The sequence below is a fragment of the Anthonomus grandis genome, chromosome 3, assembly GCF_022605725.1.
Source record: "Anthonomus grandis grandis chromosome 3, icAntGran1.3, whole genome shotgun sequence".
Classification (NCBI taxonomy): Eukaryota; Metazoa; Arthropoda; class Insecta; order Coleoptera; family Curculionidae; genus Anthonomus; species Anthonomus grandis.
Genome location: NC_065548.1, coordinates 31,531,941 through 31,586,819, shown reverse-complemented (window position 1 = coordinate 31,586,819; position 54,879 = coordinate 31,531,941). Strand labels below are relative to the sequence as shown.

Genomic DNA, 54,879 nt, shown 5'->3' with positions numbered 1-54,879 from the left:
CTTTTTTTGTTTCCATTAGTGTATAAAACATTATAAGAAATATGTAACAAACATACCTAAATAAAAAACTATATATTTTTAAATATTATATATATTTAAACATATATATTTTTTAACCATCTATACAATTGTAGCAAAATAATATATATCCACATATTATGGAAAACATTATAAAACTCTTATAAAGACAGAAACTGAACTCTTCAAATCTCTTGAAATAAATCTGGCTTCTCATTGTAAATAAGTTAATTATAATGACTAGATATAACACAAATACATAATATGCATGTTTTTTCCATTTTTGTTTTTTTAGTATAAGCAAATAAAAACAAAATATGACTTTTGATTTTTGGTTAGTCACAATCGGGTAAAGATGTCACAAGTCAGTGGGGTTGTTTCCAGTAAGTATGGAACATGAAACATAAGAAAACAGATTAAGACAGTGTATTGTGTATACAATATTCTTCTAAAATAAAATACATAAGTTTTTATTATTAGTAACTATTGATTATCACATTTAGTTATTATTACAATTAAGGTTCTAAATAATACTTTATGTTTTACCTATCTATTATTGATTAATAATACCTTAGAAACGGAATATGTTATGGTAGCAATAATACCTGCTATCACACCTAGGGCATTATAAGCGGGCATTATGATAATGCCCGGAAATTTTATTGCTTATCCAATTTTATTTCTCTCATAATAAAAAATAAACATACATTTTAAACAAAAAATAATGTTTCTTTAAATACTAAAAATTAAACTTTATTTCCAAAATAAAAATTACAATTTTGAAATGTCTAGGAAAATGTAGCTGATCCCACTATAGAATGGTCGGTGTTTTTTGTGATGGTAGAGGTGGCAGCACTAACGCTATTTTGTATAGTTTGTAAATTGTCCATTAAAGAATTTTCAATAGTCGAACCTCGGAATTAATTGAATTGGCAATCATTTTGGCTACTTTATTTTTGGATGAAATACTTTCTTCTATATATCCTTCAGCTACTGAAGAGCTTTTCCGTTTCCCATGTTGTTTTAGCATTTCAAACGAAGCACCTGCCTCAATAAGTAAAGTTGACGATGTGCGACGCAAACAGTGGCCGGTATAAGCTTCTGCATTATCCAGTTTTAAAAATTTTGCGATCAATGTTGGGACGCTTCCTATGGTATTTTTTCCAACAGGTTGTACTGTACAGCGACTCTTTCTATAGGTAAGAAAGAATCTTCGCTCCTTTATTCCAGCTGGTCTTAATGCTGCGTACTTTTTTATTAAATTTAAAGCGCCTAAATCTTCTTCAATGATAGTTAAACTTTTTGAAGTTGAAGTTTTAGTTTATGGTACCTTTATAACCAAGACCGTTCCTCTATCTTCAATATCATCAATGGTCATTTTGACCAACTCATCTCGTCTTAAACCTCCAAAAACACCCATTACTAATATGACTTTGTGTACCAAGTAGATATCATCAGGAGCCTTCTTAATAAATTTTATTATTTGTTCTCCTTCCAAAACTTTAGACTTCTTCAGGATATATCCTTTCGACTTAACTTTTAAAAAAGATATGAGACGATGGTATTGCAAGATGTCTATATTTTTATAGACCATTAACGTAGACCTTAGGGTAGAATACTTGGTCTGAGTATTAAATGACGATATTCAAGATTTTTGCTTTTTTGAAAACATTTTACATTGTCGAAACTTTTTCTGTTTTCTAGAATGACCAACACTTAAAGATTGTTGTTGTAGTTTTGAAGTTCACTTTTGATTTTATCCTTTAAATATTTATAAGCCAACCAAAATCTTTTCTCTAAATTGACTAAATGACCATGGTTATCCATAAATGTATATAACTTAAGGTGGATTAAGTCGATTAGACAAACCAGTTTTTGAGAAGGATATGTCAATCTGGATGTGTTATCATTTTCTTTAAATTGAACAAATAGGGGTTATGTTTCTACTCCATGTGAATATCATTTTTACTCAAGAACTAAAAAAGTGTTTGGAGCAAACTCAATAATTGGTGACATTTTAGGCGGACTTACATGACAGACAAGATTTTTGTAAGGATGGATTTAATGGAAATTAAAAAAATCTATGATTTCTGTGACTGTCTGGGCAATTCCTAAAATGCAAACTAGTGAATAAAGGATATTTGCATGAATATCTTAATCTAGATGAAGACAAGGAAAAGGAAATTCTTGATATTTTTCCAGTGAAGGCTCAAGAATTAAAACTTAATTTAAAAAAAAAGTGAAATTGAGAACAGTGACATAGATATGTCCAAAATTGTATTAAATCTACAATTATATCCTGGAAAATGATAATACAACAAGATACACCTAAACATTATTAGAAAACACTTAGGTATGTCATAATTGAAATTTACCTGTCTCCTGCTCTATGTAGTTGCACGATGATTCGATGTTGGCATGTTTGTAAAATAATTTATCAACCCAGGACTCAAAAAAACTACAAAAAGCTATAAATTTACTTAAAAACTTTAAATTGGGAGATAATCATGAGGCTTGGCTTGTTTTCCACCCAAAGAAAACTTAAGCCATATTTTAGCGAGTAAGCGGCTATAAGCGTCTTTAAGACATCTCATTCGAGCGATCAGCACCCCCTAAATGAAAACTAATCACAGCTGACGCACAAAACTCTGAACTAAACAACTGGAAATAATTTGTGCAAAATATGAGAATAGATCAATTTTGTTAATATTTTTCGGAAAGTTTGATTAATGAAAGTTAGTTTGTCGGCAGAAGTAAAAAGAAAGCCGATGTAGGCTGAGGAACTATAAAGAATGCCCGCATATATGACATTATTTAACGCTTGACAGCTTATGCGCCTTTGGTAAAAGCGGTAGTTTAAGTGGTTTTGCATTCTTAGCGCCATCTAAATTTCGAGGAGTAGAAGCTTTTTCGTGTTCCATAAATCGCCTAAGCTTTCAAGGTCCTGTTCAAGATATTTGTGAGATTAAGGGACAAGCGGTAATTTTTTACAAACATGATTGACATATTTTGGGTTCATTTACACATAAGCGTAGTTACAAAATAGCGAATTCCATAAAAACTTTATGGGTATTTTACATACGCTCTTGACGGCGACGCAACCAATTACTTGATTGTTAGCTATAATTTTATTGAACGAGCAAGGTACGCGTAATAATGTACAGGTCTTTAAAATGTCGGTCTTTAGCGCTTGCTATTGCATTGAACTTAGAATTTATTTTTTTCTTAAACTGGGGTTTCTTGGGTAACACTTGAAAAATGTGTTGTAATCCAAATCACCTTTAAAAGATGTTCTAGAAATGAACTATAAGTCCGAGTATTCAACTCTCTTTAAGAACCACGTACGTCCTCTAATGTTAGGATTTTAAGAGTTTTAAAGTCAGGGGTACTGTTGTTTTGAGGTTTTTTGCCGGGTTATAGTATGCCTTTGTAAACAGTTTTCTCTTATTCACTAAGATATTTAAATTTTGTTCGATTTTCTCATGCATCAAGCGAAACAACGTTAAACGGGGTCGAGATAGCAAAATCAACAAAGCTGTGCCGTACGTAGCGCGTGCAATATTTTTTGTCTGCGTGGTATATAATGGGATTACTTGTCATGAATTGCTCAAGCTCCAGCCGCCACAACCGGGAGTAAACAACCAGTAGCAAAAGAATATCTGACAAAGCACGTAAGATTTTACCTTTATAATTAAACTTGAACCCATTGAAACTCAAAGTTTTGGTTATAAGTTAATGTAACGGTTATTTGTATCATGCAGTAGTTTAAGAACTTTAAAATTTTTTGTAGTTCTAACATTCTTTTAAACTTTAATTTCACATTTTAAATTTGTTTTAATAAAATGCCATTGTTTCCTCAAAGTCCCTTTTATTGATGACCCTACTTGACCCACCACTAATGAAGATGGAACCACTTACACCTTGCTCCGAGTTTCATGCAGCAGCTTAGAACCCAATCTTATTTTTGAGCTGGCTTAATACCATTTCTACGTCATGTTGCAATATATAAAGGTTAATGGTGTAACTCTAGAAAAAAGAAGAATTTACCAGTAGTTGTAATCTGACAGGCAATCACGCTTTATGATTCATACAGCACAAGACTTATGTACAATTTTCTTTAGTTATTTTATATTTGTCGGCTTCTCTTAGTATAAAGGAAAATTAAGAAAGATATGGAAAGTTAAACAAACATATGGACTAGAGACATCTCAATCAATGCTATCAACACCTGAAATTTTTCTATAATAAAACTTTATCGTTTTTGACTTTCATAAACCCAACCTTTGTTCATACAGTTGTTAATCTAGAAGTTTTATATAGGTAAATGAAAACGATACAACATGGATACATTTACAAAACTCGATAGAAAAAATTAAAAACTCAAAGTTAAACTCCCAATAAAAGTTTAGTATAACTTTTAGGTAGCTATAGCTGGAAGTCATTAAAGAATACTTAAACATCAACAATTATCTCGATTTTTTAATGAATGATTCGCAGTTGCTACTTGTTTCTACCAAAAGATAAATATTTCTATAAAAATTCCTTGTTATTAGTAATTAATTCCTTGGAACCCTGTTAGGAAGCTCCATTAGGTTGACAGAATCTTTTGTACTCATTCAAGATCTCCAAACCTGCTCTCGCTTGACTTTTGCCGCGGGGGCAGGCTAAAAAACTTGTTTAAAAATATTTTATATATATTTAATGAATATAAATTTTCTATTCTCTTTCCACTTGTTACTTCAGTTCTTTTACCCCAACTTAAATATATATTTAAATAGCTTAGAAATATCAACTTATTGTAGCAACCTTAATTTACTTCAAAAAGTTAAACGTTGAAGCTTATATCAAAGACCATAAACATATATTTTCAGTGCAAACTTATTTATTTAGCAGCCCTAATATTATGCTAAACAATTCGGTGTTCTTAGCACCCTCAATGAAAAAATGTTCAACCCAGAACCTCCTGAAATACTATGCATAATCCAGACATCAACCGGGTCAAATGTTTGGCCAAAAATGTACCGATGGCATCCGACTCTCAAGCGATCCGCGTAACGTAACCTGCAAAATCCACACGGATTCCAAAATAACTTCCAAGTAGGTGTGAATGTGCAGCGCGCGCATTAAGAACTTTTCTTAAGACTTTTTGGAAAAGTTCTGGGCAGTCACTGCGGGCTCCCCGAGTTAAGTGGTGCTCCTGGATACGCCACTCTTTTACACCCTAGTTCTTTGTAAGTTGACTTTTTGTGTATAATATATAGTGTCCCCGTCTCAAGGTGTGATACCCTTTTGTGTATATAGTAAAACAAGTGGTTAACCTGGTAATTTTTAGATGAAGGTTTTATTGCGAGATCTAAAATAAAAATTTAGTTCATTTCATGATATCATATATAAGTGTCTTATTAGGCTCCGAATTCTATAAGGATTTTTAGAGTGTTAATAATTCTTTTATACCTTTTCGATAATCTTGTTCCAAATATGAATAATATGTGGAGCATGCTATTTAAATTTTAAATTTAAAATTTGTATAAAGATTGATGAAAATCAATTGCTTGATTTGGTTTTAATGTAAGCGTTGTTTAAGAATATATTTTTAGCATTCTAACACATACAACAAATAGAAAAAAGTGCACAAGCTATTTAAAAATTAAAAGTAGTTTGGAGAGCTCTCGTACAAAGCCTTATTTATTCTAAATTTGTTTCTAAAAGGTCTTTTTACTAAATTAAATCAAAGAAACAATAGTCACCGATAAAGCACATACATATATATCAAGAATCAAATAAGTCGTTAAGTTGAATTCTGAATTGCTTTACACAAATCATTATATCTATTTATAAATATGTAGACCGACATTTTTGTACAAAGAGCAGTTCGAATAAACAGAGCTATTTTTCTTTAAAATAGTGCTAAATATGACATCATACTATATAGTCTCTTACTAATCGAGGTCACTAATATTAACAGCGCAGGCTTACTCATAAAAATAGTTTACATAATTCTAAATTTAAATTTCGAAAAAAAAAAATTTTCTTAGCTGGCTTATCTTTCTAGTTTATCGGAAGGGTATGGCTGGGACGTTCAAATTTATGAATTTGTCAATTTGATGTAAGTTCTTATATTTCCACTTTTGTAATAAATATATATGAAGAGAGATATTACTTTAAATTGACTTTTCTTATCAAATTTGTACATGTTTTAAACTATACCATAAAATTCATTGTTTTATTTATAGAATGTAATTAGAGAAAATATATAATAGGACGAAATAATTATAAGTTTGAGGCATTCTAAAAATATTTAAAAAAATAGTTGAATCTTGAAACTATCTGATTTATTTGTTTTAACGATTTACTTTGATTAAAGTAAAATCTTAAAATTATTTTTTTTTTATTCAATAAAATAAATTCTTATTAATTACTTATTAATATATTAATAAGGCTAGTTCTAATAAATGATGTAACTGATTTTTTTTCAAAATTCAGTTTTTTGCGTAAATATAGAAGATTTTGTATTTGTGTCCCACATACAAAACGATACCGAGCTACATAACGATAACAGCTAATTTCCTCACCCGAAATTATTAATGTGAATATTAATTAATAATTAAAATATTGTGATGTACTCAAAATTGTACCTTATTCCGAAGTTGATTATAGTCATACGGGGCTCAAAATGTAATATTTATTTACAAAACTAAAAATATGGTGGCTGGTTTAGGAAAGATATTCAATTTTTTTCATAGCTTTTCTATTACTTAAAGAGGGTTTTGGTAAGGGAAAGTACAAGCCTGGTTATTTCTTAAAAACGCTTATCTACACAGAAAAAAATATATTTAATATTTAATGTTATATACATTGTTATTAGATATTTTTTACAATACCTGATTATTATTATTTATAGGCTTTTTGGGTTTTAATTTGGTATTATATATATTTTTTTAACAACATGATTTTTTTACATTTTATTTGCATATACTTGTATATATTTATTCTTGAAGTTTTATTTGAGTAGCCTGGAGAGATAGTCTAGAAGCTTAGATAAAAATTTTCGGATTTAATAAAAGTTTCTGTTTTTTAGCGAATATTGTATATTACCTGGATATTTATAATCAATTTTATGAGATATATTTTTTTGGTAATCAAGGTCTTTTATTTTACTTAAATATATTATAAATTATTTGATAATAAAATACGGATTTGTTTTAAAATTAAAAATTAAAAAAAATATTTTTTGGATCCAAAAAAACACGCATGGGGCGCAAGTTTCTAAAACATATTTTTAGCCTTTGTCAGCATCTCAGATGAGTTTCGAAATTTGTCACTTTACTACTGCATATAACGGCAAAAAATAACCAAATAAAATGAAATATTCTAAAACTTTCAAAGAATACTGGGAAACATTGACATACAGATAAGTGCATCAAGTTTCATCAAATACGGATTTGTTTTAAAATTAAAAATTAAAAAAAATATTTTTTGGATCCAAAAAAACACGCATGGGGCGCAAGTTTCTAAAACATATTTTTAGCCTTTGTCAGCATCTCAGATGAGTTTCGAAATTTGTCACTTTACTACTGCATATAACGGCAAAAAATAACCAAATAAAATGAAATATTCTAAAACTTTCAAAGAATACTGCGAAACATTGACATACAGATAAGTGCATCAAGTTTCAATATTTGTATAATATGTTTTAGATCTTAAATATCTGATCAAATTGAATGTTCTATCAAGCAGTATGAGTATTTACATGGTAAATAATTTGGTACTTTTGTACATTATATGCAGAATATTTTGAATAAATGAACTTAAAAAAAAATGTTTTAAAATTGCCATGTTTCTTAACAAACCTGAAACATATGAGAATTACCTCCTGAGGTTCAAAATCGACTACTTCAGTATACCTTAATTTTTATTAACTCAAATTAAGAGATGCGCAAGTGGTAAATTCATACTCAGTTGAATATAAATCAGCTGGTTGGTTTAAGCTATTTTAATTTTGTTAGAAGAAAATGGACCATTTTTATTAACGTTTATATACTAAGACCCCTTAGACGATTCCGATTTTCCATGCACTTGGTATGAAAAATATCATATATAATTCATGTTGATAGGTGTGACCGGTGTTTTGTATCATTTCCTAGAAAACTTTACACTTTAAATACTTAAAACTTATATTAAAAACTAATTTATTGAATAATCTTAAAAAAAGATTGAAATATTTAATTAGCGAAAACGCTTAATAACATAATTACAAAAGGTTTATTAATTTTTATTAATGCCTATTTATGTCATTTAACCAAATTTAATTATAATTTATTCAAAGCCATTTTTCGCAAATAATGAATACATCATTTTACTTTCCAAAAGCACTCTAGTGCCCCAGTCAAAACAACTTACTCTCAAAGAGTTAGTGACCTATTTAATTTTTAAAAACTATGAAGTAAAAGCAAAGACAAATTAGTTTTTTGCCAATTGACTGAGTTGAAAACTATGCCCTTTGAAATATCTATTGAATTGTCATAGCCTGTTAGGCATTAATACTTTTTTTCTGAGATGAAGACATCCATTAAAATATCTTCAAATTTCTACTTTATGTGGTACTCTGCCACTCCTTATAGAGATTATTGATTATAATTTATATAACATTTATAAATACAAAGTTATTAAACACATCATTTTTATTTAAATTTATAATCATTAGAGACAAAAGAGGCAGAATGTTTAACATGCGATTTTTACGGGTTTAAATATAACGTTAGGAAGCTCTTTCCCTCAGCTCGCTTTTAAAATCTCTTTCTATCTGTTTCTAATCTTATATATATTCCTACATATAAACATCTATATCTCTATTACCTAACGTATATATCTGGTACACTAACTAACATGAAATTCTTGCATTTTATATTGAGAAACATTTTGTAAACAACCCATTAAGGTTTTCTAAAATTCGTTATTGCTTAATTTACTGTACTGACTGACCTATAATATTTAATAGAGTAATAGCATAATTCAGTCATTTGTATAAAACTTTACTAATATATCAAATTTAGTAGCTTCTAATAGATGAAAATTTTATAATTGTATAAGGAGTTAGCTTTAACTTTACCAACATAACTTTACTTTTAAATAGCAATTTCAAGAACAATAATTAATCTTTACTTGTTTAAACCTATCATTTACTTCATCTTAGTAGAAGCTGGTTATTATGTATTAAAACGTAATATATAAATCTTCATAAAAGAAGTTCTATTTATAAAAATAATATATGATTACTATTGAATTTGTACTAAAAAAGGGTAAGATTTCAACATTAATGTGATTAAAAAGAACCTAACTAAATACACATAACATAATCAAAAATAACATTGTACTAAATAGTTCCTGTATGGCCTTTTTAATGATAAGAAAACAAATTTTAATATACGCTGCAGAGCCTTCTATACATAAGAAAACTACCCTCAAGACATCCCTAAAATTCTGCTTCCCTGATGGCCAATGTTTTCGTAAATTTTCCGCAAAGCGATAACCCAGAATGTTCCGGTTTATATGGTCCTTCTCTTTTTCACCCTATCGACATTACAAGTTCGCCCCTCTTTTTAAATGTTATGTCCTCCTGCTAAACTAGACATACTTTTCTTTGGGGGCCATATTTCAGGAATCGATAATTTTTAGCCATTTTTATTTTAGTTTTATTTTCAGATTTCTGCAATCCTGATCAGAGAGAAAGGTTTTGTTTGTAAAAAATTTTATTTTTTGTTTTTATTTCATTATTTTTTTGGATTTGCAATAATAAAAACTAACATAAAATTGAAAAATAAAGTTTTAAATGTATATATTGACTTAATAAAATAGTATATATGAATCTACATTTACTATTAAATTACCAAATTTCGAACTTAAAGAATTAGTAATACTCGAAGAACACAAAATAAAGTTCCTTCATTATTTCTTAGAATAGAAAAAAAATACGTTATGTTGTGTAATATTTTATACAATTTTATAAGCATTGTGAATTTTTCCCTATTTTATATTGATTTTAATAGCTATAGCTAACAAGCCATTCATCCCTGCTGCATTCCTGTTATATAAGGCTGCCTTTCAGCTACCTAGGAGGGCGTATGTAGCTGACCTAAAGGACAAATTGCTACAGTGAGTTAGACTTAACTATATGTTGGTGTCAGCTATCTCCAGTTTTTTTTGCAGCAATATCCTGCATTTAAATTTCTAAGAAATTCCAAAATATTTCTTTCGGTGTCAGGCGATGATAAGAGTAAAGGGATTTGGCTTCCTTATTCCTTCCGTGTCTGTGCAATAACTAATTCCAGAATAGAAGCTATCCTGAAAACAAAAAGACCTAATTCTTATCAGGATAACATAGAAATAATATAATACACTGCTTCCGCTTTTTACGTTTTCTTATGTAGAATTTGCTAAAGAATATTTTAACATTTAAAATACTGAAGTTAGTTTCTTTGGACAAAAATATTTCAAAAAGTAAAAGCCTTCCCACCATTCGAAATTTCCAAAATTAATATTTTGTTGCTTCACGTTTCTTTCACGTGTAAAGTATTCTATCTAAATCCTTCCTAATACTTTGATGCTGCCCTACAAACATTGAAATAGATAAGGAAACATAAAACATTAGGGACTTTTTAAAGCACTACTATAACCTCCAGGAATGCTTGTGAAGATTCCAAGCCCCTCTTGAAAAATATTTGTCACCAGGACAGCAGAATGATTTTGGGATGATAGAAAAAATTAAGCTTCGCTCTATATTGCTTTAATCCCCTCAAACATAAAGATTTTTCTCTATATAGTTAGATCCACGAGAGCAGAAAACTAAACCTCAAGTATACGTCTAGAAATTCCAGACAGCTCTCTAAAAATATTGCCTAACAGGCTAGCAGAAATAGGATGGCTGGGAAATTTAGTTGCCTCTATTTTGCTCTAAAATAAACTCTTTTCCTCCAAAGACTTTGAGGCTGCCCTGAAAAAATATACATTGACAAGAAATCAGAAAGCTATACAGGTTTACTACTGCGCTCTTCACTACTCGCAATATCCAGAAATCCCTCTGGAAATGTCCAGGCTGCTCCTAAAAAATATTAACCATTGGGAGAGCAAAAGTTAAAGGAGGAGGTTGCTCTTATATTTCCAGGTATTTCATGTGTCATCTCATTTAATTATATCATGCATTATGAGCGAGTAAGGCTAATATTTTTTTGAATTTTTATTGAAGGGAATAGCTTTGGCTAAAGGTAAAACCAGGTAGGGCAAAATCTCGAAAACAGGAGTGGCAGGCTAGCAGAAATATAAGGGAAGATTTTCCTTAACAGTCTCTAAAATAATGCTGTAAAATGTACCCTATGTTAAGGTTTTTCCTTATTAGAATGACCTAAGTTCAGCTATGAGCTGAACCTGATGTTGTACCTATATTGCTAAGTTAAAGCGTTCTATGCTAAGAGCTGACTTCTAGCTACACTGGCTAGGAATGCAGAAATAATGAAAGGTTCTCCTCCCAATACTTTAGAGCTGAATTTTCCTTTATTATCTGTTCGGCACCCCAAATATGGAGGAACTCAGAGGAAATGGAACAGGACAATATAAAAAGTTGAATATAGAGGTGTATTTAGCGCCCTTAGGATGTCCTTTAAGGGCAAATAAGGGTAGTTGAGGGGTCCTAGAGGAGTAGGGTGACAGAAAGCTTTAATGGTAGATGCAATTTTTAAGGGGTGGTAATCGGGTGGAAATGGACGAAATGGATTTAACATGGATAAAACGGTTTACTAACATTTTGGATATTTTAATAGAAATTCAATAAAAGTTACATAAAAGAGAGTTTTTTTGTATTAGGATATAATAATGAGTGGATCTCCAATTAATATAACAATATAAAAAATACTATAGAAATAACAAATATTAAAATCTTTTATGTAACCTCTAGCAGGTAGATAAAAAATAATTGTATTGGTAAAATATATATTATCTTAAATTTTTGAAGAATTTCAGATACATTTATTTTCCTATAAATGTGATCATAATTTAACTTTTTATAATATTAATCCATTTTTAATTTTACCATAAAAATTATTTAAAAATTTCCCAAAGTATAATATGTTATGTGCAAGTTATGTGTAAATGCCAGAAAAATTAATAATAGTTTATCAAAGCGCGTTCCGTTTATAGCTATTATCACTTCAAAGTGGAAGTAAATCTTACAAGAATTTCAAATACAGGAATTTCTTATTAAGATTTTTTATTTAATTTTTTAAAATAAATAAAAAGTACCTGACATCACAATCATAAAAGAGCTATAATATTAGAAAAAAATTAAGAATATCCCTGTTTTTTGTTTTCCAACTTGTATAGTAAAGATGAAAAACTGAAAGCGCCCTGGTATACTATTAATTGTTTCCTCTACATATATTTGGTTTGATTTATGTTGCTTATAAAAATAGTAAGGCATTGACTTTATCACGATACCTATATAAACTGATAAAAATTTTATTTTTAAGACAAAAGGGTAGGAATTCATATTCATAACCAAACCGAATAACCCTTCGTTTTAAATTCATTATTTACAAAAGCCTAACCTCGTATTATTCCTGATTTCCTGCTATAGGGTTAAGTGATAATTCTGCCCCTCTATAACAAGGGTTGAAAACTTCAGGAAAACCGATCTGTAAAGCAATTTTTATTTGCATAATTTAATAACGCAAGAGGCACATCTCAAAACATTTACATCCTTGACATGTTTACATGGAAATAATAACTCACTCACTTCCCAACAATAGGAAGCGCTACTTTATAAATCAAAAAGTTTAAATTGATTTCATTTCTAAGGTCTCCTGGATATAATTTATTTTATCGACTACACGGAATACGGAGGTAAAATTCAAAAAGATTTGTTATTGCGATAAATTACAATACGCTCTATAAAATCGAATAGGGTTGCGCGATAGGAAAGTTCACCCTCGCTGGCTCCTATTATCCTGATACATTTTTAACCCTTTGGGAATTCCCTTTGGACCTTAAGGCCATAGCAGAGCCTTAAGGAACTTGGGGTATGATATTGATACATTAGATATTAGTTATTCAGGTAATAAGTATAAGTATTAACTGAGGAGTTTTCGAAATACTTTTTGAAATAATATGTCAGGGATCTATTATTAAACTTGCATTGTTCTGCATATCACATTGCATATAGGTTGGTATATAATGTCAAAGCCTACATAAGAAATGCAAAAGAGAAAGTATCTTTTATATAGATGGTTTTTATAAGTTTTACGAATTCAAATAATTAACTTTAAACTTCTAGTCCCTACGATTGTGCATTTTAGTGGAAGGAAATACAGTTATTAAGGTCTTTCAAAGCCTTTAATAATCACTATTTGTATATATATTAATCTTATACTTGTAAGAAACTATCTGAAACCTGAACTACAAGTCTAGAGAGATAAGCTGGTTACGCATATAGCAGCTGCAATAGTTGGATAAATTAAGTAGTTGAAAATATATTTTATTAATTACTTGGAAGGAATAAAATAACTTTTAGCAATTTATAATATTTAGCAAATAAGTCAAATATACATTTTCCTAGATTTTTTTTTGGTGCAGTGCTATTCTTAATTGACAAAAAATCTTTACCCGTCCAAAAATCAAATATTAACAATACCAAATAAATCAACTCTCAATTTTATTATTAATAAAAATATGGCAAAACAATATATTTGACAAACTATAAGTGAAACAAAAATATTATCCTAAAAACCAAGACACATCTTTTTAACTAGCATAAATTTGAACTATTATAAAATATTTTTCTTAAATGCGATTTTCGTAATGTCAATATTTTGGGTGACGTATCTCAAAAATTATTTCATTTAAATCACGTTCAGAGCTCCTATAATTTACTTTGTCAGGTTATTTTTAGCGAACACAACAGCACGTAGGTATAAGCCGTCCCAAAATCTAAAAATACAACCTGAAAGTTGATGCTGCTGCCAAATACAGTCCGGCTTAGATTTCAGCTTTTCGAATTAATTCTCGTTTACCGAAAATATGCTTTAGCTAAAACCATTTTACTTCATTTCGATTTAAACTACAAAATTAAATAGAATTATCTTATTTTGTATTAATTTTATTTGAACTTTGCTCTGAAAGTGTTTTCTTAAATCTAGATTACCTTGGTGTAACTTGTTGTAACTCAACCCTTGGTGTAACCCAATCCAACCCAACCCCTACTATATTCTGATATATAGGGAAATAAATAATACGATTCTTTGGATCTAGTTTTTTTTTAATTTTAGTAATTTTATGTTTGTAATAAGTAAATTTAATATTTATTTTGATAAATTTTTAATCTTTTCAGTATTTTAAGCCCTTGTAATCATGTCCGACGAAGAAGAAGTCTACTCGTAAGTAGTGTTAAATTAAAAGAAAATAAAAGTAAAGAAATAAATAACTTTCTTATTACAGTGAAGAAGAGGAGGAAGAGGAAGTCGTCGAGACGTAAGTTACAATCAAATTTATATTTCTTAGTATATTTATTATAATATACAATAATAATTTAATTGGAAAACCAATTGGCAATAAAAACCTTACAGGTGACTTAGAAGGTAATATAATTAATTACCTTCTCCAAATTCTCCAAAAAGTTGTTAAGAAGAATTAATATTTCATTAGCTGACAGTTAAATATTTTATTTGCAGAAAAACGTAAGTTTCCTTGTACAGAGCGTAAATCCGCACCACCCTGTATAAATTGCCGTAAACAAACCGTATGTGTATCAAGTCTTGTGTTTTACATGCCTCCCCACTATGATTTCTCCCATACACATTTGTTTTGTGGTAACAATATTATATTAGTTATATACAGGGCGCTCTATAAATCTATTTATGACGTCTTGTATATTTTTCACTGTGTTTGATTTGTCTCACCTATACAGGGTGTATTTTTTGCTAGTATCTTGCTAGTAAATTATAACGATTTAATTATTAACTTGGTTTTTTAGTCACAAAAACAAAATAATCCAGTATTTTTTAACAATATATTACATGGATTATAATTAATCTTAAATTAAAAGTCAATAATAGTTAATTTTAAAATTGTATATAAGTATTTTTCTTACTTATTTTTAATGTTGACTATATCTAACCTGGTTACACAATAGCATAAAGTTTCACCCTGTATATCTATTTATATAGTTTAAATAATTTTTTGAGTGTTTTTATGATCTAATATTTTTCTATGTTTAGTATCATACACATTCCTGTACAAAATTATCATTTTTTATAGAATGTTTTACAGGCCATTCCGTATAAAATGATAAAAATAATCCCGAATCATAAACACTTATCCTGTATCTGTTTCACGCCCATTTTTGTACATAAAACCATGTTTTTCATTTTGATTTCTCCTTTTTTTCGCGAACCCCCTTGGCCCCACCCCTTGTGACGTGTTGTTACCCGTAGGACCACCACTACTACCACCAAAGTCGAGTAAGTTCCAATTTTTTTTCGAAAGAAAAAGATTTGAATTTTTGAGAAGATTTTTTTAGTTTGGATCTACTATTTGGTCGTGTTTTACGCTTGTACAAAAATGCTTTGAATTTCTTAATTTTTTTAATGCTTTTTTTCTGAATTAAAAGAAATGGGTTTTGATAAGACGACAACCCATTAATAATAAAGCTTTTGTATAAATAATTAAGGACATTTTTGGGTGACCGTGTTGCTTTTAATTAAAAAGAAATTTCAAGTGATGCAATCTTTATTCCATTAACGAATTTCGGCATTTTACCCAAAAATGTTGGTATTAAGTTTACCCTGCGCAGATTTTTTTCTGTATACCCCTCAGTAAAAATAGCTTAAGCTACCTTTGATCCAATTATAAACAAAAAACGAACTACAAGTTTCGCACCTAACATTACATTGCTCTAGGCTATTTAAAAGCTCAATCCTACGACCTTCTGTCAACTACATATTATTTTTAGTCATCAGCCAAAATACGCATTGAGCTCTTTTGGCACTGAATCGATAATCTGCATTGTTTTATTTAAACGCTAGACAACAGATTTTTTTGGCTTCCTAAATGTTTTTGGCTTTTTTTTAACGAATCTGGCATAGCTTTGAAATGAAATAATTGAGTTATTTTGTTTAATTTAAATAGAGAACAATCGGGCGATCCAGAATTCATCAAAAAACAAGACCAAAAGAGGTCGGATCTGGATGAGCAGCTTCGCGAGTACATCGCAGAATGGCGCAAACAACGTGCCAAGGAAGAAGATGAACTCAAAAGGTAATAATATAAGTATTCTTACTTAACACATGTATCAAATGTGGACAGACAGAGTGAATTTTTTTAATAATATTTAAGTTTGTTAAAATATATGTCGTAAAATATAAATAAGTGGTACTACCACCAAGTGAACTAAAATATTAGATATTTACAATAATAAAAAAAGCATTTTTTTCTTTTGAAAGATCCAAAGAAAGTTTTAAAAAGTTATAATACAGGAATGTATCCTTTTGTATTAGATACCAACTTTAAGAGGAATTTAAAAAGAAGACACCTTAGGAAAATATTGACCTACAAAAATACCATAACCAAGTAAAAAAAACTATCTATACAACATACAAGAAGGGCTAGGCATCTTATTTAGGGTCGGTCGCTTGGAACTTGCTACTGTTACTTTTTAGACTTAAATATCTCGAGATATTAATTGCTTTTTCCAATTTAACAACCGTTTTTTCAAACAAAAAGAAGGTCTAGCAATGGGCTCTTGTTTATCGCCATTTCTTAGTGAAATATTTCTTAGCAACTTAGAAACAAAAATAATGAGCAGTAATTTTAAAAATAACATCATCTTTTATAAACGGTATGGAAGTGAGGTAGAGCTTACAAATTTCTATAATTATGTCAACTCTCTTCACTCTAAAATTGAGTTCACAATCGAACGGGAACAGAACAACACCTTACCATTCTTAGATTTATTACTTAAGAGGGAAAGAAATAAGATATCCTTTGAAATATTTCGTAAACAAGCAACAACAGATAATATTATACAATATAATTCAACATCACCGTCCTCACATAAATTTGCTGCTTTCCATTCTTTATTTTACAGACTTTTTAACATCCCACTTTCTCGTAAAGCTTTTAAAAAAGAATTCCTTACCATTAAACAACTAGCAGTCAGTAACTTTTTCCCTCTTAAACCTATATATAAAATGTATTTTCAGTATGTGAATAAGTATAAATTATCATTTAATTTTATCAGACAACAAACAAACAATATCAAAACTTTTAGGTCGTTTACTTATTTTGGACCAATTTCGTCACAATTATCCCGCTTTTTTTCTCCTTTTGGCATAACTCCAGCTTTTAAAACCAATAATACCTTAAATAGACATCTAATTAAAACTAAAGATAAACTACCCCCGCTATCTTCTCCAGGAGTTTATGAGATTAGGTGTAAAGAGTACCCTGCAGTGTACGTCGGCCAGTCTGGTAGGAAAATTTCTACTAGGATTAGTGAACACAAGGCCCAATACAATAAATTTAAAAATACCGAAATCACAGTGACCAGATCAGCTTTTGCTAATCACCTTCTCGACTCCAAACATGATTTTCCTGACAGCCAAAATATAAAAATACTGCATCAATGCAACAAAAGTAAAAAACTAGACTTGTTGGAGACAATGGAGATTAGTAAAGCTTTTAAAAGCCCAGATCTGTCCTGTGTTAATGAAAGGTTTGATTTTGATGGCCACCTAGTTTTTAATAACCTCAAGTAGTTCTAGACTCTTAAATGATGGTTAGATTTCTGAAATGTATAAGGGATTTGATTGTTTAGTTGAGTTCTTTGTACATAGATAGTGCCACTTTATTGTAATATTTGTTTACTTAAATATTAGGTGCTTTGTGTATGTTATGGTAAGTTTTTGTTGAATTCTCCTTTTTTCGGGTTACATAATTTTAATTATTGTTTAGGTCTGATGATGCTCTAGTCGAGCGAAACATGTAACCTTCGTTATTTTATTAAATGTATTTGTGATGCTGTTGATTTCGTGTTTTTTACCTTTTATCAGTGGCGGCTCGTGCTTTACAAATCTGGGGGTTGCAACTGTAGGGGGCCGTCGGTGATCGCGAATGAAAGACTAAAAAGATTATCGCTAGCGCTTTGGCGGAGGCGAAAACATTTTTCGGTGTCATACCCACTTTTAAACGGCCAAAATAAGCAAAAAAACACAAACTTTTGATATAATGCAATAATTAAATTAAAAAAAAACACAAACGAAAGAAAAAAAAACTTTAATGACATAATACCCTAAAAATAGATAAAAAGCGTATGTCGTAAGTATAAATTATTTAAAAAGAAAATCCATCCGACGTTCTTTAGACTCGGCAAATTTATTAATTACTCTTTGATTGAAATCAGGAATGCTTTCGATAAAATCCCTTTCTTTGGAAAGCATTACCAAAGCAGAAGGCTTTCTTGGCTCATGATGTTTCGTAGAAACAGAACTTTTAGTTCTGTTCGGAGCTTTTGTTCTATAAAAAATGGGTAACACTTTATTGTTTCTTTAAATTTTATTTCAGGAAAATTAATACTATATTGGTTATACTGCTCCGAAAAAAAAAGACTAGCGGCGACTAAGTGTCCGGAAAAACTGAATCGATCCTTTCCTTGACAAATAATAACGTCACATACTTCTTTTGCTTCTCGACAAAGTTCTGTAGAGTCATCCAGCCTACGTCGTTTAGACGTGCATGGCTCCAATGGAGATGGCTCAATAGCGTCCGTGATATTATTTCTAATTTCCATTAATTTATTTTCAAAAGATAATATGTAGGTATTTGCAAGAGCAGCATCAATTTGCCTCGATTGAAATTTACTAAATAAAATATCCACATGAGGCATTATCTTATAAAATAGATTGAGCCAAAAAACAAAATTTCTACTTTGAAGAATTTTCACATACAATTTGTTTTTTACAATTTGGTCCAGTACTAACGATCTCTGAGGACTATTGGAAAGAAATGAACAAATTCCTTGTAAATTGGCAAAGAAAATTCGAACATTTTTGTTTGCAGAAGCAGCATTTAACATTAAATTAAGTTGATGTGCATAGCAATGCACGTACGCAGCATGTTCATGATATTTTTTAATTATTGCTTGCACCCCGTTAGACGACCCGCTCATAACTGATGCACTAACGTATGTTTGTGCAATGAGTTTGGTTTTGTTATCTTTAACATGTTTGTCAAGATCTGCCAGAATAATCGAAGATAAAGTTTTGGCGTCATGATCACAAGGCACCAAAAAATCCCAAAAACGTTCAACTGGCTTACCGTTTACGATGTACCGAAAGACAATTGCCATTTGAAATATATTTGATACGTCACTAGTTTCATCGGCTATTATGGACAAAAAATCTGCTTGTTTTATTTCCTTACAAATTTCTTCTTGACATACATTAAACATTGTTTGCAAAATCTCATTTTGGATTTGGATTGTCTTCGATGTACCTTTAAATACTGATGCTTTTTATAAATGTTGTTTTAGAGCACTGTCTAATTCAGCACTAAAATCAATCAAGCCTCGGAAAACCCCAGGATTAGAAGATGACATAGACTCATCATGTCCTCTTAACGCGAGTGTAGTCGATGTCCTCAATATGTTTAAATTATATCGATTTTGTTTTACCTGTTCGTTATGCAGGTCAATATTTCGACGATATGCACCTCTTAATTGGGCCGCTACATTGACACCAAAAAGTGAATATTGTTTCGAAATTCTTCATATGTGTTGCCGATGATGAATGTTTTTTAATGCGATCTCCTGAGTGATTAAGATCAGTAAAACCTACTTTTGTCCAAAAAACTTCGCCTCCAAACAATAAACAAGGAAAACAAAACAAAGCATTTTTTATTGGACACCCACAAAGCCACGTATGTTTATTGTACAAGTCAGGATTAGAAATTCCAGTTTTTGGGATCGGGATCCCGTTTTGAAATCCCAGGATAAAAATCCAAATCCCGGGACTGATCCTAATTAAATTTTAAATAAAATATTTAACAGTAATAACAGTATCCCGAGCAAATAAAAATGCAGTTAACTGAAAACAAATTATTTAAAAATTCAGAACTAAAAACATTTTCAGTACATTTGTACATTACGTATTACATATTACATACCTAGGTACCTACTACCTAACTAAAAAGTCTAAAAACAAACTTGAGACAGAAACACATCCTTCAAAAAAAAAAATACAAAATAACTTTGAAATTAAACAGTTAGTTTTGTCTATAAAAAATAAAATATGCTCTTAAAAACACTAAGATATCTAAAGATAAATCACTTAAACGAGATCTAAGTTTAGTCGCAAATGTGACCGCCGAAGAAAAGGCTCTTTCAGCTTCGACACTTGTTGGCGGTACTGTCAGTAAATATTCATAACTATATGTTACAAAAAATCGGGATTTTCGGGACATACAGCAATCCCGGAATTTTCGGGATTAATTTTCGGAATTAAAATGTCCCGGGATTTCGGGACCCCGGGATCCCGGTCTGGAAACCCTAGTCAGGGTTAAACGTTCTCATAAAAGTCCTTTTTTTGCTAGACACAGATTGTTCTATTTTTAAAGGCGGAATAGGCCTGCCAAGTCTTTTTATCTCAGCCTTATCATTTAATGATCGGCTACAGAACGGCTCTGCAATTAAACTTTGCACCGAATTCATTTTTACCACTCAAGCTTTAAATTAAAATTTATTTATATAAATTATGTTTACAAAACAGTAAATTAATTCAACATATAAAAACACAACAACGTACCGCACCATAAACTGAATCAATGATCGGATTTTATTAAATTTGTTGGTAAAATAAACAAGGTTTGCACTATTCTTGCAACCACACGCACCTTATGAGAAACAATATAGCCGCCTCCTCCGACGTAGGCAACTTTACAATACGCCGTAATATAATCAAGTGGTTTGCAGTTTGTGTGCACACCGACGACCGTCCGTTAGCGATCTCGATGCGACGCAATGTAGTATAGAAAATGATTGTTTTTTTAAGGGTGTTTTGGTAAAGTTTTAAATTAATACTTGATTGCAATTTACAAAAGATGCTATAATATAAATAAAAATATGTTTTGTTTTTTTAAGTCTTTTTTTTTGGGGGTTGCGCAAACCTGCAAACCTAATGAGCAGCCGCCACTGCCTTTTATAAAAGTTAATTGAGTTAGTTTATTTTATATTAAGTATATATTGTTGATTTTCCTTATTAAATTCTTAATAAATTAATTTTTCTGTAACGTTCATCACGATAAAACTGAGTTAGTTTTAATATTCGGTCTCACCGATAGGGTTGCATGGGCTTATTAATTTTTATTTTATTTTAAAGGCTAAAAGAAAAGCAAGCAAAGAGGAAAGTCACTCGTGCTGAAGAAGAGAAGAAAATGGCCGAGCGTAAGAAGCAAGAAGAAGAGCGCCGCATTCGTGAAATTGAGGAAAAGAAACAGAAAGGTACGTATAGTTAAGTAAAATGGAATAAATTAAGCTAAATTGTATTTATTTTTTAAGACATTGAAGAAAAAAGGTTGCGCTTGGAAGAAGCAGAAAAGAAACGCCAAGCTATGTTGCAGGCAATGAACGCTGCCAACAAGAAGGGACCCAACTTTACTGTTACCAAGAGAGACCCCAACGTAAGTTTATTAATTTTTTTTGGGTAATTCTTTAGTCCATCCATAAAAAACATAAACGCTTATATATAGTTCATTGAGAACAACCTAAACAAACAAAAACATAATTTATTTTTAAGGATTACATATTTTTTAATTTTTAACTATATATTTATAACTATATATATTTTGAACTATATATAAGCGTTTAATAATATTTTTTAAACGCTTATATATAGTTCATTGAGAACAACCTAAACAAACAAAAACATAATTTATTTTTAAGGATTACATATTTTTTAAATCATTGTAAATAAAAAAATTTTCTTATATTAAATGGAAGAAAGATAAGACTTTCAAATTTAATACGAAAGCTTATCATATAGTAGTAGTACATTTCATTTTACTAGTTGATTTGATAAATGAATTTAACTGCTACTTAATTTTTTGTTTGTGTTTTACGAAAATATACACACGATAAAGATCTTTAGCAAAAGCTATATACATATATCAGAAATGATTTATTTTAAAGAAACAAAAAAATAACATGTTAGACGTTAATGCGTTTACTTCCTTTACTTCCTATTAAAGTAGTATCATTTGTTATACAAATAAGACTGTTTTTCCTGTTTATTTTTATGACCATTTATCAAAAATAATAATGGAGCGAGTTGCTCGTCATTGCCTTTGTTTCTGGAAAAACTTAAGAAAGGCGGCATGCATTAAATATCGATAAAAAATCGACATAAAAAGTGCTTGGGCGCGTTTTTAAATTCAGCAGAATTTTTTTATGGATTCCATTAAATGGTTGACAAATTGAGAGCGGCTTGACTGATGACGTAAAACAGCTGATTTTTGATGGAACATCAACCGATGAAAAAAGAAACGCTTATTTGTATTGTTGTGTTTTGTTTTCCTGTTTTGATTTGACTTTTCAGTTGATTTCCAAATTTATTATTTCTCCTTAGATTTCCTCTTTATTGCTATGTTTTAATAGGACTTTACGTAATGTGCCCGGGTGCAAAAAAATATTACACCTATGCCCTTGCAGTTTGCACTTTTTAAAAAAAATCTTAAATCGAATGAATGCAGTTAAAAGTTAATTATCTTGTTTGTTTTGGTCAAATAAAAAATTATTAAAGAATAATTATAAAATGTCAACGTCAACATTTCCATCACACCATTCCACCAAAACGAAAATACCACGGACCAGTGATTGCCATCAGCCAATCATTGATGGACCCATCATGAAATAAAGAAACGTGATGTGATGGAAAGCAGATAATTTAGAAACGCAAATAGCAAATTTTGCTTAGTGCTAGGTGGATCGACTACTGAACTTTAAAACGCGCCATTTTAAACGGTCTTAATACTTTTTTTTATAAAACAATAGTTAACATAATATATTAACTGATAAAATTAACGTGCCCGACACCTAGTTGTAGTCACTAATGAAGTTATTTAAAATAACTGAGATTCAGGAGTAAAGGCAAATAATGAGTGAATTTGAATTTTTCGTTGTGATATTGGATCGTTTATATTCGATGGATTTACAATGCATGATTATATACCATAACTATTTCAAGATATTATTAAAATTATTGGTTAACTTATATCGAAATAAACATTAAACATAATTTAATTTCATAATAAAAAGGCGGTATTTTTCTACAAATCTCTATAATGCCCTTCCAGGGTTTCATAACATAGTATAAGTTACCTATTTGAAAATAGTTAATAGTTTCTATTACGGAGCTAACAAATCTATCTCGTTTTTTATGTTCGAATCTGGTGCTATGAATGACTTATGAATTTATGCCGCGTCAAGAATCTTTTGATCTTAATTAACACAAAATATATATCACCAGATTTCTGTTAAGCTTTTCTACTTAAAAATCAGGCATGCATAAAAATTCTTTAATTATTGTTATTGGTCCAAAATTTTCTCATCTGACATCTAATTGCAATATTGAGGCGTTAAGCCTATTACTAAAAATCTTGGACTTGTCGTAGTTTGCGACCTTAATATATTGAATAGTAAAGTACAACAATAAATAATAATTCAATTTCTATTTTTATATAGGTTCTATGGGAAAAGTAGGTATCATTCGATTCAATACATAATTGATGATTTAATTGGTTAGGACCGAGAGAAAAATGGCTACTTTTATTTTTTGCACAAATACTTCACTGATATATTAAATAAAGTACTATAATTAAATAAAGAAATTGAACCATAGAATTGATACAGTTGCTGACTGTGCAGTCCTTCAGACTAACGTAAGTTAGTAAATAATATATATTAAATAGATTAAACTTAAACTTATCAAAACCAATCAAATACCCACTATTATCTTGAATAGCTTTTTAAGTATAAAAGACTTAACAAAAGAATACTATTTGATCATAAATATTTTTTATATTCCACATATCGATCAAATGATTTGTAGTAATCTAGATCATTGGTATTCGTAGTAACAAACTGTGTCCACATTTTTAGCAGCCTTTCATATTTAAACTTTTGTATTACTCATATGTAACATCAAAATTAAACTATGTCTGTTTATATTTGTCATAGACAATAGATCGAACCTGTTCAAGAAATATTTTTAAAATATCTGTTATTTAGGATGGCATTTATCCTAAGCGTAATATTGTTCATAATATATATGGTTCAGATTTAATGAAGTTCTTTTAAAGATTCACCGGACAGTCAGTTGGTTGTGGCTAGATTTTAAATATCATACCACTTTCGTTCTCGTGCTAGATCAAATGTATTATTGCCAAGTCCCATTCTAAATGTGTGTCATAATTTTAAGAAATTTTTTTATTCCTCATTTTGCAACAGTTATTTTAATAGTCTTTCAAAAATCTTAAGACATCTATTTAAAGGTCCTGATCATTGTACACATTATTGTATTTGTTAATTTGAATTTCGTATAATTAAGCAATTACTTGTTTGAAATAAATAGCTAAATAAATAATTAAAACTCTAACATTTCTTTCAGGATGCCAACCTTAGCCCAGCTCAGGTAGAAAGGAACAAGACCAAAGAACAATTGGAAGAAGAAAAGAAAATCTCCCTTTCAATTCGTATCAAACCTTTGAACATCGATGGTTTAGGTGTGGACAAGCTCAGAGAAAAAGCCACCGAACTGTGGGAGTGTATCGTCAAGTTGGAAACTGAAAAGTATGACTTGGAAGAGAGGCAGAAACGTCAAGATTATGATGTACGTTTATGAAAACTATAAAAACTTTGAAAGTATTAAATTATTTTATTGCAGCTTAAAGAACTTAAAGAAAGACAAAAGCAACAGCTTAGACACAAGGCCTTGAAGAAGGGCTTGGACCCTGAAGCCCTCACCGGTAAATACCCCGTAAGTATTTTATTTTATTTTATTACGTAATTTAAAAAATATATATATTTTTAGCCTAAAATCCAAGTAGCCTCAAAATACGAGAGGCGTGTAGATACAAGGTCGTATGGTGATAAGAAGAAATTGTTTGAAGGTGTAAGTATTTAGTCATTACATATAATTTTCCAAAATTAAAACATCTTAAATTAGGGCATGGTGAGCCATAAATTAGAACAACTTAACGAACATTGGTTAAAACGCGAAAAAAGGTTTTGTAAAAAATGTGAGGAGAATAAAATAAATTGTTTTTAAATTGTGTCGTCTGTTATGTCTATAGTTTTTTGCAAGAGGGACTGTCTAATGTGGTTTTTTTCGTTTTGTTTTTAAGGGTTATGAAGAAATTGTGAAAGACATGAACGAAAAGACCTGGAAAGAAAAGTTTGGACAGTTCGATTCCAGACAAAAAAGTAAGTCTAGCAATTTTGCAATTTCTTTTGTGCATGATAAATTTGTTTTTGGTTGGCTACCAAACCAAACTGGGCTTACCTTAACTATGTCATCTTAGAATTTTAAAGCTTTTATTTTTATTCTTATGACACCTTAATGAATTGTAAAGGCAAGAAAAACTGGTAAAAGTAGTAGTAGTAAGTAAAATACAGCGTTCAATTCTCATTATCTGTAATAAAAATGTGCCGATGTAATTGTAAAAGTTCGCTATCTAATAAATATTTTTTATACTTTTGCACATCAGTCTAAATTTTAGTTGTAAGTGTCGGTTTAATCATTTGTTAATGTGAGATATTTATTCTACTAGTAAACTGCTTTTGGGTTTTTTTTTTCTGTAGCAGGAATCCATTTGAAGGAATCTAAATGATTTTTCAAATTCCAATTCTAGGCAAACATAAAGAGTTTAGTTTCTTTGCCAAACAACATAAGAATTTTAAACTTTAAACCCGAAATTTAAAAAATCTTAACTTAAAGAAATTCTTGGGATAATTTATTCCAGAAAATTTATGATTTTGCCTTATGAAATGTTCTTTATACTTTCGCTTATTTCCTTTTGATGCTCCTTTTTTTTTAGTTTAAAAAAACTTTCTCCTGTGTGACTTTTTCAGCTAAGTGACCTAGTTACTCTGTATGTTAATTAGTATGTTTTCTTGCATGATTGTCAACATGTGAATGCTTTTATATTTTGGGAAAATTATTCCAAAAGGTTAAGTTTTTTTTACGTAATATGGTACGTGATCTATTGGTAGGTGATTTGTTTATCTGGTGCTCTGTATTTAAAAATGTTTCGTATATATTTATTACAGAGCTATGAATGCTCTAAATAACAAAAATGACAATTTGCTGTTTCTCGACAAAGGTCAGATTAATTTAGTACAGTAATATTTAGTAAAAACAATTTTCATAAATGTTTATAAGCACCTCAAATCACCTCCCGTTTTAGCTCTAAACTTACGAATACTACATTACGCATTGTCTTGTACTCCCACAGCGAGGCTCCCCAAATGGTTCGGAGAGCGCCCTGGTAAGAAGGCCGGCGACCCCGAAACCCCCGATGGTGAAGAGGAAAAACAGGCCGTTGAAGATGATGAAGACCTGAAAGAACCCACTTTCGAACCTGAGCCAGAGGAGGAGGAAGAAGAGGAAGAAGTCGAGGAGGAAGAAGAAGAAGAGGACGAAGAAGAGGAAGAAGAAGAAGAAGAATAGAGAAGGGTTATTATTTGTAAGCAATGGCGTTAACTGTACTTTGAGGGACATAACTAATTATTATTTTTTAAGATACACAAAATCGTCCACAGATCAGACCTATTCTTACTATCTACGATATTATTTAATTTTAGGTTATGTACTATAATTATTATGTTTCCATTCAATTATTTATTATTTAACTCTGTTAAAAATAAAATAAAGTTATATTTGTAAATGTGTCTTAATATTAATAGTTTTATTTTATCCTTATATGCTATCTCTGGCAAAACTCAATGATTTAAGAGTAACTTAATTATTATGTATTAACAGGTATTTGTGAGCATTATCATTAGAATAGATACTAAAATCTTATTAAGTGAAGTAACCCTACCATCTTATTCTAATTAAAAAGGCTAAGTATTATTTACATGTCATAGGAGCTCTATTCGGTTTCTTCTGTGCCCTTGAGTCTTCAAGGAAAAAGCTGCCTTAAGTCTTTGGTCCAAAAAACAAATCTACAGAATATAACGTTGGGTATAGTCTATTTAAAATATGTAGAGTGTAATAAAACCTTATTGTATGCAAAAGGGGTACAGGGTTGCGAAAGTAATTCTTTTTACGGCAAACAGGTAGGTAGTAAAATCCGGATTTTTCTGGTTTTGAGACGGCTTATGAGCTTTTTCTATTATGATCCATCCGATAAACGTTATAAATGGTACGAAAGAGGCGTGCAGGCAAGGTTCTATAATATAAATTAAACCAAGTATTATAACTTTGAACTAATTATTGAATATTTTCAAAATAAATAGTAAATTTAAGTAATACATAATTAAATCATAAAAAAACAATAATCTTCGTCATCTGATGAAGAGCTGACATCACCCCCTAGTAACTCTTTTTTTATCATATTAGGTCCATTCTCAAAATTCTTATCAGTTAGCCAATCCATAATTTCATCTTTTTTTCAGGATGTAATGGAGGTCTTCTTTGTGCAATGGTAGCTAGCGTTGTCCAAGACCACTGCCGAGTCAGCTGGAATAAATTTTATTGTTTCTGCAAAATAATCCTCGTAAACATCTGCATTTATGTCCTCCTTATAATCTCTTATCCGGCATGACTCAAAGCTTAGCAAACCCTCTTTTACGAAACCTTCTTTACTTCCAGTATATGTACCTATGAGTACTTGCGGACTTGCGCTATCTTTTTATTTTGTCATGTTTTTTAAACAATATTTCTTTCGCTAAGCTAGGTTTTATCGAGATAAAAGAATTTCTTTTGCTCCCTGCGATACTGCTTAATGGTTCTTAGAAATTTTCTTTTTTAGCAAACAATTTCATCGCTTTGCAATAGAACTAACTTGCGTTTATGCTTTTCTCATGCAAAATCCATATCTTTTAAAGTGATTCATAAGAGTTTTTTCTTACCAAACCAATACTATAGAGTCTGCCAAGCTCCATTAAAATCTTGTCTAATGTTGGTATTTTTTTTAAATAAAAAGAATGAACTTTTCTTATAACTGCACGTCTAGTGCCTTCTTTAAGAAGTCTAGTCTTTCTGTACTATGCTTTGGAGGTTCTACTTGTCCTGCCATTCTTTCCCGTAATAGTCTATAAATGGTAGATAGAACTACAACAAGACTAGGCTGGTCGTTTTTTAAACAATCATCTTTATAAATCACATTTACAACAATAACTTTTCCATTAACTAACAATGCAGGAGCAGGAGTAGATCTATTAATAGAACTTCTTTTTGTTTTTTCTTGTAGTAAATTTTTTTAATACTATATTTTTAGACACTATATATATGTATATGTGAAAAATGTGGAAAATTTCTCGGATTCCATAAAAAATTCAAAAAAAAATTATATGGAACTTTTGAACTTTTCTATAAAAAAAAGTTCCTATAGGCCCTCCCTACGAGAATACGGCCCCTTAAACACGCCACTGGAAATCGGTTTTTCTTGAATAACTTGAAGTACTTCGTATAATTTAATAAAAATTGTACGTGATCGACAATACTAAGGACCTCTTAAAACGGAGTCCATACATTTACCTTATTTTACCAGGTGCAGACTAGGTAGTACATTATAATGCTTAAATTTTTAGCACCCTGTATGATAAAGACTCTGAAATAATAAATATGGAAAGCGTGAACCTTAAACTAAAGAAAAGACACTCTTGTTCATTATCGATAAAATGAACAGTTTTGGAGAAAAAAAAATATATTAGGAATTTGAATAATTTTGTAATTAAGGTTTTATTTTAATTAAAAAGAACCATGATATATTTTTTTAGCGATGCGAAAGTTATTCAAACAACAGGGAAGTTCCATTTTAAGTTGTTTAATCTGACAAAGTACATGTTTTTAAAAATGCAGTGTCGTGCTTGGAAAGCTGCCTTAACGAAATTGTTTAAAAAAATGTAAACCTATGTTTTTCTTGAAACGAAAAAACAAGCTGTAAAAGCAATGTAATAAATAAGGAAATAAAAATTCGAAACAAATAATTAAAAACTTTATATATATATACATTATATATATACATTTATACATATACTTATTATTACATATACTTATTATTACATATACTTATTATATGTATATATATACTTATTATATATATACATTTTTTTTAAATGGAATGCTATATTTTTTATTGCATTTATGAAATATAAAATCTGATATCTTCTTTGCAAAACTAGAAAGATTGTTAGCAACATTGTTTCGATTATCCACGAATGTCATCAAAACAGGCGATTTTAATATTGATTTAATGCAGGATAGTAAGCCCAAGCAGAACCTGATGTGTTTTCCTCATACAAAGTTTACTGCAACACTACGGCAACTGTGATTGATAACTTTTTTTATAAACTTTGATTTAGATTTAAGTACCAACATTTACAATGGTAGATTATCATATCAAGAATGTATTGAATTGACCCTTTTTGTTATTAAGAATTGTGTGAATGGCGATAGAAAGGCGAGGATATTCACATCTTTTTCACCAGAAAATGCGAAATGTTTCTCCTCCTTACTAACTAAAGAATACTGGAATGACATTCTTCGCCATACCAGCTTTTCCAAAAAATTTTTAAAAAATTAAAAAAAAAATACCAAAAAAATGGATTGATGAGAAGATATTGCGGCTTTCTAAGCAAATAAAAGATCTTTATTGGTAAAAAAATCCAAATAATGCTAAAATAAACAAAAAATATATTGAAAAAAGAAGGGAATATAAGGCACAAATCCTAAATAATCAGATATTTTTTTTGACTCTCAAATCAAAAATTCAACAGAATAAAAGCAAATGTGTATGGAATATTTTAAAAAAATAAAGTGGCAAAGCTAATAAATCATCCTCCTTGGAAATAAACATAAGTGCCCAATAAATCATTGACGCTAATGAGCTATGTAAGTTGTTTAATGGGCACTTTAAGGATTTTCCTACACCATAAAAATTCAAAACCCTGTACAAACCCCTTTCACTAAAAACAAACAAAATTTTGTCATTTTCTAAACAAAAGGAGACTTTGAAAATAATTAATAATGATATGCCCATAATCATCGATAGAATTATTGTATATGAAACGGAGGAAACTAAATTTTTGGGTCTAACAAAAATTTAGATTGGTAAAGCCATGTTAATGAAATATGTAAAAATATAACGTCGGCAAACTTCGTTATTTAAAACTTAAAAAACATTGTCAGTGGGGAATCAATGATTCAGTTTTATTATGCATATTGTACATTCACGTATAACCTATAATATAATGTTTTGGGGTTTTCATGCAGAGTCAATAAAAAGAACATTTGTTATTCCAAAAAGAATTGTACTCGAACAATGTGTGAATCCGCGACTCTATAATAGTTTAAATAAAAGACTATTATTCAGGACAATATTTTTATTACAGCGAGGAAATTTAAAAATAAATTGAGGGGAAGGGCGACGATTCTGAAAAATGTCAAAAAATCTGATTTATTAATCAATTATTGAATAAAATAAGGTCTAATATTCTATTGTTGCAATTAGTGATCAATATTAGGAGTAAGAGTAGCAATAATGAGAATGTGCCCTACATCGTTATGGATTCAAAGGAAGAGTAATTGTTTGAAGATGTTTGCTACATTGTAAAACTTTTAAAGTCTACCATTAAGAAAAGTAAGCAATGTGAAACACAAGTTAGAAGGACACTGAATAAGTTCCAAAATACTTAATAGAAACTAACGTGTTTCATAGTTTCATACTGCTTTTTCAAATATATATTTTTCTAATTATTTTAGAATTCAAAAAGTCTTATGAAGATAGATGACGATTACGATGCAGATATTATACAAGATTGTTTGCAGCAAACAGAAAAATTGTCTAACTGCTAACCAGTATCAAGCTATGTATTAATAATAACCAGAAAACGAGAAAATTGGAGGAACCTCCATAAATATATTATAGCTGATTAGTCATTGGGATCTAACTTGAAAATATCCTCGAAAGAAACCTAATAGTATTTTAATATAACTTAAGTTTTCAATACTACAGTGAAGCCTAGAACATTCTTTAAAAGTCGTGAAACGTATTACAAACCTACCATTATTAAATCCAGTTCATAAGAGCAGCTCCATAAAAAATAATGTTTACATATTAATTTATTTATTTAACAATAATTAACTCATTTATTGAAAAATATATTATAACTAGACGATGATAATTTCTTCTTTATTACTGGATTTATCGAAAAAGCCATAGTTTTACTAAAATAGTTGAGAACAGTTAAGACTCTTAGAAGTAGTTTTAATTCAAAAATCTTACTTACCCAATTAATTTTCGAGTACATTTGTAAGACAGTTACACTAAGTCAGTTAGTTCACTTAATTAAAACAATCTACTCTTATATTACAATGATGCCAATTTGATATTTACTACAATTGAAATGTGGGTCGTGCAATTCTAAAATTAGCCAAACATTCTTTTCCTGCCTGAATTTCTTTGCAGTTAAGTAATGAGGGTTTAATTAAAATTATACCAATTGGCATTTGTTCAGTTTGAATCAATCCATTGTCAGTTCAACATCGTATTAATTAACCAGCTTATAGGAGGCCATAATGGAAGAAGAAGAGCAGTAAGTAGAAATAATTGAATATTTAGTTTATTAACGGATGTAATAGCAATTGTGCATTTTAATTCCTTAGAGGTGACTCTGGAGATCCAGAATTCATTAAAAGACAAGAACAAAAACGTTCTGAGCTAGACGAACAGCTTCGAGAATACATTGCAGAATGGAGACTCATCAGAGTAAAAGAACATTTGGAACTCAAAAAGTAGGCTTATATATCCACATAAAGATTCGCGAATCCTAATAAATTCTTTATAGGTTAAAAGAGAAACAAGCGAAACGTAAAGTTGCTCGAGCAGATGAAGAGAAAGCTGCTGCCGAACGGAAAAAGCAAGAAGAAGAACGCAGAGTCAAGGAAATTGAAGAAAAAAAAATCCGAGAAGCGGAACAGAAGAAACAGAGGCTTATCGATGCGGAGAAAAAGCGGCAGGCCATGATGGCCGCTCTAAAAGAGCAGCACAAAAACAAAACTATGAATTTTGTTGTTAGGAAGAAGGCTTTAGCTGTAAGTACCCATAATTAATCCTTTTAAAAAGATAAAAATAACATTAAGTTTATAGGCTAGTTTAACCGATGCAGAACTAGAAAGAACTAAAACGAAGGAGCAACTCGAAGAAGAAAAGAAAATTGCACTATCAATCAGAATCAAACCCTTAGTCCTTGATGGTCTGTCCATGGACCAACTAAAAGAAAAAGCAACTGAATTATGGGATGCTATTGTAAAATTGGAAACAGAAAAGTATGATCTGGAAGAACGGATGAAACGGCAGGAATATGATGTAATATAAAAGTGTGTACAATTTTTTTAAATTACAAAACTTGGTTTTTAGTTAAAAGAACTAAAAGAAAGACAACGTCAACAGCTAAGACATAGGGCCTTAAAGAAAGGGCTGGATCCTGAAGCATTAACTGGTCCCCACCCTGTAAGTCTAATCGGACAAAATAATAAATTTGTTTTAAGTATATATTTTTTAATTTATTTAAGCCAAAAATCCAATTAGCTTCCAAATATGAGCGCAGGGTTGACATAAGATCCTTTGATGAAAGACAAAAGCTTTTCCAAGGGGTAAAATCCTAATTTTTTATTTATATGATTTAATATGAGATGTTTTTAGGGATTTGACTCATTATATCTTGAACAAATGGAAAAAGGGTGGAATGATAAAATGCACGAATTCATGGAAAGACCTAGAAGTAATGTAATTAATTTTTTAAACTAAATTCCCAATTAAGTGATTTTTTGTAGAGAGGTTGCCAAGGTGGTTTGGAGAAAGACCAGGAAAGAAACCAGGTGATCCTGATACTCCTGAAGGTAGATATAAGTATATTTTTATTCTTATTATTCTAATACAAATAAAATTATCTATTTACAGGTGAGGAAGAATTGGCTAAAGCAGATGACATAGAAGTAGAGGACACTATTATTCCTGAGAAACCTAAGGAGGAAATTGAGGAGGAGGACTTAGAAGAAGAAGAAGTAGAAGTTGATGAAGAGGAGGAGGATGATGATGACGAAGAAGATGAAGAATGATCAATATAACGTTGTACATTTTTATTAAGTGGGCAAAAAGAAATTTTTTGTAAATATGTAAAATTTTATTGGCTATTTTGTTTTGATGTTGAAATTATAGAGTAATGGACTGTTTGAGACTTAAATAACATTTTATTCTCCTATTACATAGATCCGAACTAGAATTCTGTTATGTATTTCTGACTATATTTCTTCCAAAAAATCTCTTCATTCAATTTTGCTTTAATCTATAAAGTTTTACTTAGCAAGTAGTTTTAAGCAGTTTAAAAAGGTAAAGCTAATTATAGAGTTTCCTTCCGCTGTGCCAAGAAAAGGGAAAAACTTTTTTTTCTTAAGAATATTATTATTAATTAGTAAGTTAAATGAGAATAGCCATCTTTTACATTTCACACTCTTTCTCTATATATTTGATCCTTCTCTAAATATTGTTCTTTCCAAGAAGTTTTCAAGGTTTCATTCCCCTGTTACTAGATTTTTTTACTGTAGCTTTAAAAAAATTATCTTTTATTAAAAATCTTTGTCTAGTTCCACTTTATAACATTCGTAGAAAGTGACATCGTTTCCATTTGATTCTTGGAGTATCAATATTAATGTCATATAATTTTTTTTTGCTTCCTATGGATTATTGATATTTACTAATTGCCAATAAAAAATGTTATTAATAACCTATGGTTAAGAATATCAATTTTGATTATTTTTACTCCTATTCTTTTAAATAGGGCCATGTGCATCTGCTTCACATTTTACTGTTGGGCTATTTATTTCTTAACTTTCTCGAGCTGTAAGTAGCTTTGCGCTATTTTGCTGCTATTGTTTTAGCCGTTCAACAGCGGTTTAGTTGCCAGAAACAATAATACCTAGACAAACCGAGTTGGAGATGATCATATTTTTTCTTGGTCATATTGGTATTTCTTGTTCATTGGGAAATGAAAGTTTTCAGAATTATTTTGTCGAATATGCAACCTCCACTTGTAAAGAGTCAGCATATGAGAAAAATTATGTAAAATGTAAAAGTTTTCACAAAAATGCAGGTAGTATAAAATTAAAATCTGTAACAGCTCCTAAACTAGAAAAAGCTCTACTTGGTGCAATTAAAAAAGATCCGTTGAATAGTACCAAAAAGATTATTTTGTCGCCTAAAGTCTTCACTTACTTACTATTCTAATTACTTCAAGCTTCAACACCTGTCTGTGCCTTGGCAGAGGCAACAATTTGTTTCCATTTGTCTGGTCTTCCTTACGCTTTAGACCATTCCCGATGCCCATAATTCGGAGGTCCGATGTTATATTATCAATCCACCTTAATCTCTGTTTTAGCGGAGGAAGAAGAATACTTACTTGCACCTTCCTTCTAGTGCTCTGTCCCACATTAAGCAAACCATTCTATCATCTGGCTGTCTTCGTATATATCCTGCTTATCTCAATCTTTATGTGCCTTTATAAAGTTAATCATTGGCTGATGGTATAATTGTTTTAATTCAGTAGCTCAGCGTATCCTGGTTTTTGGTGGGTCCGAAAATGTTCCTTAACACTTTTCTCTCGAATCTTTGAATAAGTTCAGGTTTTGCTGCCGTATATTGCCACGGGTAAGTTTCATGGATACATTTTGATTTTCGTTTTCTTCTATGGTATTATAGAAGATGCAGAAGATCAGATATATTATTAACTCAGTTGTTTAATTAATAAACAACTGAATATGACAATACTTATATTCTTGTACATTTGTCTTTAATGTATGTATAAATAGAAAAAAGAAGAAGCTGTTATAAGCTGACTGCTCCATTTTTCCGATTTTTTTGAGTTGGTAATTCATCAAATGAATTATTCTTTTATTTTATTTTAAGATGCAGTGATATTAAAATTTATTAAAGTATAAAAGTAATTTCTTCAGTCCGAATAAAATACCTATTTTGTTCCAAATGTTGTAATTGCGGCCAAGAAATAATAACTAATAGTTAGTAATGATACCACAAACCATAATTTAAAAGATAAATATAATAAATAAGATATGTTATATACAGAGCGTTCGATATATAACAGTCCACCCTGAAAGCGTTGATTGAAGAGGCGAGTTCCCTTTTTAATCAACGCTGAAAGTCTTGAAAAATAAATTGTTTAGGCAAAAACGGCAATATTACGTCAAGTTTAATATTAAGGAAGACTTTCTCTTACGCCTCAGAGGCCCCATGGCATTTTTTTAATGGGAATATGGCTTGAGTGATAACTTGAATTAAAAGTAATTTTATTATCTACATTGCCCTACTTTTATTTCTTTATTTTACCAATTCGTTCTCAAGAAATATGAATAAACATCAACATCCTGAAATTCTTCAAAAATTTAAATCTTGCAATTTTGTTGCCTGCATAAATATTCTATTTTTTAATTATCTAGGTATTATCCTACAATCCCAGTAAATATCTGTATATTTTGACTGTTGTTGGTTTAGTAATTTTGCTTTTGTTGGTTTAGTAATTTTTTTTTGGTATCGGTGTTTTGTTGAAGTGAGCAATAATAACAGTAGTATTTGTTTAATTTAGTTCTGGTAATATTGATAGTATTAACAACAATGAATTATATACTGCAAGAAAGAACTATGTTGGTGGGTCTTTATTATCAACAAAATAAATCTACTAGAGCTGCAGCAGGTGCTTTTAATGGTAATCATCCGGATAAAAAATCACCCTCATGTAATGTGTTTGATGAGGAAGTTTCAAGAAACAGGGTCAGTGCAAAACCGAAAAAATTAAGTTCAGGATTCAGTGAGCAATGAAGTGGTAGAAGTTGCCTTGACTTAAATACTCGTGGACAATCATTTTGATTGCCGGGTGTAATTTTGTGAATACTTTAGTAGTAGTTAAATCGCAAGCGAAATTTGCTGTAAAATATCGGTTTCTCGGATAAATGCTCCTTTTATTTATTTGGTAAAGTCACTACATACAATAATCCTTATTTATTTCAAGCAACACATACGCAGCGACCTTAAAAACTTAATGTATGAGCTGGTATTCTGAGAGATCATATTGTTGGACCTTTTTTTAATTATACAAATCTTAATGCTGAAAATATATATAATAGTTATATAATAATAAATATATATAATAAAATTTATTCATTAGTTTATTTAAATGATTTCTATAAGCTTTGTAAGTGTTTGTAATTCATAATCATAATGTTTTTGTAGGTTCTTCTGCAGTCTATCCCTGTATAATAATAGTTTATTTTAATAAATACGTGTTTAATTGAGGCATTGAGCATTGAGCTGCCCCTCAAAATTATCTATCAATTAGCCTAGTTAATAATCTAGCCAAATTATTTGAAAAAGCATTAAAGAATAGACTGATACATTTTTTCAAGCAAGCTAAAATCTTATCGTCGAGACAATATCGATTTTTAGAAGGAAGAAGGACCACCGATGCTATAGAGTGGCTTATCTCAGAGATCGCCAAAGGGCTTGACGATCATGAAAAGGTGATAGTAGTTTTCATGAACCTTGTTAAGGCTTTCGACACAGTGTCTCACTAAAACCTTTTTGATGTTCTTGAACATTATGGACTGAAAGGCATTGTGTCGGAAGTCGTTAAAAGTTATTTATTCTCAAGAAAGCAATACACTAAAGTAAATAACAACTTTTCCAGAGTTCCCCAGAAATAAACTCCTGGACAAAATTATCGCACTACTTAATTTTTACAGATTTTTTTTAATAAAGTTAAAAAAAATTAATAATAAGCATTGTTAACTATGCATTATTTATTAACAAAAAAATTATATTCTATTTAATAAAACGAAATTTAAGTAACTTAATTTAATACAAGGAAAAAACATCGATTTTCACTAACTTCAATTTTGATGAAAAAATAAAACAATAGACCCATATGAATTCTTAATATCATGTATTGCCATCTCTAGCTGCTCGACTGTAACTCAATGACCGCTTGAAGTATTCGCGGCATTCGTCGTTTCAAATTTTGAAAACTTTCCTGCGAAATGTTTTCCCAATCCTCACGAGCAGCATGTTCCATGATAAAGAATAAATATAGTTTTTGTCTAGTTCTGCTTTTTGTATGAAAAAAGATAAATAACTGTTTTAACTGATATTTATTTTTATTTAAATTTTCTTGACAAAATAATCAGTGGTGCGATAATTTTGTCCAGGAATTTATATAAAATCGGCGCTCCTTAAGGGACTACAATGGGACCTATTCTTTTTATTACCTATATAAATTCATTACTTGAACTAATTTTAACTTCTTGAATATTTGATTCCTTTTGAACATTTAATTAAATAATAATCAAAAATGTGGTTTCCTTGATAAACAGAAAATAATTTTCTATACTCTCATTGGAAAGCATTTTTCAAAAGCTTCAAGATGATGTATCATTTGACTATGTATCTTTCTATTTAAGATTTTAGAGCTGTATCTCAACCTGTCCAAAGAGGTCATCCTGTATACATTTTCCATTATAATGGTTGGTTTTTCGTATGGGCGCCGTATTGGAATTTTAAAATTTTAAAGAGCTCTTTATTTTAAAATTTTAAACAGCGATAGAGAGATAGGTATATAATATTATAGGGGTGCCCTAAATCCTCGTTCGAAATACAAGATACTTCATTAAAAAGGTAATTAAAAGGGCTATTCAAAACTGCAAATGGTCAATATAACAATATAGAAAAATAAAGTTGATGATGGCTCTTTAAAGACAGAACGTCTTATTTTAAATTTAAAGGTGTCATCGTATAGACGAGAAAAAATGGTCACAATAATTTATTCAAATCACAAGATGTAGTAAAACAAAGCTTTCAGAAACTACAGTATGTATTGTCTAGGGCAGATTCGCGACACACCAAAGCGAGAAATAAAAGTTTGATAAGAGACAAGGTATTAAAACACACGCACCAGAGATTAATTCGTAAAGGTTAGCGGACTCTCTTGCCAGACTGGGATCCGCGAATGTGCCGATGGGGCCGGAACCCATCGTTGGTATCGCCAGATGCGTTGCGGTCGCGTGAATGAAGGGTCTGCTGGACAAGTGGACCCACCGAAGATGGACGCACATAGGTGGGCCCTCTGCCTGTCTCACCAAAAATCTACTACGCCTAAAAAAACGCGAAATTCGGCCAGTGACAGGTCTTTTAACCGGTCACTGGCACTTAAGAAGCCATCTCCTTACTATCGGTATTGCGGACAACCCGGAAATGCCGATGGTGCTGTGAGGAGGATGAAACCGTTGACCATGTAGTCGGGGAGTGCCCAGCACTCACGCGCGCACTTTCAGTGTACCGAGTTTAAGTCCTTCAGACCAGAGAGCCTTATCGGTTTCTCTAAGGTAAACCCCGGTGGAAGAAGAACTCAATGCACTAAAAAAAAACAATTATTTTTATTGTAACCTTTTTTTTAGAAAAAATAAAAGTAATTTGGAAACTAAAAGCAAGAAAGGTAAATTAACAGTAACAGAAGACAGACATGATACCGTTAATGATGATGATGTTGTTAAAGATTTATTGAATGAAATGAATCTATTTCTTGCTCCGATGAATCACCAATAGAACCAGCAAAAGATGTTGAATCCTTTTCTGAAAAAAATGATTCGTTAAATGTAGCCGTAATTGTGGAAAAAGTGTTATAAACCTAATTACTAGTATAATTTTATCCTTCATTTTTTCTTTTAAACTTTTGTTTGCAGGTTAACTGCAATTAAATTAAGTTCTTTTACCAGATATACCAGAATATGTGTACCTGATTTAAGTTTATTGGTCTTTTAATAAAACCCATCTATATTACAGTATTTTAACCACATTTATTTAGTTGCTATTCAAAATAAATTTTTATATTTAAAAGTGACAGTTTGCAAATAAATTAAACTAACATATCATTATATTTTAATATAAGGTATTTAAAAAAACCTACGTTTAATTTTTGTCCAAAGTATGGAGTAAAGGCATAAACACTGACGTATTTTTATAATCAATACAAAAAAGTTCACATTTTATGTCATTTATCTTATACAACTTTGCCGCTCCTTTCTCATCTTCATTAGACATATATATATTTAAACGAGATGAACAAAAAGGAATGGTAAAAAAAAACATTTTTAGAAGTAAGTGGTGAACCGTTAATATAAAAAAATCCTTCAGTATATTCAACATGGTTCATGCCCACTATTTCTTGATTATTGGTTAAAAACCATTTCTTATATCATGCGATAACATAAACTGTTCAGCTATTTGAATTTTTAGAAAATGCCGCGCCAGGGTCCTTTTGCTTCCAGCTACAGAAGGACATTTTATTTCTAAATTATTTTCAAAGTTGTTTTCTGTATTAGGGCGTGAGAGCTCCGCAATTCTTTTTGCGATTTGAGATAGTGGAAGGCTGCCTCCGCGCAATAATTTTTTAATTTGATATAGGTAGTTTTCAAATGGATAAGAGCTAAATGAAACTAGCGGACCAAATTTATTTACATCAGAAACAACATGGCATAAATTGTGGACGTTGCTGCTTATTGTATCAATAGAAGTCCAGCTTAAATATGTCTTACATGAGCAAATAATAGTTGCACAATTTAACATTAAAAAATGTACATATACGTCATTGGGTAAAATATTTTTGAATATAACAGGACCTACATAAAGCAAAATAGTTCTAAACTCTACACCTTTCCAAAATTTAAATACGTCGAGTGATCTAATGGAGCGGTGATTTTCCGTTGGCCTTTTTTTATTTGCGTTGGTAAGTGCGGTAGATATTTGTTTTATTACCTGTCCCGATAATTTTGTTTTAAAATTGTACTGTCCCGTAACCCAACCAGTTATTAAGTTTAATTAACATTAAACCCAGATCCAACAAATGTAATGAATCTGCTACTGGAAAATCTTATATCATATATATAGGAAGTTTTGTCAGTGGAGTAGTTTCCTTATGGTGATCCGTATCTGTCTGGTCTCGAAAACTTAAGTCGCTGCGCAAAACACAGTCAATATTTGGAAAACTCATTCGATGAGTGTTGTTAAAATACTCGCCTACTGTATTGCATTTCCCACAGCTACTGTAACCATTGAAACTAATAGTAGCTATATAAAAAAATATTTATTAAGTTGCGAGAAATTAACTTCTAGTAAATATTACCTTTAACGTAAGTTCTTGCAGGCGTATCACAAACGAAACATTTAATTTTGACTTTTAAAAGGTGATCTCTTATTTTCAGTCCATTTTCAATCACGTTCTTAGCCTCTTTAACAAAATAGGACAAAAACTCTGTAAGGTTTGCTTTTTTTTCACCACAGTATGTTCCAATTACGCCTACGCCCTTTTTTGGTAATTCAGATATCATAAATAGAATAGGCCAAAATTCAGTTTTGGAGCTTTTGTGTAATGGCAATCCATCAATATTTATTGCAAGAGATATTGTTAAATTTTCGTCCAAATCTGCAAACATGTCTTCTAAACAATTACTTAGACCATTGTGCCAATAATGTCCTACTCCCATATGTAAAACATCAACTGATTTAGGCGTCTTTAACATCGTTCTGCAATCTTTTGGCAAAAAATCAAAATCCTTTTGACTTTTAAGCAAGGTCAGTAAAGCATTTGTGCTACGATTTGGTGTTTTATAGGTGAGAACCCAGGTTCTTAATCCTTCTAAAAAAGAAACTTTGGAATCAAGTTCGTCTTCTTTCCCTTCATCATCGTCCTCATCATTAGTGTCAAACTCGTCATAACTTGTATTTGGTAGATCATCAAAAATATTTTCATTTAATTTATCGTCATTTTGAATATCAGAGCAAGCTCCTTCTGTACCATTAGACTGACTAGAACAGTTTAAGTCTAAATTATTATGGTTTGTTTTTAGATCTGGCGATTTTGAGCAAATATCTGGTACCTCTAATCTACTACTGTTATTGTCTGAGATGCCTAAAGCAACTCCTTTTTTTATAAGTACCTTACGTAGATCGACGTTAGCAGGTACTGTTATTGGTTTTGGAAATGTTGCCTCGCCGGTTCATTTATGTCATTTTGTTTCACTAGATTTTTCGCTTTATTTCAGTTTTTAACTTTTCGATAATAAGACGTACTTGTCTTAAAATTTCTTATTCATTTCGAATTCATCACTAAACTTCACTTTAATTAGATGATATTATAAAAAGTTACTTATTTACATTTTCGGCCATTTTGTTTTACACTGCAATTTTTTACACTTTTTGGTTCAATGTAACGTTAAAATTCCTACTATGTTTTACACAAAACTGGTTTAAATATTTAATAATTTTTTGATTTACATAATTCCCTAAATGCGTCACACATTTACTAGCAGTTTAAATGTACACACTTTCTTGCACTATTTCTACAATTAGTCACGCATTATTTCCCACTATTCCTGATTTGCGTTCAGCTTGCACACAGACACAGTTAGGGCATTGTTTAAACAAATTTGCTGCTTGGCATCTTATTGGCAAAAAAATAATCAAGTAACAGTGTCACAATATGTTACGCAATTCCTACAGTAGGTTTATAGTACACAATTCTTCGCTGGAGTCAAGTTATATACTAAGGTGCGTGTATTTTTACACAAATTAAGCGAATTGCGACGTAACAGCAAGTCACTGGTGCCACAATTCCCTTTAAGGAATAAAATGCTCACTGGGAAGTAGATCACTCATCACTTCACCACCTAAATGACACCACTGTGTTTGTTGAATGTTAAAAAAAATAATGAAAACATAGTTAGGAGAATCATCCCATGTCTTAAAAAAAAATATCCAACACGCGATCAACAATCAGATATTCCAGCGTCGTTGAAAACCTGACTCAAAGAAGCCAAAAGCCAAGTCCACGCAGCTAAAGTAAATCGTTCCTAGATTTGACGCTTCGCGGCAGCACCACACGGTGCACGAAACTGAACGGCAATCCGATAGTCGACCGGGTACATTTTTTAACACAGTATTGCGTATCTTCCCAAATATAATCAATCAAATCAACAATACAATCAACGCTCAAACGGTATTTGATTTAGAACCTGAGATTTAAAGTAACTTACAGTATTGTTTTTGTTTCTCTTTATGAAGTCCTTTATAAACAATACTTAACTGTGTATATTATGCAAGCGAAGCAGCTTTTAACTACGCTACTAAAGAAAATAAATTAATGTTTATGACCCAAAATGTATTATCAAAAAACATTATTAGATACTTGACTATCTCGACTTGGCTGCCTGCTTGGATTTTGGCAAAATTGGCACACGCTTTTGGCAAAATTCTCGGGTTCACTTCGATCGACGTGATGGTGTCGCCATCCTATTGTCGGGTACATTTGAGGGTACATTTTCGTCCATAAGATTGTGCATCTTCTTAAATATTCAATCAACGATAATATAATCAAATATCATATAAGTACAATTGCCTAGAACATTTAATATTACAACTAAATTATATGTAATAACATTATTTTTGAATATCTGATTATCGACGATTTATGATTGGATGCATTTTGCCGCGCTGTCTCAATAATACAACTAATAATAATTCCTATAAGCCTGAAATTTATCATAACGAATGCATCCTTTTTTAAACTTAATTACGTCTTAACCTGTCATTCTAATATGTCAACAAAAAATGTCAACCGATAGCTTTCCAGACTCATGGAAAACTGAAAAATTTCGAAAAAGCGTGGAATATAAATTGTAAGTATTTTTATAGTAATTTTTTAAAAATATAAATGGATAAAATAGCTTTAGTACTATATATTTTTAAGAATTAATGAACTGAAATGCTTTAAATTAACTTGGAAAGATGCAGGCAAAGATATTGAACAAGCAATCTTTGAACATTCCACAAATAAGCTGCAGTATCTGGGATATGTGGGCAAGATTATCATACTTTTGAAAAATAGAGGTGAGCATTGATAGTTTGCTTCAATACAACCATTACACTATACAGGGTGTTCCAAATTCACTACATATATTTTAACATATATTTCGTATTCCTGAGGTCAAAATAAGACTTTTTTTTCCTATAAACATGGGTCCTAAAATGCACCCCCTTCAAGCTACAGCCATCGCAAGAAGTGTAAAAAAATCGATTTTTTAAAACTGTGTCTACAGTCTTGCATCAAATTTAACGAAATTTGAAGTACCCTCGTTATTTTAGGGGGTCTATTTACTTTTTATCTTAGAAAAGGCGTAAAACTAATTTTAAGGGGTAAACTGAGGGGGTGCACACTTTTGACGGCCAAAATTTTATGTGTACATATATTTTTTTTTTAAATTAAGCTACACCAAAAAATAGACCATACAAAATTTAAATTTTTGGTCTCTTGCATTTTTTTCATACGACTATTAGTTTTTGAGAAAATCTCCGGTGAATAAAAGGATAGCAATATCGTAAATTAAAAATCAAAGAAAAAAATTTAGGAAGTAGGCTGTGTTTTGCAATTGTTGACATTTTTATTTTTGAGGTTTTAGTAGTAGGCTATGAGTATTTGTTTTAGAAATTTTTTAATTTGCTTGACATTTGGTGTAAAATACATTTACTGTTATTGTTGACTTTGTTTAATTCCAGTAGTTTACTTCCCGTTTTAGATTTAAAGTGTAGTTTTTATTCCCATATTTTATTTCTAAACGCTAACATTGCTAAAATGGAAAATGAACGTTATTCATTCGAACATCTTGCAGACATCCATTTTGTTTACGGCCTTGCTGATGGTAACGCGTATGAAGCTCAAAGATTGTATCAGTTAGGGTTTCCTAATCGCCGACTCCCGAATGTACGAACATTTTCAGATTCACATCGGCATCTTAGGGAATACGGTAGTTTTCGGACCCCCAGGAACAATGCTGGCAGACCGCAACAAGCACGAAACCCAGTGACAGAGGAGCAAATTTTGAATGCCATCGACGACGATCCTGGCCTAAGCACCCGACAAATAGCTCGGAATTTGGATGTTTCTCATGCAACTGTCTGGCGGGTTTTGCACGAAAATAGCTTGTATCCATACCATATTCAAAGAGTTCAAGCTTTGCTACCTCAAGATTTCCCAAGGCGCTTACAGTTTGCAAGGTGGTTACTTCAGAGATGCGCGAGAGATAATAATTTTTTATCAAGTATTCTATTCACAGATGAAGCTCATTTTTCGCGGGAAGGGGTGGTGAATTTTCACAATGTGTATGTTTGGGCAGCAGAGAATCCGCACGAAATTAGGTAATCTCACCACCAGGAGCACTTTAGCCTTAATGTATGGGCAGGTTTAGTGGGAGATGAGTTAATTGGTCCTTTCTTTTTTCCTAGAATTTCAGTTGGCGACACTTATTTTGACTTTCTACAGCACCATTTAAATTGTTTACTAGACAATGTACCTTCAAATGTACGAGCGAACATGTGGTTTATGCATGACGGTGCCCCCCCTCATTTCCGTATAACAGTGCGTGACTATTTGAACTTTGTGTTTCCTGAGAGATGGATTGGTAGAGCAGGCCCAATACCATGGCCTCCTCGCTGCCCGGACTGCAATCCTCTGGATTTTTTTCTGGGGATATGTAAAAAGCCTCGTCTATAATCCTGGTCAAGTGCCTTCGCTCGAGATCCTAAGGCAAAGAATTATTGATGCCTTTGAAACAATAAGAAATACTTCCGGAATTTTAGAGCGAGTAAGACAATCTATGAGAAGACGAATGGAGGCTTTGTGAAAACGTGCGCATTTCAAGCACTTTTTATAAAAAAAAATATTTGTTTCTCAGAAGTTTATTGTTTATTTAAAAAATAATTAATTATTATGTTAATAAATGTTAAATAATTTTTTAACCAATTTTTGTTTTTTTTATAAACCGTCATTCTTTAATGTAAATAATTGTTCATCAATTTATTGAAAAAACCTCAATAACAAAGTTTCAACAATAGCAAAACCAGTCTACCTATTTATTGTTAAATATCGTGCCGCTTAAAAAATGTCCTAAAACAAATAGTCACAGCCTACTACTTAATATTATCTGTTTAAATTTTAATTATTACGTTATTGGTAGCCTTTTATTAATCGGTGATTTTCTCAAAAACTATATTCTGGTGTAGCTTAATTTTTAAAAAAATGTATGCGTACATAAAATTTTGGCCATCAAAAGTGTGCACCCTCTCAGTTTACCCTTTAAAATTAGTTTAAGGCCTTTTCTAAGATAAAAAGTAAATAGACCGCCTAAAATAACGGGGGTATTCCAAATTTCGTTAAATTTGATGCAAAACTGTAGGCACAGTTTTAAAAAATCGATTTTTTGTCACTTCTTGCGATGGCTGTAGCTTGAAGGGGGTGCATTTTAGGACCCATGTTTATAGGAAAAAAAAGTTTTATTTTGACCACAGGAATACGCCCTTAAAATATATGTAGTGAATTTTGAAACACCCTGTATGTATAAAGACGAATTTTCTTGCTTCCTACAGTCCACTCGTATTTTGTGATGTGACTGTAACTTCTATTTTAAAGCACATTATTATTTTAGTGGTCGTCAAAGATGAGTGGTTAGAAAACCGCGTGACGGAAATTTTGAAAAAACCGCCGCCAAGATTACGTAAAGTACTTAGTCCCAATGAAATGGCCAAATACAATATTGAAATGATGAAAATCAGATCTAAAATACAACAAGAATCTATATTAAAAATAAAACCATCAACCAGCACCAGCAATATTTCAAAATAAATTAGCTTCAATTATTAACAATTATTTTTATGAGATTGTAAAAAATATAATATATGACTTGGAACTATAACTTTAGTATGTCTATTATTTTTGCTTCTCTTCGAAAAAATCAGAATATGATACTTACATATATTATTATAAAAATGCACACAAAACAAATTAATAATTATATTTTATTTTTCAACCTCGATTAATTTTAGCATCGTTTATTTAATTTACTTAACATAGTAATATTTAAATTATTGTTTTGGATGTAGCCAATATAATGTCGAGAAAATGGTATATTAGAAAATCGAAACTGGGGTACTTTACAAGAGGAAGATGAAATACTGGTTTCAATCGCTATAATAGAGTATATAGTTTATACAAAGTGTTTTTTGTTCGTAAACCTAAATTGCGAACGCTTCATGAATCGCGAGTTAGCATATTACCGTTGATTGAGAATATGGGAGAATATGGCCTGTGGAGGTAGTATAGAGCTGTAGTCTGTACCGAAGCTTGGAAGCTCAGGCGTACAAGCGCTAAAATATTTTATCAACGACATTATTTTAGATTATCTTCGTACATCTACTGGAAAAAGTTTTCCAAATTTGTTTTTTTTTCATCAAAATTTATATTTATCCTTTGCCACTCAAGAATTTTAGCAATTAAAAAATTAAATAAAACAATGACAAAATAACTCAGACACATTTATTTAAAAAAAACATTTATTACTCGGAATATTGATAGGTAGCTAATGTAATATCCACTTCAACTTCTTGACAGTCTCTTTGAAGTCGTGGATTAACAATCCGCTTCCGATTTGAAACTTCGTCATGACTTAAGTTGCAGTAAAAATCGTGGTGTATAGGGGGTATAAAGGGTAAAAGCTCCAATAAATTTTTATGTTTTGCAAGTTTGATTTGGATGGGCCCTTGGCAGAGAGGCGAGAGTTCGATGGCCGATGGAATTTATGCAGGTCATCATATCCTTTCAGTCATTTTCAAACTACCAATAGAAAATGGGCATTCTTCTAATAGTTTGTCAAAGCAAAGCTAAAAGCAAATAGCTACTTGATCAGTCGAACTCGCAGCTGCAGCTTTTACTTTATTTTTAGCTTGTTGAGCGTTCTGTGGTTTTTAAAGATACACTTCTATTTTTCAATCTTTGCAACTGCAGCGTCTTCTGTGTTTTTATTGTGTTACTAGGCTGGTCACATAATGTACAGGGTGTTTTACTTACTTTTGCTGGGTATCTCCGTTATTTTTAACGTTAACGGGATTCGGTTTTCGCGACAGTGTATTACTCTAAAAAAGTAGCCCCTTTAGTTTTTAAGATAAATAGGATTTTATAATAGGATAAGATAATAGGCTTTTTTGAAAATGTTGCATTTTGGGACCCCGTTATATCTCCGTTATCCTTTCACTTATTGAAAAGGTAAAATAACACTCTTATAGATTTTGTTCCGTCGAATACAGTGATATCGATAATTTTTGCGACTAGGCAAGCTTTTCGTGCTATTAGACCTCTTGAGCTTATAAACGCTCGTAAATCAGTTAGAAAAAGGTGTTTATTATGTATTCGAGAAGGAGGTGTTCAGTTTGAACGCCTACTTTGAAAAAAATGGTTCTAGTTTGTAATATTAGTTTATAATTATTATTATTAAACTTTGTAAATATGCCTAGAAATTATTGTTAATTGCTTTATTTTTTTATAGTATGTCAAAAAATATTAAGTTTATAATCTAAGTAAATATTTCCATAGCCTACTTCTATAAAAATTAAAAGACTTGGAAAATGGAAAAATGACAATGTAATATCGGAAATATCGGAAACAGCTAAAATGAGATGTATGGTGCTATATACAAGGTGGCCACGGTAACTTTGGCAAAAATTGTAGGGTAGGTAGGGGCTCCATAGGCAAGTATTTTAAGCATAGGAACCCATGTCCGGAAAAGCCCCCATTCGGAGATGGGGCTGTTTTAAAATTGGACCCTTCGCGGCAGGTGGGTAGGCAACCCAACGTACACGAAAAGTTTTTTTTACTTTTTCTGAATACCATGTATTTTTTTTTGTCAATGACAACGATACATTTTTGACGGAAACTTCAACCTGACTGACAGGAAAAAAAAATCTGTTTCTTGCACGTTTGTATGAGAAAAAGTAGACGATGAACCGGCTAACTTTCCGCGAGCTTGCTGATGTGCATCTAGTTTATGGAGCTACAGGCAGCAATACATTGGCGGCTCAGCGCTTGTACGCTCAGCGATTTCCACAGCGTGACCAGGTACCCCGCAGCGTGTTTGTAAATGTCGACCGCACACTGCGGGAAACGGGATCATTTCAAGTAAGTCTTGTTCTTTAAAAGTATTTTTTTATTGTTAAAGTATACATTTCTTGTAAGTCGTTTATACGGGACTGTTAACTAGGTACAGCAGGAGCGAGGACGACTGCGTCTAGCACGTGATGGACTTGAAAATGCTGTAATGGCACGTATTGCCGATAATCCCCAAAAGAGCATTCGTCAGGTCGCTTCCGAAGAGGGTTGCAGCCACGGGACGGTATGGAATATATTTCACGACAACAATTTACACCCATTTAAATTGAAGAAAGTTCAACATTCAAACAACAACAACAACGTTCAACAACAAAATTCTGATTTCCTGTGGTATGTTTGTTCCACCGACAAAAAGGGCTTTTCTAGAGAAGGTATGTTCAACGCCCACAACAACCACTTCTGGTCGGAAGAGAACCCGCATGCCATGCATGTCCGAGGATATCAAAAGAAGTTTTTTGTTATGTTTGGGCTGGCATTGTCGGCGACCACTTGCTTGGTCCATACGTTCTACCCGCCCGCTTGAATGCAAAAAATTATTTGATATTTCTCCAAGGCCAGTTACAGGAATATTTTGAAGATTTGCCCCTACAGATTATTAATAACATGTGGTGGCAGCACGATGGTTGTCCTGCGCACTGGCCAAGGCCGGTCCGGGACTATTTAGATGAAATTTTCCCCAATCGTGGGATAGGACGTGGGGGTCCCATAGCGTGGCCACCGAGGTCTCCTGATCTTACGCCACCAGATTTCTTTCTGTGGGGCACCATGGAACAAATGGTGTATCAAACACCACTGGATTCGGAGGAGGACTTAATTGCGTGAATCGTAATGGCCGCAGAGTTCATTCGAGAGCAGCAGGGTGTTTTCGCTCGAATGCGAACTTCATGGCACCGGATCGATAAATGCATCCAGGAGAACGGGCAGCACTTCAAGCATCTGTTGTAGTGCCCCTGTCTATCACTTTGTTTTTGTTTTATTTTCTTCGTTTTATTTTAATCCTGTTAATTTAAGACTACTTTTACTTTAATAATTTTAGTTTTATGAGTTATCTCCGGTATTTTTTGTGGAGAGCTTTATTGCAATTATTACATCTTTTTGTTTTTAAACTAAAGCGTTTAATTTGTGGCTCGTGTACGATAGGTTGCCAGGATTGCCTTATTGCGTTCCCATCTGGCGCAAAAATTTCAATTTTAAAACAACCGCTTAATTCACAACATTTGATCCGACTAGTGCGGTCTGTGCGGATATAAATCGTGATTACTTCCTTAACCCCCAAATAGGCGATTTCAAAGTCAACCTGACATTTGACAAACTATACATGGTATTCAAAAAAAGTAAAAAAACTTTCGTGTACGTTGGGTTGCCTACCCACCTGCCGCAAAGGGTCAAATTTTGAAATAGCCCCATCTCCGAATGGGGGCTTTTCCGGACATGAGTTCCTATGCTCAAAATACTTGCCTATGGCGTCCCTACCTACCCTACAATTTTTGCCAAAGTTACCCTGGTCACCCTGTATTTTTGAAAAGAGGATTTCAAGGGCTTTAAAAAATTATAAAAAAATAATATGTGTTCCAATATAACATAAAAATATTTATCAATAAAAAGTACTTTGAGAAAGGGTTTTCAGAAGTCAATTATCTTTAATAGCAAAAAAGTTATGGCTAATTACCGAAATCGACCAAATTCAAGAAACGCCCCCTAGCGGCCAAACAGTTTGACATAGTAAAATTTTGAAAGCTTTAAATTTTTTTTTACAAAATTTGAGCTCATGACATCTAAGTCAATTTTTTTCTATCTGTTCGAAAAATACGAATTTCTGTTAAAACAGTCGAAATCTTGTACCATTGCCAATTCTTTTAAAAATCATAAAAACTTTTAAAGGTTTTTATTTATTACCAATATTATTAAGGTAGGTATTTACCATTTACTTATTCTTAAATTTAAGGTGAACGTTAAAGGTCAGTTTAAAAATAATTTGAATATTTTGCATTGTCCTTTTTTGTTGAGATAAAAATAACAAACGATTTGGTATTTTTCAAATCAGTCTTAGCGCTTTCCTCCATACTGGGCTATTACATTTCGAGCTTTGCGATTAATAAGTACCTACTTTTTTTATTTGTTAGTTCAACTATTAAAGATGCCTTATGCACCACAGGAATATGCAGAAATGCATTATGTCTACGGGTTTTGTGACGGTAATGCTCGAGCTGCTGCTAGAGAGTATAGGGCACGATTTCCTAACAGAGCACATTATCCTGGTTACAGAGTGTTTCAAAATGTTCATAGGATATACGTGAATGGTCAAATTCCTGGCCAGCATTTGCCCAGAAAAGGAAGGTTGATATTGGTCAAGATGAGATAATAAATATGGTAGCAGAAAATCCGACCATTAGTATTCGTCGTATAGCAAGGCGTTTGGGATTATCATCTTCATCGGTGCATCGTATTTTGAGAAGATCTCTGTTACATCCATATCATGTGCAACGGGTGCAAGCATTGTGTTTTTGAAGGTGGTAGACAATGGTACAGTGAAAACATCTTGTCGAACTTGCATTGTCTTATGTATTTAATGTAACACGACGTTTCGGTTGGTAAGTATCTCCAACCGTTATCTTATCATCGTTATCGTTATCGTTACCAGTTTACACTTGATAACGGTTGTAGATACTTACCAACCGAAACGTCGTGTTACATTAAATAAATAAGACAATGCAAGTTCGACAAGATGTTTTCGGGTGCAAGCATTGTTACCCGGAGACTACGCCACAAGAGTACGATTTTGCAGGGATATACTTATTACGTCGCAACAGAACCGACCCTCAGTTTTTCCAAAGAATTTTGTGCAGCGACGAATAATTGTTTCAAAGGATAGGAATATTTAATATTCACAATTTACATCATTGGGAATATGTTAACCCTAGAATTGTTCGCGCTTCCCGTTTCCAACATCAATTTGGAATAAACATGTGTGCTAGAATAATTGAGGGTAAGTTAATTGGCCCTTTTGAATTACCAAGACGACTCAATGGCGAAAGCTACCTCAATTTTTTACAAAATCATTTAAGTGGCTTACTAGAAGACTTATCCCTAGAAACACGTCGAAACATGTGGCTGCAGCATGATGGAGCCCTCCACACTACGCTCGAGTAGTGAGAGTTTATATCGACCAACAGTTTCCAAATCGTTGGATTGGAAGGGGTGGGACTATCCGCTGGCCACCGCGGTTCCCCGACCTTAACCCATTGGACTTCTTTTTGTAAGGGTTATTTTAAAGAATTAGTTTACGCTACAGAAAGTCGCACTGAACAGGAATTGCGTCAAAAAATAGAAGAAGCGATCAGAGTGATCAATAACAACCAGCGGGAATTACAACGGTAAAAAAGAAATTTTATTCGATGATGTAGATTATGTGTAAGGGTAAGCGGCAGATATTTTGAACATTTAATGTAATTAATACCTTATTAATAATTAAATGAAAAAAATACTATTACAATTTCTTTTATTTTTGAAAAAATGTGGCAATGGTACAAATAAAGTATTTTCCATTAGAAATTGGGTAAGACAAATCTGTATTCAAGTCCTTAATTATGTTATGAAACTACAGCTCGGAAATATCGAAATGGCCAGTGAAATTTGGGTGCGCAGTAGTAGTTATTATTAAAAATGCTTGCCATTTAGTGAAAACTGAGAAAACCCAATGGTTTAATTGTCTTTTTGTTATACTTAAAAAAAAGGCTAGGTATCAAACTCCATATTTATTTAAAACAAAATTTCCAGATCTTCAACCTGGTTCTGTTATTTCATTTACTGTGGGGAAATAAATCTGATCCCAAACCAAGAAAATTGGCATATTTGAGCTAAATTGCAAGAGAGTAGGATTATTATTTCATATATTTGTACATCTAAGAATATCAATGTCATGTTAAGAAAATTGATCTATGGTTAATACAAGATAATCATTATTTAGATTGTCTGAAATTCACAAGGCACAAAAAAAGTTTCAAGATGGTCTTGTGATCATTTGTAAGTGAGAAGGTATTTAAGATTGTCTGATTTGACAAATTCATCAAAAATTCCACACACCATTTTAATTGTGATAGCAAAGGCTATGAAAAGTATTTTTTGTGGAGTATACGCAAATACAGGAGTCTGTCCAATGTTTCCTCTGAAAGTGGCCTTCAGATATATTCATTAGATATTCTTAGAGCAGCGTGGTCTTAGAACATTGAAAGGCTTTCAATGTTCTAAGAGCGTGGTCTTCTTTTTCAAATGGGGTTCTGGTGTTTAAAATATCAAATAGTCTATTGATTCTAGTTATAAAATTCTCTGTGGCTTCACTATTATTGAAATATGTATCTACTCTTAAATACTTTATAGCATCAGATATTTTGAGATAGGGTTAGGGCTTTTAAAGTTACCTAAAATAAGTAAAGTATAATACTGTTCATTTTAGTAGTAAACAAAAGCTGCAATATAGAAATCTGGATAGATAATCTTATCTTCATAGTTTAGTTGAAAAAAGCAATATACATATCTTTTAAATAATTTGTTGTCAAATTTTAAGGTTTCTTATTTCTGGATGCTATGGAGTTTAGTGATATAACTCCATTTAATATAATTTCTATTTGCATCTTTAATTATTCCAATTTCTTTAGCATGTGCCATGCATCCAGAATATAAAATATTTCTTATTCCATTTTTGTTGCAAAGGAGTAATTTTGATTCTGGCTTTTATAAAAGACTTATAAAAAAAAATGAGGACCAAAAAATAAAGAGAACAAGAATTTTTATTTTTTTCAAAACCAAATGATAAGGTTAAACTTTTGTCAAATTTAAATTAACAAATAAAAAATATTGCAAAATATAAAATTAAAGAAAAATGAATGGGAAATTTTTTGTTAAAAGAATTTTTGCAGTTTATTAAGGTCCAACTGAGATTTTCATGGTTTCAGGCTTAAGAATCTGAACCCAAGTATTAAACATATTGGACCTATTAAAAAACCAGGAAATCTGTCTTTTATTCTTCTCAGAATCAATTTTTCTTACTTTTGTTGTTTACATTTGCACTTTTTCTCAAACCATTTTCAAACAAAAAGTTTATTGCAATAAGTACTCATACAAAATGCAATATCACCAATGTCTATATTTAATTCAATGTTTTACTATTTATTTCTCAGTTCTTTTACAACACTATAATTCACTGTTTTTTTAGAAATTATTCTACTTTATCCCATGTGTCCGCACACCTAAGTGAAAAAAAACTATCTATCAACTATCAACGAATTAGCAATGAAAGAGGAACAAGTAAACATTAGAGCAGCAGAAACAAAAGATAAAAAAATTCACAAATGCATTAATATATTATAAGGACATTACAGAAAAAAATTTACAATTTATACGATCAAAATTAAAAGTTACAATACATGCTCGTTAAAATAATAAATAAAAATTTTTGCAAATTCTTTAATGTATAAACTTAGTTTAACGAGAAACTTTGTCTGAAGAGCAAAATTTTGCAAAATAGATTTTATACTCTATATTCCATATAAGATTTTATATGGGGTGTAGCAAAAGGTTATACTAAATGTAGCAATAAAATTTTTATAACATCACCAAGGAATTAGCCCTACTTAATTCACTAGTAGTGTTCCTTACTAAAAACAATAACTATTTATGCAAATGCAATATCGCCAATATCTATATTTGATTCAAAGTTTTTACTGTTTTTATCTTAGTTTTTTTACAATGTAATTCACTGCTTTTTTAGAAATTTTTCTGTATCCCAGGTGTCAGCACACCCAAATAAAAATTAATCACAGCTGACACACAACACAGTGAACTAAATAACTGAAAAAATGTTGTGCGAAATATGAGAACAGATAATTTTTGATGTGTTTGAAGCTAGCGTCCAATCGATATCCAGCAACCAAAATCGAAACCACAAACGAAAGTTTTTTAATAAAAAATTTTAGAAGTTTGAGATGTAGAAAAATATAAACGACTATATCTAACAATTCAATAATTTTTGACCAAAAAACTTTCGTTTGTAGAGGTTTACAACCATGTTAAATCGATTAAGATATTTATTAATAATTACATAAAAAAATTTCATTTGAATCCTTTAGGAGTTTTGGAAGTTATAGTCGTTTATATTTTTCTACATCTAACACTTCAATAATTTTTTACCAATAAACTTTCGTTTGTAGAGATTTGCAACCATGTTAAATCGATTTAGATATTTTTAATTAGTTGCATGAAAAAGTTTCATTCGAATCCTTTGGGAGTTTTGGAAGTTATAGTCGTTTATAATTTTCTACATCTAACATTTCAATAATTTTTTACCAAAAAACTTTTGTTTGTAGAGATTTGCAACCATCTGAAATCGGTTTAGATATTTATTAGTAATTACATAAAAAAGTTTCATTCGAATCCTTTGGGAGTTGTGGAAGTTACAGCTTTAATTTTTTTTGTACATCTAAAAATTCAATAAATTTTTA

The 54,879-nt window shown here is 31.1% G+C and overlaps 2 protein-coding genes and 2 long non-coding RNA genes across 6 annotated transcripts; 3 read left to right on the top strand and 1 right to left on the bottom strand.

Moving 5' to 3' along the window:
* The first annotated feature begins 5,129 nt into the window (after positions 1-5,129).
* LOC126734401 (troponin T, skeletal muscle-like) lies at positions 5,130-27,004 on the top strand. 3 transcript variants are annotated; one of them, XM_050438023.1, is made up of 13 exons: positions 5,130-5,249; positions 14,393-14,438; positions 14,500-14,532; positions 15,495-15,521; positions 16,189-16,317; positions 21,432-21,553; positions 21,611-21,732; positions 24,717-24,938; positions 24,993-25,085; positions 25,140-25,220; positions 25,453-25,531; positions 26,563-26,793; positions 26,850-27,004. In XM_050438023.1, exons 2-12 carry the CDS (start codon positions 14,413-14,415, stop codon positions 26,775-26,777), a joined length of 1,149 nt encoding a protein of 382 aa, XP_050293980.1. In that variant the 5' UTR covers positions 5,130-5,249; positions 14,393-14,412; the 3' UTR covers positions 26,778-26,793; positions 26,850-27,004. The 3 variants fall into 3 exon arrangements, with proteins under 3 accessions (XP_050293980.1, XP_050293979.1, XP_050293981.1); XM_050438022.1 differs by having other exon boundaries at positions 26,563-27,004; XM_050438024.1 differs by lacking the exon at positions 15,495-15,521 and having other exon boundaries at positions 26,563-27,004.
* On the bottom strand, positions 9,837-31,725 carry LOC126734411 (uncharacterized). The gene is made up of 2 exons (XR_007660040.1): positions 31,565-31,725; positions 9,837-10,359 (listed from the first exon to the last, which is right to left on the bottom strand). It is a non-coding gene; the product is annotated as an uncharacterized LOC126734411 (long non-coding RNA).
* A 2-nt stretch (positions 31,726-31,727) lies between these two features.
* Positions 31,728-33,523, top strand: LOC126734404 (troponin T-like). Its single transcript, XM_050438027.1, has 9 exons — positions 31,728-31,870; positions 31,941-32,069; positions 32,123-32,369; positions 32,425-32,643; positions 32,695-32,787; positions 32,850-32,930; positions 32,980-33,058; positions 33,111-33,176; positions 33,238-33,523. Exons 1-9 carry the CDS (start codon positions 31,854-31,856, stop codon positions 33,393-33,395), a joined length of 1,089 nt encoding a protein of 362 aa, XP_050293984.1. The 5' UTR covers positions 31,728-31,853; the 3' UTR covers positions 33,396-33,523.
* A 9,451-nt stretch (positions 33,524-42,974) lies between these two features.
* LOC126734410 (uncharacterized) lies at positions 42,975-46,136 on the top strand. Its single transcript, XR_007660039.1, has 3 exons — positions 42,975-43,067; positions 43,139-43,278; positions 45,870-46,136. It is a non-coding gene; the product is annotated as an uncharacterized LOC126734410 (long non-coding RNA).
* The last annotated feature ends 8,743 nt before the right edge of the window (positions 46,137-54,879 follow it).

Bases quoted from the DNA above. Each gene is read 5' to 3' on its own strand.
- LOC126734401 (XM_050438023.1), top strand. From the start codon at position 14,413: ATGTCCGACGAAGAAGAAGTCTACTC. The intron at 24,939-24,992 runs GTACGTTTATGA...ATTTTATTGCAG, and splicing joins AGAAACGTCAAGATTATGAT to CTTAAAGAACTTAAAGAAAG. The intron at 25,086-25,139 runs GTAAGTATTTTA...ATATATTTTTAG, and splicing joins CCCTCACCGGTAAATACCCC to CCTAAAATCCAAGTAGCCTC.
- LOC126734404 (XM_050438027.1), top strand. The intron at 32,370-32,424 runs GTAAGTACCCAT...TTAAGTTTATAG, and splicing joins TTAGGAAGAAGGCTTTAGCT to GCTAGTTTAACCGATGCAGA. The intron at 32,644-32,694 runs GTAATATAAAAG...CTTGGTTTTTAG, and splicing joins TGAAACGGCAGGAATATGAT to TTAAAAGAACTAAAAGAAAG.